This window comes from Schistocerca piceifrons, chromosome 8 (genome assembly GCF_021461385.2).
Source record: "Schistocerca piceifrons isolate TAMUIC-IGC-003096 chromosome 8, iqSchPice1.1, whole genome shotgun sequence".
Classification (NCBI taxonomy): Eukaryota; Metazoa; Arthropoda; class Insecta; order Orthoptera; family Acrididae; genus Schistocerca; species Schistocerca piceifrons.
In genome coordinates, this window is record NC_060145.1 from 248,794,123 (window position 1) to 248,866,211 (window position 72,089).

General features: G+C 41.6%; 1 non-coding gene across 1 annotated transcript; it reads left to right on the forward strand.

Annotated features, from left to right (window-relative positions):
* The first annotated feature begins 27,778 nt into the window (after nt 1-27,778).
* Trnat-cgu lies at nt 27,779-27,852 on the forward strand. Its single transcript has one exon. It is a non-coding gene; the product is annotated as a tRNA-Thr (tRNA).
* Nucleotides 27,853-72,089: the final 44,237 nt, after the last annotated feature.

The window sequence follows — 72,089 nt, forward strand, 5'->3', positions numbered from 1 at the left end:
CGCAAACGCTTCCTGTCCAGGGGGCGGCGTGTGGCGGCTCTGTCACTACATTTTAGACGAACAGGTTGCACTTGAAGCGGCTGTCCTTATATCTCCTATTCTTCAGTTGACTATGAGTATACGCACTATTGGTTATCGTAGGAGCGTCTCATTAATGCGGTGGCCTGATGGTTGAAAGTCGAGTGCGGACACTGGCCTTAGAGCGGTGGTAGCGGGGGCGCGAGGTGCTCAGCGGAGCATCTGGCCGTTTCAGGAAGCCTGTGTCCTCCCCCGTAGGTGGATGGATCGAGAGGGGGTCGAAGGAGGAAGGAAGAGGGCTTAGATATTCGGCAGATTGTGGACGCCTATCGAAGAAAACGCACTTTCAACTACCGCCCCCTTGGCAGTCTTTTAGGACGACGATATTCCCCAGAACAAGTGCTGCATTACGACTCATTCTGGTATTTTCAGAACAATTTCGAAGTGTACTAAAAACTGTGACGCACTTCGTCCCATCAGTTGTGGTATCGTGTATTATCATGGTTACCTGGGCAGTAGACATCTGTAGCGAGCTCTGACATCAAACAACGATAGATACTGTATGCTTACAGTTAATGGAATTTTTCAACTCTTCTCTGTCCAACAGCAGCTTCTCTACAGTTGAACATTGTTGCTGTCAAAAAGAATAAGAGTAGTACTTTACACCCCTATCTTTTTCTTTCCAGCTTGTAGGTGTAGGGTAGAGTTAGAGTATGTCTGTCGCTAGTTTCGAGTGGTATTACGAAATTTTTTTCCAACAGAATCACACTAATTGTTTGGCATTGTCAGTTTTTGAGCTGTATTGGGCTTTTATGCCGTCCTTGTGTTGCACTATGCACAAAATAGTGTAATTAGGCTCAACTTTTATGGTTAGTTTCATAATTAGGATCGATATTTGCGTCAGTTTCCCGAGCAAAATAACTGAAGTACGCTAACCTAACCTTCCTCTCCCACATTGGGACAGTTTCCATATGTTAAGGAGGGGGGGAATGGGATGCTCTTGGGCTTTCCATAATGTAGAATTAGGTCAGTTTTTATATGTTAAGGAGGGGGGGAATGGGATGCTCTTGGGCTTTCCGTAATGTAGAATTAGGTTTCGAGTCCCGGAATGACACCGCCATTTTTAATTTCGCATCAATTCCAAGCGCCTCTGGTTGTTTAATGGTGTTTGGGGGGGGGGGGGGGGGGCACTGGGGCTTTCTGCCCAGAAGGACCAGGATCTGAGTCTCTGAAAGGGTACTGCCAATTTTAATATCCCGCCAATTCCTTGGTGGGCGTTGCGGTAGGATGGTAGCACAGCTCCGGGACAAAGAAATTCGAAACTCTCACCAAAATTCGAAATTCCCATCAAAATTCGGAATTCCCTCCAATAGGGTATGTTGTGGGAGAGGAGAGGGAGTGGGTGAGGGGCTGGGCCTACGTGGAAGCTGACGCCAATAAGACAGGTTGGGCGAGTGGAAGGGTGGAAAGGTGGAGTGGGGGAGGAGGCCGGTGCCCACGTGCATGATGAGAAAAAGATGTCATATGAGGATGGGATGGGTGTGGTCAGGGGCAGGGCTGAATAATTGATCAATTTCATTAATCTTCATATCAATTTCATATGAAAATTGCACCTCTAACCCCATCTCCCTACTAATGTTTCGTTCCCATCTTCGCTTAGTGCTCCCCTCTCTACAGCTGCACGTAATACCATAGAAGTTATTCTGTATTGTCTTAACACATGCCCTACCAGTCTGCCCCTTCTTCTTGTCAGTCTTCCCCATACATTCTTTTTTTCCTCAGGTGTACAGTGAAACCCCTCATTCCTTGCTTTATCGTTCCACCTAATTTCCAACCTTCTTCTATAGCACCATACCTGAAACACATCGAATCTCTTCTGATCCGGTTTTTCAACAACCTATGAATCGCTACCACACAATTTCTTATTGAGATTAGATCCTATATTTGATGGTTGTACGCTTTTCTATGCGAGAAGTGCCTCATTTAGTAGTAATTGTTTAATATAAAGTCGTTGTTTCGTCCTTCATGCATAATTTTGCTTCGAAGGTAGCAAAAGTCATTCACTTCGTCTACTTCGTGATCCACAGTTGTATAGTTTATCACGAATCTCGTTTCTGCCGTTCGCCATTACCTTCTTTATTTCCTTGTTTTTTTGTCCTCCAGCCACAGTGTGTACTCATTAAACTGTTCGTACCGTTTGGAAAAACCTTAGTTTCCTGGAGTAATTTTTGTAATTTCAGAAGAAGGCTGCAGTACATTTATAGTGAACACTATTGTTTAAAAATGGAATTAAAAATGCATTAAAAAAAGCTGGCTAGAGGCGAAAGTATGAAATAAGTTCCTACTTAAAACAGTCTACCCAACGTAATATAGTCTCTAAGATTATTCTACGAGAGATACGCAACTGTGTACAGGAACGACACAGAACTGGACTTTACCGAGAAGAGCTCCTGTAATTTTAATAGGACCATCAGGGAAAATTTTGCTGGCTGCTATCCAACCTCTGAGTTTGAAGACAGTTGTGGGGACCCGAGGTTATCAAGGGACCTATCAGTGAAATTAAAACATTGTTTTTATTCAGTCGAAATATGATTGATCCTAACATCAAAAAATGTAGAGTGATCGCTTCAATAAAAACTCTTCATATTTCTTCCCTCATTGTGGTACAAACAAAGACTCATATAATACCAAGACTTAACTTGGATAACACCACAAAGAGAAGATGATTCGGTATCACAAAGTGGAGAGTCTAGCGTGTCTTAGATATCTCTCTTACTGACATTGATTAAAATTATGTAGACTACCGCCCAAGCAAACATGTATCAATATACACGAACAGCAAGTTCGACACGTAGAATATAGGAACAGAATTCAGTGGCTGATAATATAATAACACAGTTTTCAGCCAAATACAGGAGAGGAAGAAAAATATGGAAACAAAAAAATACAACACACTGCCACGTCTAAGACGGTGTACAAACACAGTTGTCATTTAAAGCAGCTCCCGTTCGTCTCAGAATGGATAAATACAGCTCCCGTATAGTTATCATGCTATCTTATTCCATTCTTCCTATAAAATAGCGGCACCTTCAGGTAATGATGGTGGAGGCGGATAACTATCTTGCTCTCCAAAATAGACTAAAAAGGCTCAATTATGGTGAGCGCTTGTTACTGTGGGGGGAGGGAGGTGCAATAGTTCGTGCTTACAGCTACCGGATATTGTAGCATGGCATAGACCTCCTCAGCCAAAATGGTCACATAATCGTTGACAGTAACGAGATTTCGCGGAGTACACATGGACCCTTGGAATACCAGGATATGGCTGCTCAAAGCATCACCAGAACCCTGCCATGTTTCACTTTTGGGTCGTAAACACGACCAGAGGTTGACAGAAATGTGAAACAAGACTTGCCGGACCAAATTACTTTCCTTGCTTCATAGTCCAGATTAAATGGCATCGGCAACATGTTTTCCTATCATGGGCATTTCAACTGGTGAGTGTTTTCGGAATTCCTGCTCACACTGCCATTCCCTGCTTACGCAGTTCCCTTCATGCTTTTTAGGGGCTAATGGTGTTCGCGGGTGCTGAATTTAGTTCCGTAGTGACGTTTGCAGCTGTCATTTTCTTACTTTTGTATCAACTACTTTGTCCACCTTGGTTACGAAAGGACTCAGCGTACAACCACCAACAATTGGTCTACGTTCAGATTCATTTATCTCCGACACAATCCACTCACAAATATACAGAACAGTAGTCTGACCACGGTGACGCTTGAAAAGTATTGAGCACATTGCATAGGTGCTGTTAATGGACAGCCACAGCAGCGCAACCATTAGGCTTACCTAGCATCTGCATTTATGTCTAAGAATCCATTCCTCCATGTGTTTCCGTCATTTTGTCCAACCTCTGTATTTCCCGGATACCATGCCACGCATTATAATTGATACGTTCCAGAGGATGGAGCGTCTGACAGTTCCATGAACGAGAACAGCACACACTTAGTTCCAAGCGTGTCAGTTGGTTGGATGACAAAATGAGAGATTTCTGTTCATCTGAACTACGAAAAGTGTTCAATCTTGAAACATTACAGATATTGTAAACAGAATTTTAAGGTTTCTATTTGCAGCGCTGGTAACAGAAACCTCTGATCCATAGTACAGTCGCACATTGCCACAAGAGAAAGAAGCAAAATAGCGCAGATTTTCGAAAGTGGAATATCGAGCGGTAATTCGCTTTCGCCAACAGCACAGCCACGTCAATCCGTACGGCTAAGACAGTCGTATGGCTTGGTCTCTCACGGCTGCAACGTTCGCTGTTGGTGAAAACTAATTACGGCTCGATACAACACATTATCAAAGGCTGTGCCATTATGCTTTTTTCTCTTCTGGCGACGTATGACGGTACTATCCAGCAGAAGTTTTCCATGTTACCACCAGTGCAAAGAAATACATGAAAAATGACAATAAATTACTCATGTTACTTTGTTTCGTGGTGATGATTAAATATTTATAACTCCTCCATTTCTTTACATTGTTTTACTCTCAAACGCGCGAATAGTGTCTAGTGAGTCGCGAGATTACAAGCGGGGGAACTGTGATCTGTGATTACATCATCATTTTATTTTCAGTCATTGTTCCAAACAAATTCCACAGCTGTTACCAGTTTCAATCTTTGTCATTTTCAGATAATCAGATAATCAGGATTTGATCCGTCTGGAGGATGTGATACCCATGTGGTGATCTTCTGCCGAAGACTGGTATGATACAGCTTTCATCGCTCGTGTATCCTGTGCAAATCTGCAATTTTTTTCATCTCTGCGTAACTGCTATAAACGATATTCATTTCAGCCTGCTACTGTTTTTCCCTCACCCCTCCTGCGACTCCCCCCGTCGGAGGTTCGAGTCCTCCCTCGGGCATGGGTCTGTGTGTTGTCCTTATCGTAAGTTTAAGTTAGATTAAATAGTGTGTAAACCTAGGGACCGATGACCTCAGCAGTTTGATCCCACAGAAAATTACCACAATTTTTCAATTTTCCTGACCTCTCCCCTCCCCTCCCCCCTGCCGCCTTTCCATCCACTACATACATACAGGAACGTATGAAGGGCGTTCAATAATAAATGTAACACATTTTTTAAAAAGTAGCTTGGTTTTATTCAGGATTCCAATACATCATATTATTCTCCACACTTTTGGCTACAAAACTCTATATTCTACAGTAATCTCCGTTCAGTGCGACGGCATTGCGCCACATTCCTGGTATGGCGTGTACGAATGCATGGTACCACTCTAGGGTCGATGTTGAAGATAATGTTTCGCTGCATCAATAACCTCATCATCACCATCCACGTACTGTTTGCGCGGCGTACATCCTTCATTGGGCCGGACAGATGGAAATTACGAGGTCCACGCTGTAGGCTAGATGAGGAACAACAGTCCAATTAAGTTTTGTTAGCTCCTCTCGGGTGCGCAGAGTTGTGGGAGCTCCTGCGTTGTCATGGAGAAGGGGGGTTTCGTTTGCAATTTTGTGGCGACGAACACACTGAAGTCGTTTCTACAATTTCCTGAGAGGAGAAAAAAACACTTCCGCGTTGATCGTCGCACCATGAAGGAAGACATCAAACAGAGTCCCAGAAGACGGTCGTCATGACTTTATGGGCTGAAAGTGCGGCCGGCCGCTGTGACCAAGTCATTCTAGGCGCTTCATCCCGGAACTGCGCCGCTGCTACGGTCGCAGGTCCGAATCCTGCCTCGGGCATGGATGTGTGTGATGTCCTTAGGTTAGTTAGGTTTAAGTAGTTCTAAGTTCTAGGGGACTGATAACATCTGAGGTCACCACTCCCCTAGACTTAGTGCCTAGAGCGATTTGAACCATTTTTCTGAGAGTGCGGCTTTGATCTCCACTCCGTGGATTGCCGTTTTGTTTCCGGTTCGAAACGATTAACCCATATTTCATCGCCTGTGACTGTTTTCGCCAAAATATTGTCACGGTCAGCCTCGTAACGCACAAGCATTTCCACACACATGGTCCTATGTGGCTTTTCATCGTCTTCTGTTATGTGGCGAGGTACTCAACTGGTGTACGATTGTGGTAGCACTACCAACAAGGGCGTCCACTTGTGCGGCGAGGTGTTCGATTGCGACCCATTGATCACCACGAATGAGTGTGCCAGCGAGTTCCAACGTTGCAGGGATCACAGCTGTGTGTAGCAAGCCGACACTCTGGAGATCGGACAGGTGTGTGCGATGGTGACTGACGCCCCGCCCAATGACTCAACGTGCTTTTATTCGCTGTCAAGTCACCATAGACATTCTGCAAGAGCCTATGAAGATCTGCGGTTCTCGGCCAAAAGAAATTAAGTGACAGCTCTCTGCCTTGAACGCACCTCCGTTACAGACGCCATGAACTTCATGAAACTATAGGAACCGAAGCAGGACTATTCAGCGATGTCCCAAAACAAATACCACAATTTTCACCCGAAATCGGCCGAGAAAAAAAATTATCCCAAATGCTTACTGAACGCCCTTCGTAAAAATGTTTCCTGGGTGCTGTAATCCCCCTACAGTCCATATACGTACAAATGCATACGGTTTTCTGTGGAACGACAGACAAAAAGTGAGATATCTTGAGGGACAAAATCGTGATTAGAAAATGCGGCGTAGATCGCTTTTCAGAGTAACCAGATCTCGATCATAAGGAGCTTCTGCGTTGATTAATGGGCCTGCAAATTTATGTACTCAAATCAAAATAAGCGGTATTGGTATGGCCGTGTAACACCTCATTCAACGGGCGAATAGTTGCTTTTCCCGAGGATATGTAGCGGGCGCACAGTTGCGCTGGCTTACAATATGTTGCCCATTACTATCTTCAATTACTAGTTAGTACGAATACCATAACTGTCAGTGACACAGAGAAGATAATGAAGATAAGCAACACGGCAATGACGCGGCAGCACGTATGCCCTGATGGGTTCCGTAACAATGTAAACGTCCGCTTTCATTCCCTCAGGCGGTAATCCTCAATAACCGTGTAATTTACCTTGTAATTCGAATAACCTTTCCTCTTCAATTCATTGGAGCACATCATTATCATTGACCTGTTTACAACATTTTCTGCTAGCAATAAACTACGAGACACGCGAATATATAAGTAAGAGGTTTTGATTCCACAGCCGTTTACCAGTACACGAACGTCCGTAACTATTTATTACACCGTTTATGAAGCCTAGTAATACCATTTGTAAGTAATCATACTTGCCGGGTAATACAAGTTGTTTTCTAATGTTACAACATATTTAACTTCAGCTTATTCTTATGTTGGAAGACTGCATAGATTTAAAACTACATTTCCTCAAACATTTATTGTTGATCATTTCTTCTGCTTGAAACTCTTGAAAGTAGTTATAGCTAACACACAAATAGGAGGGCTTTCTGAACATTGATGTCTCCGAATTATTTTGTGAAAACTCTCAATGTATTTTAAATAAAACAAACCTATTGATAAACAAAATATCCACGGGTGTGCTGCCGGTCTATAGTGTCCAACGGGCCCGTTGGACACTATAGACCGGCAGCACACCAGTGGATATTTTGATTATCAAATACGCCGGGAGAAACTCAAGAATCACAAACCTATTGATGATCATTTCTTCTGCTTCAAACTCTTGAAAGCAGTTTTAGCTAACACACAAATAGGAGGGCTTTCTGAAAATTAATGCCTCCGAATTATTTTGTGAAAACTCTTAATTTATTTTAAATAAAACAAACCTTAATAACATTCTAAATCTTTATTCTTCATGTGTGCATGTTTATTCTCAATACAGCCACCCTGGCGACGAACACATTTCTCCCAAAGCTAGCAAGAGTACACATCTGCGAACCTCAAAATCTTGTAATACAGAATTGCGCCAATGTAACGTCAGCAAGCAACGTTCTCATCGTAAGTCTTGAACGCTACCCGTGTCAGCAACACACAAGACGAAAAGGTTAAACTTAACAATTTGTCAGCAGTAGTACAACGATGTTACCACCTCCAGGCGGTGACCGCGGGAAGAATATCCCTGACTTCCACTTCTTTTAGAATCTTAGATCATATTTTGAACTCAAACCTAATGAGATATCTGAAACAGAATTACCTCCTTCACGCCGACCAGCAAGGATTCCGAAAATATTGCTAATATGAACCCAAACTCGCACCTTTCTCGCATAACATCCTGACAGGCATTGACGAAGGCCATGAGGTAATCATTTTCTTTCTCTAAATTCGAAAAATACTCGACTCAGTACCACACCTATGCTTATTATCAAAGGTAGGATGCTATTGGGTATCAAACGCAATTTTTTACGGGAGTGGGGTTTCTTGGAGGGAAGAACGCAGCATGCTGTTTTGGATGGAAAGCCATAGAAAAATGTAGAAGTAACTTCGGGTTTACCCATGCTGTATATTAATGACCTCAGTGATAATATTAATGGTAACCTCAGACTTTTCAGAGATGATGTAGTCAATTGATAATATTAAAGGTAACCTCAGACTTTTCGCAGATGATGTAGTTATCTACAATGAAGTACTGTCGAAAGAAGGAGCACAAATAAAGTCGGATTTTGATAACGTTTCTGAGTCGCACAAAGATTGACAGCTTGCATTAAATGTTCGGAAATATAAAACTCTTCACTTTTCAAGAGAAAGGAACATAGTACTCTATGACTACACTATCAACTAGGAATCGGTCCGATCATACGAATATCCAGGTATAACAGTTTGCAGGAATGAAATGGAACGATCGCATAGGCTCGGTCGTAAATAAATCAGACGGCTTCTTCAGGCCGCTGGAAGAATATTACGGAAATGCGATCAGTCTAAATTGTAGAACGCTTAAAAATCACTCGTGAGGACCATCCTCAAGTACGCCTATGTGGAGCCTGTCCCGAGCACCTAACAGAGGATACTTAACGCGAGCAGTCAAGGGCAACACGAGGGATCACAGGTTTGCTTCACCCGTAGGAGAGCTTCAAAAATAACCTGAATATGGTAAAGTTAGACTCAAACTAAATCGAGAAAGCCTTCTTACAGAGCTTCACAAACCAGCCTAAAACGAAGAATCTAGGTATAATTTACTACCCCATTCTTATTGTCCCCGCAGTGGTCTTAAAGGACGAGCTTAGATTTATTACGCCGCTCACGGAGGAATATAAGTCACTCTACGTGAATGGAATGGTAAGAAATCCTAGTAGCTGATAGAATGAGAACCCTCTGCTATACGCTTGACATTGGTTTCCAGAGAATGGATACAATGTCGATGTACGTAGATGTAAGTGACTATGTGTTCATAATGGATAAGGCTCATGCAGATTTAGCAGAAGTAATTTTCAGATATTATTTTAAATGTAGTGTGAACTCTGACATAAGGAGAAAGTGGTTTATACACATCTTCGAGGTAATCACTCGTTAAGGCTAGATTTATTGGCTTGATCAACTACTACATTTTCTCGTTCAACATCTTCCGTATTTTTGCTTCACTACGGCACAGTGAACATGCTAAAGGCCTCTTTCAAGTCACATTATGTTGTAAAGATATCGGCATCTATCTAGCAATCAAGCTACTCCATTAATATGCTTGATTGTTTATCAAAATCAGCTTGGATTTTAACCCTGTGATGAGTCAGTAACTGACATACCAGCTTCTAGTGATTAAAAAACTTTTGTGCAGATAATTTGAAACCCGCAAAACCTTTTTAATTACTTTAGGCGTATGAGGTTCACAATGCAGTGGGATAGCTACAAACGATTTGTCACAGCACAAGAGATTCAAAGTTCACAAATAAAGTAGTAAGATGACAGAAGTTACTTCACTGCGTTATGGTGTAACGTCTGATGACTTCTCTCTTTCATACCATTGGGTGCTAAACTTTTCCAGTGATAATCTGAAACCAGTAGCTTTTTGTGATGCTTTAATTTCTATTTACCATGATCGGTTTCGAATCCCCTGGCTATTCAATATGAGATTTTGTTTCTGTGTGGAACCACTGGCTCCAAATGCTTGATAAAAGAAAACATTATCCGTAGCAGATTGTAATGTTAGCGATCGTTATTTGAATCGTACTATTTAAGTAATTTCGGCCATAAGTCATTTTCAGGTTCATACGTGGTATTAAGTTTTACGAGCTGTGTATATCTATTTATTTTATATGTGTGTAAAGTAATTACAATATCTAACTCATAGTATCACACATGTGCTTGAATATGACGGAAGGACGAAATAATAAAAATCGTCAACATTACACCCTAATAAGGACAAGGTTTTCTTTTATTAAGCTTAATCAGAGGGCACACATATTCAATGGATGTTGGGCGCTTTTTCGGGATCGTATAACTTTTGTAAGATACAAAAACGAGATAAATAAGAGCTCATTGTAGAGAAAATTGTTTACAGCATAAAATGAAGTTAATGTCATTAATACAGTTATTACCATCCATATGTTTAGCCATGGTGCGCTCATTACTCTGGATAGCGTAAATTATGTGTTCCAGTTACGTGAAATTTGTAGCACTACATAAACTTCGCCACAGAGTAGTTAAAATTAAAAGAATTTGCGATAGCGCAAAGATTTTCCTTGGTTAGCAATCGCTTTATCGAAGATTACAGTTGATGATAGCAAATATATATAAACACATATCAGTTTACTTTACATTCGTTATTATAATTGTAACAAGTATGCATCGTTTCAGAAGTGACAAGTTTATCTGTAAATCCTGTCGAACTGAGAGTTCAGGGTGACATTTCATCTATAATATAGTATTTAATTCACATATGGCGTGTTGGCTTTTGTTTAATACACATCGTTTACTAATTATGTACAAAACACCAGAGCTTAGTATATAGCTGGCTTCATTTAGTGATAATGTTAAATTACATGGATACTTGTGAGAGAGTTACGAGGAGGTGGATTCATGCGTGTGTGTGTGTGGGGGGGGGGGGGGGGGGGGCGCACAGTAAGGGACAGAGGCCTCATTTGATTGGCATGCCACTATTAAAGAGGCCAGGAGAGTTGCGATAGGGGATGGGGGAGCTGGAGAGTGTGTATCATTTAAGTATTTATCTTCATAGTAATTGGTTAATTTTTCAGGATTAAAAATTCTATAACAATCTGAAAGCATGGGGCATTTCCTAAATCAATTCGTTCTTTTAATATTGTGTCATTGTTATAGCTGAAAATTTCTGATTGTTCCAAGAGGTCCATCGTTACTCCCTCGTCCAGAGTGTTTAGATTGTGGAGGTTGGTTTTCATATCTCTAATCAAATGGCTGTTTTGCTCATGGTGGGCAGCAAAACTAGATACATTTAAATTCTTTAAACGGAATGTGAGTTATATTTGGGAAAAGGCGGTTTGAGTGTTTTAGTGTTATAAACTATTCTGTTCTGTACTTCACGGTCTGTGAGGAAACAGCTTTGCGAGTTGATATGAGATGTTACTGAGAAAAGATATAGAAATGTATTTAGTTTCTTCAGCTTGTGATGACTGGCTATTGATGCTGTTTGATTTTTATCATTTTTCCATCTAATTTGTCAACTGTGGAAGTGCCACAAACATGGCTGAAAGCTGTTGTTTTTAAAGTGATTAGTTCCTCGGTTTTTAAGGAAGGTTCAGGGTGAATTTCCTTTATACTGTTAAGTGGCGATCTAATGAATGTGGCATGTTGTGTTTTTTTATAATGACATATCTGTGCTGGATTTTCTATAAAATGGGATTTTATGCTTGTTGTTGACGGATTTAGATTACGAAAGTTAATTCTATGTTGTATTTTATGTTAAACTCTAAACTGTATTTTTGGATGTATATGACTATTGTATATAGCATCAAGGTATAATCAACACCCACTTAAACCGTCATTACAAATAACATATCATGCCACCCAAATCGACACAAATTAGCCATTATTTATATCAGCATTCAACTGTATAAACAAAATTCGTGCTGAAACTGCTGTAAAATCTAATGAGCTAAATAATTCAAAAACAATATCCCTCAGTGATTCTTATGACCCATCTACAATTGACAAATTAGATGCAAAAATAAAGTTAATTAGACAGCGTCAAAAAATTAGTCCCCAGTAGCAGAAGAAAATAAATGTCCCTATGCCTTTCTTTGGTAACATCTCATATAAACTCGCAAAGCTGTTTAAACCAAATTAAGTCAAAATAAGTTTCCACACAAACAATAAAACAAAAAAATAATAATTCGTAACACTAAAATAGCCAACCAAGCTTTGCACAATCCTCGTTTACATAAGTTAATTGTGGCAGCTGCTCCTAGTACTAAATAGGCGAAACAAGAGGAAACTTTGAAATTCGATACAAATAGCACACTGATGCACTCAACTTAAAAAACGTAATAAATTAAGTTGTGCTGTCCACCTACCACAAAATAGTCAGTCAGCACGCATATAAACTAACCTTCATGTTCCATACATTTCAGACAAGGGAATAAAGATTGATCTTCTGGAATTTTTATCAACTATAAATTACTTCACACCATGTTACATGAAAAAGTACAGATTTAGGAAATAACCCATTGTTTCATAATTTTTAAAAATCCGTAAGTTTAAAAAAACTAAGCAGTTACTCTGAGCCTAAATACCTAGGACTAAAAGACACACACACAAACACACACACACACACACACACACACACACAAACACACCCCCACACACACACACACACATACACACACACACACACACACACACACACAAACGCGAGCGCGCGCGCGCGCGCGCGCGCGCCAAAGCCTTCGCCCGTGTGTCTCCCATATGCTAATCTCACTAATACCCATATAACTTAACTTTATCGATAAGTGACGCCACCAATATAGCTAGCCTGTAACCAGTAATAAATGTATATTTAACAGAAATAAATATGTCGAACGTAATTCATATACCAGAGTTATAAACGAAATATCGTACTGAACCCTTAGTTTGATAGACCTCGTAAATAGCACATGTCAGTTTTGAAGTAATGTATACATGTTACTATTGCGGTAATGAATCTAGCGCAAATCGATGTGTATAATTACTATCAACATTATGCATTTTTCGATTATGCGAGTGTTGATTAAAGGAAATCTCTGCTCCATCAAATATTTGAGGCTCTTTGGTCTTCTTGCTTTCTGTGAAATACGTCGGGGCTTCAGCATGTGGCAAAATTAGTGTAACGGTATACACAGGGAGACAAATGTTGAAGTATGCGAAATTAGACCGAAAAACCAAGTACCCTCCGCCACACAACAGACTCGAAAGCGAGTTAATATTGCAATGTCGTCCAGTTCTTAGGACAAGTATCTACGATCCGCCGCACACCAGGAAAGAGTTCGAGTTAATACCGAACGATAATTGAAGGTTTTGGAAGACGATTGCACCCGCGTTATTCAAAGTGACACTGATATCGACAAGATGTAGGTCGGCACTATAGAAGCAGGAGCGTGATGACCTGTAGGAGCACTTTGGGGACCGCATTATGGCAACGGCATACCTCGACTGACCGCCATATTATCCGGATCTGAACACATGTGACTCCTTTTTGTGCGGCATTGTTAAAGACAAGGTGTACAGCACTGTTAAGCTGAAAACTGCCATTCAGCAGGTCATCGACAGTATCGATCTTCCGACACTTCAGCGGGTCACGCATAATTTCGCTATACGTCTACGCCACGTCATCGTCAATATGTCAGGAGTATCGAACATGTCATGACCTAAATCCGAATATCTGTAGTGTCGTTTACATGTCGAGTAAAGTGTGTGCACTCTGCAGTTTGCAACCAATTTACGTTTTTTTTTCCAAGCAGTTCAGTAATAGCCACCCTGTATTTAGCGTACCTGGAACGCATAATTTATGTTTCTCGCTATGTATGGCAAGCAGAGATTATTGGAATACCTGACGGCAGAGTACAGTGCTAATGGAGGCACGAGTACTTCAGACAAAACCGTTCAGTGCACACTATTAAACGTGGGGCTCTGCCAACCCATGTAGACCCCACGACGTAATCACTTACGGCTACATTGGGCGCCGCATCATCATCGTTGGACAGTAGATCAATAGAGACGTGTCGCCTGGTCGGATTAATCACGTTTCTCTATGTCGATGGTGGAACGGTTGCTCAAAACATGTACCTCACCACATGAGCATGGCGATGGGGGCAGCATTGCACTTCATGAGACGCTCATCCGCAAGTAATCGAAGGCACCGGAACAGTCTTCCAGATAAACAATCATAAATATAATGAGAAACTTAGTTTGTCTTCAGTGTAACGCCAGTCCCCCATTTTGACAGAATACATCGGAGAACAGTACGTGGTCGATTGACATTAACGTAACTAGAATGAGATTTTCGCTCTGCAGCGGAGTGTGCGCTGATATGAAACTTCCTGGCAGATTAAAACTGTGTGCCCGAACGAGACTCGAACTCGGGACCTTTGCCTTTCGCGGGCAAGTGCTCTACCAACTGAGCTACCGAAGCACGACTCACGCCTGGTACTCACAGCTTTACTTCTGCCAGTACCTCGTCTCCTACCTTCCAAACTTTACAGAAGCTCTTCTGCGAAACTTGCAGAACTAGCACTCCTGAAAGAAAGGATATTGCGGGGACATGGCTTAGCTACAGCCTGGGGGATGTTTCCAGAATGAGATTTTCACTCTGCAGTTGGTAGAGCACTTGCCCGCGAAAGGCAAAGGTTCCGAGTTCTAGTCTCGGTCGGGCACACAGTTTTAATCTGCCAGGAAGTTTCATTAACGTAACTGTCATCCATGTTCGACGTGAGCGTGCAATAACCATAGACAGCAGGTGGTAGCAGTAGCAGTGGAGGATATACGGAGTGATCAAAAAGTTAGTATAAATTTAAAAACTTAATAAACCACGGAATAATGTAGATAGAGAGGTAGAAATTGACATACATGCTTGGAATGACATGGGGTTTATTAGAACCGAAAAAAAAACAAAGTTCACAAAATGTCCGACAGATGGCGCTGGACAGCAAAACGTCAGTGACTGCGCGTGACAATCGTGTATAAAAGGAGCTGTAATGAGAGAGAGAACCAGATGCGCCAGCAGTCGCAGCATGTTGACGTTACCTGAGAAAGCGCTTTTAGTGAAGCTGTATTGTCAGAATGGGGAATGTGGTAGTTCAGCGTTACGATCCGATCGTCATAGGAAGGGGATTCGAACGGGTAAAGGTCCGTTGACAAATGCAGCTGTGCCGAGAATGATTTCGAAGTTCGAAGCCGCGGGTTGTTTAGAAGATAGAACCCGTAGTGGCCGACCGAGCACAAGGCGTAATACTGCTGAGACAGTTCAGTAAGAAATGGAGACTGTAGCGGGAAGTCAGCGCTCGTGCATTCGCGCGTCGCACCGGCATTCCATACGCTACTGTTTGGTTGACACTGATGCGTACCCTCCGATGATATCCGTACAAAATCCATCGGCATCATGAACTGTTACCTGGCAATTTTGTGAAGTGGAGGGCATTTGTGGTGTGGGCGTTAAAAAATATGGCTCTGAGCACTATGGTACTTAACTGCTGTGGTCATCAGTCCCCTAGAACTTAGAACTACTTAAACCTAACTAACCTAAGGACATCACACACATCCATGCCCGAGGCAGGATTCGAACCTGCGACCGTAGCGGTCGCGCGGTTCCAGACTGCAGCGCTTAGAACCGCCCGGCCACTTCGGCCGGCGGCGTTTCAAAAGATGGCGGAAGATGACGATTGATTGAGTAACGTGTTGTGGACCGACGAAGCTCATTTCACGCTCCGAGTGTGTGTCAACGCCCACAACTGCAGAATTTGGGCTATCGAAAATCCTAGAACTGTCGTGGAAACTCCATTGCACGACGAGGAAATCACGGTATGGGTTGGATTTACCACATCTACCGTTATTGGGCCTTTTTTCTTCGAGAAAATGCGTGATTCTGGTTTTGTAACTGCTACCGTGACGGGTGAGAGGTACGCCGATATGTTACAGAATAGCATCATCCCCAGCTAGGCTGATAAACACCTGCTGGAACGTACGATATCTGTGCAGGATGGCGCTCCACCCCATATTGTTAGACGCGTGAAAGATCTCTTGCGCGCGTCGTTTGCTGATGATCGTGTGCTCAGCCGCCACTTTCGTCATGCTTGGCCTCCCAGGTCTCCAGACCTCAGTCCGTGCGATTATTGGCTTTGGCGTTACCTGTGGATACGCACTTGGTGCAGGGAGAGGCAACTGACCCGTAACATAGGCAAATGTAATGTATTGCGAATACATAGAAAGCAGGATCCCTTATTGTATTATTATATGATAGTGGAACAAACACTTGTAGCAGTTACTTCTGTAAAATATCTGCGAGTATGCGTGCGGAATGATCATATATAATTAATTGTTGGTAAGGCGGGTACCAGGTTGAGATTCGTTGGGAGAGTCCTTAGAAAATGTATTGCATCAACAAAGGAGGTGGCTTACAAAACACTCGTTCGACCTATACTTGAGTATTGCTCATCAGTGTGTGATCCGTACCAGGTCGGGTTGACAGAGGAGATAGAGAAGATCCAAAGAAGAGCCGCGCGCTTCGTCACAGGGCTATTTGGTAAGTGTGATAGTGTTACGGAGATGTTTAGCAAACTCAAGTGACAGACTCCGCAAGAGAGGCGCTCTGTATCGCGGTGTAGCTTGCTGTCCAGGTTTCGAGAGGGTGCGTTCCTGGATGTGGTATCGAATATATTGCTTCTCACTACTTATGCCTCCCGAGGAGATCACGAACGTAACATTTGACTCCAGCGCGCACGGAGACTTTCCGGTGGTCGTTCTTTCCGCGACCATACGCGACTGGAACAGAAAAGGGAGGTAATGACAGTGGCACGTAAAGTGCCCTCCGTCACACACCGTTGCGTGGCTTGCGGAGTATAAATGTAGATGTGGATGTAGATGTAGGCTAGAATTTACAAGGCAATACCGCAGCCGCACATCTGTTGAGTGGCGGCAGGTGACCTTTTCAGCAGAATCGCGTTTCATGCTATATCGGGAAAATGGCCCTCGGCGCGTAAAGCGTAAATTATCGGAAAACGAACACACCGCTTGTGTTATGGTCTGGGGGGACCACGTCATTCTGGAAGGCACAATGGATCAACACAAGTGTGTATCTATCCTTGGAGACCATGTCCACCCCTACATGCGGTCCGTTTTCACCTCGGCACGATGGCATCTAACAGCCAGACAACGCATTTTGTCACACAGCTCGCAGTGCACGTGCATGTTTGGAAGAGCACTATGATAAAATAACTAGCCTGGTCACCAAACTCCCAGGATTTAAACCCAGTCGAGTATCTCCATCGGGCTGTTCGCGCCATGGATCCTCAACGGAGAAACCAATAGCAGCTGGCCAGGGCATTAAGAGTCGACATGGCCACATCCCTGTCAGTACCTTACACACCTCTCTGACTCTCTTCCTGTAAGTCTCACAGAATTCCGCACTGCAAAAGATGGTTATTCAGTATTTTAGCATACAGTCAGGTTAAAGTGACTAGAAAATGTTTTATTTCGCCGAAAGCTCCTGCATTTGAAATCCCGTACTAGGGCTTCTGTCTCAGTCAACATCCTCATCTTTATCTGTACTCCGCAAGACACCTAAGGGAGTGTGTTGCAGGGAATTTCTTTTACCGATATTTCGCCCCTTTCTATTTCCATCCGGGAATGGCGTGTTGTGAAGAAGAACTGTTGGTAAGATTTTGTGTTGGCTCTAATCTATTTGATTTTCCCCGTCGTGGGGGGAAGAAATATGTTTTCTCCATCTTGGTTCAAATGGCTCTGAGCACTATGGGACTTAACATCTTAGGTTATAAGTCCCCTAGAACTTAGAACTAATTAAACCTAACTAACCTAAGGACATCACACACAGCCATGCCCGAGGCAGGATTCGAACCTGCGATCGTAGCGGTCACGCGGTTCGGGACTGAAGCGCTAGAACCGCACGGCCATACCGGCCGGCATTCTCCATCTATTTCTGGCTATTACGCTCTCTGAATGTCAACACAAACCTCTCCGTTATTCACAAAGCCTCTTTTACAGCGTCGGCAGTGGAGTTTGCAGAGCATCTCCATAAATTTCTCGGCATTTTATGCTGAGCCTTTGCATTAATGTGTGTTTCCTTTTTGTATAAGTCACGGCTCATATTCATTCTATTACATTACACTGATAGCAAAGAAAAGGAGTCACAAATTAAAATTTTTTATTTTATTACATTACAACATTTAAGTACTGGCAGAGGGTTCATCGAACAACCTTCACAATTCTCTACTATTCCAATCTTGTATAGCGCGCGGAAAGAACGAACACCTATATCTTTCATATTTTACCGTACAAGCTCCGATTTCCCTTATTTTATCATGGTGCTCGTTTCTCCCTGTGTAGGATGGTGTCAACGAAATATTTTCGCATTTGGAGGAGAAAGTTGGTGATTGGATTTTCGTGAGAAGATTCCGTCGCACGAAAAACGCCTTTCTTTTACGGATGTCCAGCCCAAATTCTGTATCACTTTTGTTGCACTCTCTCCCGTATTTTGCGATAATGCAAAACGTGCTGCCCTTCTTTGAACTTTTTCGATGTAATCCGTCAGTCCTATCTGGTAAGGATCCCACACCGCGCAGCAGTATTCTAAAAGAGGACGGACAAGCGTAGTGTAGGCAGTCTCCCTAGAAGATCTGTTACATTTTGTAAGTGTCCTGCTAATAAAACTCAGTTTTTGGTTAGCCTTCGCCACAACGTTTTCTCTGTGTTCCTTCCAATTTAAGTTGTTCGTAATTGTAATACCTAGGTATTTAGTTGAATTTAGGGCTTTTAGATTAGACTGATTTATCGTGTAACCGAAGTTTAACGAATTCCTTTTAGCACTCAAGTGGATGACCTAACACTTTTCGTTATTTAGTGTCAATTGCCAATTTTCGCACAGTTTTGCAATTTATTTTGATCGTCTGATAACTGTATTAGTCGATAAACGACACCGTCATCTGCAAACAACCTAAGACCATTGGTCAGATATCTCCCATATCGTTTACATAGATAAGGAACAACATAGGGCCTATAACACTACCTTGGGGAACGCCGGAATTCCCTTCTGTTTTACTCGATGACTCTCAGTCAGTTACTACAAACTATGACCTCTCTGACAGGAAATCACAAATCCAGTCACATAATTGAGACGATATTCCGTAAGCACGAAATTTCACTACAAGCCGCTTGTGTCGCACAGTGTCAAAAGTCTTCCGGAAATCCAGAAATACGGAATCGATCTGAAATCCCTTGTCAGTAGCACTCAACACTTCATGTGAATAAAGAGCTAGTTGTGTTTCACAGGAATGATGTTTTCAAAACGCATGTTGACTGTGTGTCAATAGACAGTTTTCTTGGAGGTGGTTCATAATGTTTGAGCACAATATATGTTCCAAAATCCTGCTGCATATCAACTTTAACGATATGCGCCTGTAATGTCGTGGATTACATCTACTACCTTTATTGAATATTGGTGTGACCTGTGCATCTTTCCAGTCTTTGGGTACGGATATTTCGTCGAGCGAACAGTTGTATATGATTGTTATGTATGGAGCTAATGCATCAGAATACTCCGAAAGGAACCTAACTGGTATACAGTCTGGACCAGAAGACTTACTTTTATTGATTTAAGTTGCTTCACTACTCCGAGGATATTTTCTACTACGTTACTCATGTTGGTAGCTGTTCACGGTTCTAATTCTGGAATATTTACTTCGTCTTCTTTGTGAAGGCATTTTGGAAGGCTGTGTTTAGTAACTCTGATTTGGCAGCACTGTCTTAGATAGTATCTGCATTGCTATGGCGCAGACAAGGCATTGATTGTTTCTTGCCGCTAACATACTTCACTTAAGACCAGAATCTCTTTGAATTTTCTGCCAGCTTTCGAGACAAAGTTTCGTTGTGGAAACATAAGCATCTCACATTCAAATCCCCGTTTAATTTCGAGCTTCTCTAAAAGATCGCCAATCTTGGGGATTTTGCGTCTCTTTAAATCTGGCATGTTTGTTTCGTTGTTTCTGCTACAGTGTTCTAACCCGTTTTGTGTACCAAGGAGGATCAGCTCCGACCTTTGTTAATTTATTTCGTATAAATCTCTCAACTGATGCCGATACTATTTCTTTGAATTTAAGCCACATCTGGCGTACACTTACATTATTAACTTGGAATGAGTGGAGATAGTCTCTCAAGAAGGCGTCAAGTGAATTTTTATCTGCTTTTTGAATAGGTATATTTTTCGCTTATTTTTGGAGGATTCTGGGATTACCATATTCAATCTCGCTATGACAGTCCTGTGTTCACTTATCCCTGTATCGCGTTTGATGCTCGTTATTAACTCAGGATTATTTGTTGCTAAGAGATCAAGTGTGTTATCACAGCCGTTTACTACCCGCGTGGGTGCATGAACTAACTGCTCGAAATAATTTTCAGAGAATGCGTTTAGCACAATTTCGGATGATATTCTTTTGTAAGTCGTCTTCCGACTTGTTTGATGCGGCCCACCACGAATTGCTCTCCTGTGCCCACTTATTCATCTCAGTTTAGCGCTTCCAAACTAAGTTCTTAATTATTTAGTGGATGTATTCCAATATACTCTGCAGCTTTGGCTCTCTACAGCTCACTCTAATACTATGGAAGTTATTCCCTGGTGTCTTAGCAGGTGTCCTATCATCCTGTCCCATTCACCTTGTCAGTGTTTTTCATACATTCCTCTCCGATTCTGCGCGGAACGTCCTCATTCCTTACCTTATCAGGCCACCTAATTTTCAACATTCGCCTGTAGCACCAAAACTCAAACACTTCGATACTCTTCTTTTCCGGCTTCCCCACAGTCCACGTTTCATCACCATATAACGTTGTGCTCTAAAGCTCCATTATCAGAAATGTTTTCCTCAAATTAAGGGCAATGTTTGATACTAGCAGCTTCCCTTGGCCAGGAATGCCCTCTTTGTGTGATTCGCTCTCAGTCCACGTTACTCATTACGTCTTCATTCCATCCAGAAGATCATGTGATTCTTCTTCATTTTCACTCAGAATAGCTGTCATTGATTTCCTTTCACCTTGAATTTTAATCCCACTCCTGATCCTTTCTCTTATTTTCCTCATTGCTTCTTCGATGTACACATTAAACAGTAGGGCCGAAAGATTACATCCTTGTCTTACATCCGTTTCAATCCGAGTACTTCGTTCTGGGTCATTGTCTTTTATTATTCCCTATTGGCTCTTGTACATACTGTATATTACCCGTCTTTCTCTCTATGGCTTACCCCTGTTTTCTTCAGAATTTCGAAGGTCTTGCACCATTTTACGTTGTCGAACGCTTTTTCCAGGTCGACAAATAGTATGAACGTGCCCTGATTTTCTTTAGTCTTGCTTCCATTATCAATCGCAACGTCAGATTGGCCTCTCTTTTGCCTTTATCTTTCCTAAAGCCAAAGTGATCATCATCTAACACATCCTCAATTTTCTATTCCATTCTTCTGTTATTATTCATGTCAGCAACTTGGATGCATGAACTGTTAAGCTGATTGGGCGACAATTCTCGCTCTCGTCAGCTCTTGCAGTGTTGAGAATTGTGTTGCTGATATTTTCCAGAAAGTTAGATGGTATATCGCCAGTCTTATACATTCTACACACCAATGTGAATAGTAATTTTGTTGCCATTTCCACCAATGATTTTAGAAATTCTGTTGGAATGTTATGTATCCTTTCTTGATGTTAAGTCTTCCAAAGCTCTCTTAATTTCTGATTGTGGTACTGGATCTCCTATCTCTTTTAAATTGACTCCGGTTTCTTCTTCTATCACATTAGACAAATATTGCTCCACACTGAGATCCTGAATGTACACTCTCCACCTATCCGCTCTCTCGTTAGCATTTAACCGTAGAATTTCCGTTCACTCTTAATGTTACCACGTTGCTTTTAATTCCACAGAACGTTGTTTTGACTTTCCTCTATGCTGAGTCAGTCATTTGACAATCATTTCTTTTTCGATTTCTTCACATTGTTCATGCAGCTATTTCTTCATAGCTCCTCCGAAGTCTCTATTTATTTCATTATTCAGCGGCTTGTATTTCTGTATTCCTGAAATTTCCAGAACATTTTTGTATTTCCTTCTTTCTTCGATCAACTGAAGTACTTCTTTTGTTATCCATGTTTTTTCGCAGTTACCTTCTTTGAACCTATGACTTTCTTTCCAATTTCTGTGTTTGCCCTTGTTAGAGATGTCTTCACTGTACTGCCTACCGAGTTACTCCTTATTGCTGTATCTATTGATTTAGAGAATTTCAAGTGCATCTCGTTATACCTTAATAGTTCTGTATACCACTTTTTTGTATTGATTCTTCCTGACTAAACCCTTAAACTTCAGCTTATTCTTCATCACTACTACATTGTAATCCGAGTCTGTATCTGCTCCTGGGTACACTTTACGACACAGTGTCTGGTTTCGTTATCTCAGTCTAACCATGATGTATCCTATCTGAAATTTCTCGTATCACCCGGCTTCTTCAAGTATACCATCTATCACTTATGATTCTGGAATACAGTATTCGCTTTTACTTTTTTGAAATTTATTACACAACTCAGTTTGTCTTCTCCTCTCTCGTTCCTTGTCCCAGGGCCATATTCTCCTGTAAACTTTTCTTCTACTCCTTCCTCGACAAACGTGTTACAGTCCCCCATGACTATTAGACTTCCATCACCTTTACGTTATGTATCATGCGTTTAATTTCCTTATGTACTTCCTCTATTACTTCATCGTACATTGGGTCTTTGGCATGTATACCTGAACTGTCGTTGTCGGTGTCGGTGTGTTGTCAGTTCTGATAAGAAGAAATGTATCACTGAACTATTCACAGCAAAACACTCTCTGCCCTACCTTCTTATTCAAAACGCTTCGACCGGCCGGAGTGGCCGAGCGGTTCTAGGCGCTACGGTCTGGAACCGCGCGACCGCTACGGTCGTAGGTTCGAATCCTGCCTCGGGTATGGATGTGTGTGATGTCCTTAGGTTAGTTAGGTTTAAGTAGTTCTAGGGGACTGATGACCTCAGAAGTTAAGTCCCATAGTGCTCAGAGCCATAACGCTTCCTACTCCCCTTATACAATTTTCTGCTACTGTTGCTATTCGTACACACTCATCTGACCAGAAATCATTGTCTTCTTTCCATTTCACTTCAATGACGCCTACTACAATTAGATTGAGACTTTGCATTTCCCTTTTCATATTTTCTACCTTCCATACCACGATCAGGCTTCTGATATTCCAGCTCCGACTCATAGAACGTTATCCTTTTTTTGATTATTCAATTTCTTTCTCATGGTCACCACTCCTTTGCAGTCCTCTCCCGGAGATCCAAATGGGGGACTACTGCGGAATGTACTGTGGATACACGTTATATGTCTTTAATGCAGTAGTTTCCATTGCCTTCTGCATCCTCATGCCGTTGATCATTGCTGATTCTTCCGCCTTTAGGTGTAGTTTCCCGCACCCGGGACTAGAGAATGCTCCGCCCTCTTTGACAAGACCTTTGGCAGAATGAGGATAACTTCTTATGCTGGATGTCTTCGGCCGCCAGTGCTGATTATTAATCACAGTTTAAGCATTAGCGAGCTTCGAACCCGGGATAGGGGACGTTTTGATTACTAATTATAGACGCTGCCACTAGACCACGGGTTGAAGCTCCACTTACTATCTTACTATATGGAAATAAATACTGGGGGAAGAGTAGGGCGAGGATGCAACGTCCTACTGGTTTTGTGTGATAACGTTTAGGGGGAAGGGAGAAGATGAGATGGACAGCGAAAGGAAAGAGAAGGATACAGACAAAGGGAGGGGGAAGGATGAGATGGACAGAGAGGGCGACAAGGAGATGGACAGAGAGGGCGACAAGGAGATGGACAGAGAGAAGGCGAAGGAGGCCATGGCAGAGGAGGTGATAGTGACGATCTTAAAAGGGAGAGGAGAAGATTGCATAGTGGGTAAGAGCAGATAGGCAGAAAAAAGAAAGATGAGGGGTTGGAGAAAAAGTGGGTGAAAGAAGAGATCAATAGAGATAGCGATGCAGAGAAGATGAGAAGAGAGAGCAGGAGGAGAAAATGGACAGAAAACGGAAAGAGGAGTAGACAGATGGGCGCGTAACAGACAGTCAGAGAGCCTGGAGGAGCCGGGCAGAGAGCGAGGTGTGCAGGAGGTGAACAGAGTGAGGGGGAAGGACAAGACGGACTAATAGAACACTGGAACTACCAGGCAATGTCGAACACTTGTATAGTCCAAGTGAATCAAGCATAAGTTAATATCATTATATCCCATGTACCTACTTTCTTCGGATTATAGAATTTAGCATTGTCAAATATTGTGATCTTAAATATCGGAAGAAGAAATTAGTTTTAGAAAATTTATTTTCATATCAAATACGTGATTCATCTTAAATTATCTAGTTGTACATTTTGTTCAATCTATCTCATTTCTAATTAACTGGGATAGTGTTATAATGAATTATACGGCGTTCATCACAGCCATTCATCAGTTCATATTCCTCCCTTATATTCTTCCTATACTATGTCTTTCCGACACACACACACACACACACACACACAGAGATAGGGCCATTTTCATGTAACACTGCAAAAGTTATCTAAACACAAACAGTACAAAAATGAAGCACAGGGCGTATATACATAATTAAACAAAAGTTTCGTTAAGATAGTAGCACAATTACAAAAGTTGACGAGAAATGTACATAATTTACATTCTATCAGAATATAAGACTATCTGACATGAGTACATATCGCCGTCAGCCTTTTGACTGCGAGAGTTCCAAAAGATCCGATGAGTACGACACTTATTACAGCGTAAAAAGTTGTTAAATATGTGTTGTATTGTCAATGTTACCCTCGTTCTGATAATCTATCACAAATAAAAGCACAGGTGCACTGACAACATGTGGAGCTAAGTCTGTTGGCGCGAAAATACATTTACTAAAGATACAGCATGTGCACGTAGCAAAGATAGTGCACACCAAGTATACAACTTATAACCTTTATATCGTAAAGTCTTTTCATCTGTCGACATCATACAGCTTTCTAAATACTTCTTTGATTGTAAGGGGCAGTAGGACAGGATGGGAATATTTAATTATAAGATAACAGGCGATAATACATGTGTTATGTGTTAATAAGCTCTCACATTGACTTAGGTGCTCGTAAATGTGATGAATACTGAGCTCTGATACATAATACTTTGTGTGCGAATACATTTTACGAATATGAATGGCGTAAAACGCTCGCCAGCAATCCAATTCACTGTGCAGCACCATAAATCGGGAGAAAACATTTCAATGCTTCCGCACAAATGCAGGATGCATCCTTCAACCAGGTTCTATTATAACAAACAATACTAAGTAAATATGGTTACTATTCCATCGAAATTGCTTAAATGTTTAAGAAATGTTATATGACTGTGAATCCCAACCATGAGAAGTTAATCAGATTAAGGTTCCTCTTTCTTCTTCCTGCACGTTATCTTCCTTTCTAAATTTCTCCTTGGTTTCCTTCACAGCTTCCTAAATGTACTGGTTGAATGACATTGGGGAGAGGGTATACTCTTGTCCCATATCCTTCTCAATCCCTGTTTCCGTTTTATGTCTTTCTGCTCTTATAACTGCAGTTGGATTTCTACAAGAGATTTAAAACTCTTTCCGTACCATGTATCTTATCACTGTTACCTTACAATTTTCACAGAGTGAAGCCCGTCAACACTGAAAAATGCTTCCCTAATTGTACAGGTACTAAAAACGTAGTATAAGTCCTATGATCACTACTGTCTCACGTGTTTTTAAATGTCTTCGGAGCCCAACCTGATGTTCCATGTGGTTGCCTCTATTCTTTTCTAAATAATTCTAGACAATATTTAACAACGATGGCTCATTAAATTGATTGTTTGGTTCTCATCTGTCAGCACCTACTTCATTTTAAGTAGGAATTATAACATTCTTCCCGGCGTGTGAGGGTTTTCTCCTGTCTCACATACCTAGCTCACCAGATGGAGCAGTTTTGCCATTGTTTGCTGTCCGTAGGTAATGTTAGCTCTAGCACCTTGTTTCCATTTAGGTCTTTCAGTGTTCAGTCAAATTGTCTTGTGTCTCTTTTCTTTCTGTAGTACTGTCTTCATTTCCCTTGTAGATGACGTGTATACGCTCCTTCCACGAATCAGTTTTCCATGCTTTGTTTAACATTGTCTTGCCATCTGAGGTCTTGGTATTTATACAGCCACATCTAGCTGCAAACATATCTTCTTTATTCAGCTATAATTTCCATGCATGTACAGCCATTCACTTGCCCTGTAGCGATTGTGACGTTTGTCTAATTATTTTTTTTCTATATCTGCATTCCCCCTTTTTCAACATTTGTTAAGTTCTTATATTTTGTTCTTTCGTCGGTTAAATTCCCCTGCGTTACGGAGGGAATTCTTTCTACTAGGCCTTGTTCTTTTCTTTCTTTTTTTTTTACTCGTTTCTCAAAGCTAGCCACCCCTCAGACATTGCATTCCTTTCTCTTGTTTCCGTCTGACTTTGCCTACAATATTTTACGGGCTATGAGGCGCACTTTTTTCTTCAAAAATTGCCTTTACAATTCAGATGCGTCTTATACTCGAAATTAATATAAAATGTCCAGTGTTTGATTTCAAATTTCCGCCAGTATTAAAAACTACCATGTATCCGAAGTCGTGGGAAGCCTGTCTCTACCTGGCAACATTGGATTCAACTGGCAGTGGCAGCGCACCGATGAGACGAACATGAGTTGCGTGGATTCACAAACTTGCTGATAATGTCTCCTTCCAGGCCCGCCGTCACAAACTCAGAACACTGCGTAGCCTCTATGCGCCATTGCAGTCTACGGTGCCAGTGAATTTGAACTGAAAGTGATTTACGTTTTCGGTAATGGAAAAAATAAAAGATATTCGTATGATGCGAGCTATAAACTGGAAGTAGCAGCATACACAGGAGAACGGAAACGGAGCAACTGCTCTACATTTCTGCTCTCCACCAAAGGAAAAACCATTCGGGGTTGGCGGGCTCCTAAGGGAAGAGCTGAAGTATATGAAGAAGGCTAAACTTGCAAATAGAGGACTGAATGTAAAATGAAATTGCAATGAAATCCAGACCTTTAGCTGCATACAAGCGTTGGTAAATATCAGCTGGGACAGTTGAAAATGTGTGTTACAACCACGACTCGAACCCGGGATCTCGTATTTACAAGTCAGGTCGTCTATCCGATTGAGCCTCCGAGAACACAGGGCATAGTGCGACTGCAGACACTTATCTCTGGCACATTTGCAACTGTTCCAGTTGATATTAATCAACGCGTGTAAGCAGCTAAAGGTCTGGATTTCATTGTAATTTCATTCTTCGAGAGCTGCAAGGTCACCAATGGTATCTGATCTTTCGGACATGTCCAAAAGAACAGATACGATCTTCACATAGATAAGACTGACCGGCCAATGATCTTCTTCACTGCGAAGGCACTCACGTTGCCCTAAGTGTTGCGAGAATCGATAGACTGACGGCCGCGAGTAATGAGTATAGTGGGCAGGGTCACTAAAAATGTAGTCTCTGGACAGTAGTTGGGAGTGTGGGTCACACGGGGAGCGTGCCAGAGATATGTCCCAGCAGTCACACTCTCCTCTGTGTCCTCGGTGGCTCAGTCGGATAGAGCGTCTGCCACGTGAGCGGGAGACTCCGGGTTCGAGTCCCGGTCGGGGCACGCATTTCAACGGTCCCAGTTGGTATTTATCAACGCCTGTAAGCAGCTCAAGGTCTGGATTTCATGTAGTCTCATGCTTCTGTTCGTTGTCGTACCTCGTCATGGCACCGTAAGAAATTCTAGAATCATCGCTGTTTCTGTTTTCGATCAATTCACGTGTCAGTCTTTCAGGTTGTGTTAAGTCCATTGGATACTGCCCTCTGTAACTTTCCTTAGTCCTCCATGATATCGTTGTAATGGAACGCAATGACTTTCTTCCATCGGCTCTGCGCGAGTGTCAGTACGCTTCACACTGTAACTTTCGCGACCTCACATGTCCCTGTAACGTATTGGCTCGGTATCTTGCCTGGCTAACCTCGCCGCTTCATCATGTGGTCCGAAAAGTCTGCCTGAGGTACCCCATATCTCCGTGGTGCTGTCTGCTCTTCGAAAGTTTCTGAGCGTTCCTGTGGCATCGCAGGTGTCGGCTGTCGAGTAACTTCTTCTCCGCCTGTGATTGGCATTGTATTTACGTGAAGTCTTTTTTCATTCCTTGCGATACTTCTTGGCTTTCTGGTGGCGTTATTCACTCGGAAGTTGCTACGTATTCAGAGTTTGTATGATCTCGATCTCTTCGTTCTTTTATAGTTCAAAATGCCTCAAATGGCCCTAAGCACTATGGGACTTAACATCTGAGGTCATCAGTCCCCTAGACTTAGAACTACTTAAATCTAACTAACCTATGGACATCACACACATCCATGCCCGAGACAGGATTCGAACCTGCAACCGTAGCGCCGGCCGAAGTGGCCGTGCGGTTAAAGGCGCTGCAGTCTGGAACCGCAAGACCGCTACGGTCGCAGGTTCGAATCCTGCCTCGGGCATGGATGTTTGTGATGTCCTTACGGTAGTTAGGTTTAACTAGTTCTGAGGTCTTGGGGACTAATGACCTCAGCAGTTGAGTCCCCTAGTGCTCAGAGCCATTTGAACCATTTTTTGCAACCGTAGCAGCCGCTTGGAACCGGACTGAAGCGCCTAGAACCACTCGGCCACAGCGGCTATCTTCTTGTATAGTTCGCAACAGTTCTCCTCTGAGTTTTGCTGATTGTTTTTCGTTTTCGCTTCAATTCTCACGACGCGACCTCTTGAGAACCGCTTTCGAGATGCGTTTCTGCAACAAACTATCCTCAACTATTTGTTGTGCTGTGCATTGTGCATAGTGCTGTGTTGTCATTACGTAATGTCTGACATCGTCATGTAATGTTTTATCTTCACCTTGAGTGTCGTCATGAAAGGTTTTTATTTCGGTCTGGGTGTCATCCCGCAATGTCTGCTTGTCCACTTGGACCTTGTCAATATATGTTCTTCATTGCGTGTGTCCAATCTTAAATTTTCGATCACATCTCCAGATTCTTTTGCTTCTTCCTCTATGTGACATATTTGTTGTTTGACTTCTATGTTTTGCTCTTTAATTTCACGCAGTTGTTTCGTTGTTTCTGCATTCTGTTCACGTATCTATTTATTGTTGCTGTTGTTTCACTGTTCCCGCACTCTGCTCACGTATCTATTGTTGCAGTTGTTTCGTATGCTCTCTGTTTTGTATCATTATGATGCACGTTAATTGCTCGAGAATTTCCGACAAGTTAACGGGTCCTACTACCTCTTCTTCCAACGCGCTTCTTTCTGTGTTCACATTCTCGTGTCTGTGCGCAACTGAGTGCAATGAACTATGCGGTGACAAAATGGTTCAAATGCTTCTGAGCGCTATGGGACTTAACATCTGAGGTCATCAGTCCCCTGGAAACTAGAACTACTTAAACATAACTAACCTAAGGACGTCACACACATCCATGCCCGAGGCAGGATTCGAACCTGCTACCGTAGCGGTCGCGCGGTTCCAGACTGAAGTGCCTAGAACCAATCGGCCACAGTGGCCGGCTATGCGGTGACACATTTCGATTTGTATTGCCTGTACTCGGTTATGAGGGAGGTCTTATGTGCTATGGGTTCTACGTATTCAAGACGTTCCCCATCTTCCTGCACCTCTGCGTTATGTTAGTCGTCGCTTACAGCGCCCTGTTGCTCGGTATCTACATTCTGCTGCACCCCATGTTCTATTTGCACGGCGCTGTGTGGTCAGTTGCAGTCTTGAGGTTCCTGTACGTTTATCTTGCTCGATGTCACTCTCTAATCGTTCAAGGACTTGATCTGATTCCCGTCTTTGCAATTTTAACTGACACGCCTTGCTTCGGGTAATCATGCGATCATACGACCTTAACTGTTTCATATAACTATTACCTTCACCCTTTCCCTCCCGTTTCTAGTTCCCTTGACACAATAACGAGAATGTACGACCGTCACTTACCATTTGGGACAAAACCAACTTATCAACGCTGTGTCAACCACTTGTGGTCTTGCAAGAAAATCTTGAAGCTAACAATGGCGTTACATCTATATTATGGGGATACTGTGTACGTTTCTCACTGTATTGCACATCTCTGCCTCCCTACTGGTTTGTTAGTAGCCACTGATATTTACTGTTGGTTGATATAACAACAAAATTTATTACGAAAATTTTAAGAGGATTTTTTTTTAGTAATTACATGTGGCTGACCACCTTACCATGGTACTTAACCATCCTGGCAGCGTCGCCATTATCTAACATGAATGTCAGACTGGTTCTGACCTATCTTCCTTCCACAGCTGCCCAAGGACACACTGTCAGTGTTTTAGGAATTTGGTGTTGAACGTACAGCACGCAAGGCAGGATGATAAAAACTCACGCATGCAGAGTTCTGAAGAGTGCAGCATTAAGGACAGTGATGTAATCACACAATTATCTCAATGTAGGTTCCACTATACTCCCTGTAAAGCAAACGTTATCGCTAACAGAAATTAGTGTATGGCTTCAGGCGTAACTATATGTTAGGAAAAAAATGAAAATCTTAGATTTTCGTTATAAAGGTTTATTTTTACTCTAAGTATGACTTTTTCATGTAGTATGTACAGATTGAAAAATATTGATTTGGAGTGTTCAGAAGTGTGAAGCCATATTCCTAACTACTCTAAGTTTCTTTAATAGTATGATGGTGGATTACCATGTCTGGGGGTTGAAAACATACAAACAAAATAATTACAATTGCGGCCAGAGGTACCAATTACTCTAAAATGCACAATGAAAATACCCAGATTTGAATGGGAGTCGGTAAAGAACAATCAAAAAAGAAGTACACAGTTATAACAATTTAATAACTTCAGGGTGTAAAACACTCTACATTGCTGATCAATCTTTTCATTAGATCGGATATCTCTCGCGTGTGCTTCAATCTGAAAATCGTGAATATGTTTAACAACAGGTCATGACTGAATGTACGAAAAAATTGAGAGTTATGAGTGTCAATTGAATATCACTTGTTGGCGTAGCACGAGTGCGTGTGTTTACCTTTCGTCGGCAGCGGTAGTGGCGGCTGTCGGTGCTAGCTGTGAACCTGTGACTCTGTTCTAAATCTCTCTGACTGTTAAACACCAGTCTGAAGCATTTCCGACGTCTTCGGTAAAGCCGGGACCCCTAATTGTTCCCTACCCAAGTTAATTGGCATGGTACACGCTACTTGGCTGGAATAGCGCGTACGTCGTTGCTCTCAAATCGCTCTCCAGCGTAACAGTCAGTGCTCGGTTCGCAACAAGTTTTCACATAATGACTCTCGCAATGGTCTCAGCGTGGCGCAAGTCGCCTTGCTCAAACACTCGACGATTTTCTGCAAGAGAAAGAGCGAATTTTCAGTCTGTAATTCGCCTATAGCAATGCTGATGGCCAAGCGTTTTCTTTCTGAACAATCAGAGCGTTTTTACTTGTTACAACTACACTCAGTAAAAGATTTTTGTTGTCTATCAAAGGCGCCGTTTCTTTCGTAGGGCAAACTTCTGCTACGTAATACTGAGTTAAACAACTTTATCTTTCATGATGGTTTTAACACAGATGGCTACAGTGGGTCACCAATGTTTTGAGTTGGGTTTCTCCCAATATATATCCACCGTCTCCAGCTGAGCTCTTGTAGAAACGCTTTCCTAAGGGTTGTTGCTAAAGGCAGGGACAAGGGTAGCTGGCTGACGGCCTACGCAGTGGCTCTGGCGTCTCGTTGTGTCCGTTAGGTGTCCACTGTCAAAGTTACAGCTGAACGCAAGATGACTCTTCCGTCGTGAAATTCTTCTTCCCTCGAATTGCATCGGCTATCTCGTGTCTGAGAAATTACTTGCATGCAGTTACTAGTGTGAGTGTTAGTGGTTTACATTGAAGAAATGATAGCTTGTTTATTCGATCTGCATATCAGTAAAATTCGTACAATTTCATGTAATTATACCGCGTGAAATATCGATGTTATTGGAATTGTTTCAGGAATTCAATGTAATGTGTGTTACTTGTTTGACACCTTACGTCGATGATGTTTTAATTGAGAAGAGAACCTGGTATAACCATAATTCCACTCTGCAATGATTGTTAGACACCTTTTCAGATCATGGCGTTACTGTCAATTTTGCTAAATCTGTATTTGGAGTACAATTAAATTTTTGGGATATATCATTTTGGTCACAAGCATTCTACCAGATCCAGAGAAATTACAAACACTTTGTGATCTGCAAACTCTGAAACCTAACATCAAGTTAGGTGCTTTCTTGGTATCATAAATTCTTTTCGTCGCTTTATTGACTGCAGTACTCTTAACACTCTGCAGTTATGCCAATTAACAGGTATGAACACACTTTGCTATTGGGGCAAAAAAATTTAAACAGAATTTAGTAGTTCACACGTGCATTAATTAATGTGCCATTGATTTTCCATCCTGACCTTTCTTGCGATTTCTGCACTGCCACAGTTTCTTCTAAGACTGTACTTGGTCTACATTTATTCCAGGAAATTGAAGAGAATAATGTTATAATACAAGACAGTATTTCTTTCGCTGGCCGTGTTTTATCACCTCGAGAACGTAATTATTCAGTCACAGAACTTGAAGTGCTAGCTGTCGTTTTGACTTTTACAAAATTTCAGTTTTTCTTACTTGGAAAACACACTAAATTCGATGCGGACCATCATGCGCTACAGTGTTTAATGAGCGCAAAACCCTTCCTCACACGCTTAGCATGTTGGGAACTGACATGCAAGAACTCCAGTTTACTGTAATACATATTCTTGGCACATTGAACATAGTTGCTGACGCTCTTTCACGACCGATTGATGGAACACAGCATGATACAGAAGAGGAATTTTGACCAAATTATTTTAACGATTTATATATAAAACAGGTAGCTTTTAAAAATTTCATCTCATCTACGCTCGGTTACACTACAAGAGACATCAAACAACGATGGTACGACATGAACAATTCGACTGTGACAAACTACTACTTAGTAAGGAATGACATTATTTTCAAACGACTGAATCCAAAAAGTTCTACCTGACTTGTACGTATTCTAGAAGACCTAATAAAGAAACTTCTCTTGTATATTAATTTCAGTTATGCCCATTACGGGAAAAAAACATGATTTCGCATACTAAGCTAGACTTCTTATATCTTCAGCATGAAACAAGTATTCTTCATGTTCTTGCTAAATGCAAACCTTATAAGAAAGCTAAACCACCCAGTCTCACACGTTGCTCGCATTTTTCCCATCATTCCAATAAATTCACGTCATCCAGCCGCAGTTGATCTTTACGAAAGAGTCTCAACGATAACACAGTGATTTTCTTACATTTTCATTCCATTAAATTTCTAAATTTGTTTCTTTCACAAGTTCATAAAAAAACAAAATACAAAGCAATACCCGCAACTTTTGTCGAAAATTTCTCACGAGAAGTGCGTCATGAAGGCGAAGTAATTTCTCATAGTTGACCAAAATTTCTATCTAGTTTTTGGGTTAGCACTTTCAAAATTAGAATAATTCATCCTATCTTTATTTGTCAGTTCGACGCAAAATCCAGTCTTGTAGAATGTATAATGAAGGAATTAAATAAGTTACGTAGATTGTACTGTCTCAAGAAACATATTTTTCAGGCAATCATTAATTCTTTGCCATACAACTCCATACTGCTTTCTGTTCATTAGTGTTGAAAAAGAAGCTGTTATCAGATCAAGTTAGAGAAATTATCTATTTTCCACAATAATGATATTAGCAACAGCGTGAAATCTTTGACTCCACCATCAAAAACATAAAACAAGCAGCAGAGAAGAGGAAATGCACTCAAAGACAAAAAGCGGAAAAGAAAAAAATTCATATAAATCAAAAGGTTTTAGTTCGCTTGCAACTTCTCGCAAAGGTACAAATTGTCGAAGTATCACAAATTCTTTCTTTTGTATGATGGACCTTCTCGCTTTTGACAGATCGCCCAGCCCAATGCTGTTCACACATAAATGTTGCGAACCAAGAAAACTAGAAGCTTCCACCACATTTCCTGAGTTAAGGCAAAGCTCGATCTACGAAAGATTTTACAGGCCTGTCAGACGAGAAAATTTTGTTGAGGAAGACAGGTTTTTTTTTATATGTTTAGTCAAATTTTACTTCTTATACTACTCAATTTTGTTATTATGAAGGAACTGCGTGTTCTCAAACATGATTTGTGAGAAAGTTATTTTAATTGCAAGTTTTCTGAACAGTACTTTATGGGCACATTCTTCTTAGACCTACTCAGAGTTTCGGTAGAATTTCCCTTTTCTTACATCTGTGACTGTGAGAGGACTTTAGATTATGTACTTCTTTCCATCAGTTGATCATACTCATGTATGTACTGTTACTGTTGCAGAAAATTGCCATACCTCTGCTAACAATGCACAATTTCGTATCGTTTTAACTGAAGACAAAGTGTAACAGATATGCTATCTGCTAATAAAGTCATCTTTACAGCAAGAGGTAACAGAGATAGCAGAGATGGAAGGACTACCAACTTCCTCTATCAAACGAGCCTGTGTAGATGTATAGTGTTTACTCTGTTTAGAATTGTAGATGGATGATAGAGGGAGTTAATTTTCGGTTCTATGAAGGATGTTGTACCATAGTAGGACACAGTCGACGCTATGAGCTGTGAGGCACAAAGAATTTTTTACGATGTAGAAATGATGATGTTAAAGTACGTATGCTATGGATAGAGACAATAATTATGATTATGAGGATTCCATAATCAAAGATTTTTCTAAGAAAATGTGTATATGATTATGAAGTTATGTTACGATATGTTGCTGCTGATGATGATTATAATAAGAAATATGAAGTTAAATTATGAATTACCGCGACCTTATGATGATTTACTTGTAATAAATACTTCTCAATGCAATGGAACACAACTCCTTAGAGACGAAGGGAGTTTCATTTTGTTTTGCAATGATGTTCCTCTTCACAGACGTGCTGCTTGCTCTACCGTAGTCGATTTGTAATTTCTAGTAACTGAATTGAGAAATAATATACCTTGGTCTTGTACTTTAGTAATTATTATATTGTTTCTCCGTGAAAAGTTTTCTAGCAGACACTGACTTCAAGGAAAGTGGTACGGTTTGCCTGAAGTAATAACTTTTCTTGTAATTTTTTTATTGTTTGCTCTTACAATCTCTTTCACCTTAGTAATTACAGTACAGAAACAGGAACGTGAGACAACATAAATAACATCAGATAATGCGACAGAAGGTAAATTAATCGAATGAATAACGTTAGGTAATGTAACAGAAGGTAGCTTAATCTTTTTCTTACAGGTAGGAAGCACCAAAGTAATTTTAGCGCATAACTTACGATAACCTGTAACGAGAAAATTTTGTGTGTTTTACCGCTTAAGTAATTATATCGTGTAGACATTTTTTTTCTTGCTGTGTACTTACTATTGGATACTGAATTAAGTTGTAGTCATTAAGGTGCACCAATATTTCACTCTGTGTGTAACTTTAAGGCTCTCTTTCTTTTGTGGTGCAGAGTAAGGATGTTAACGTTAGTCTAATACTGCTAATAGACACGTGCATAGGTTAAGAATTTAATTTTCCTACAGCTGTATTACATATATGACTCATAACTGACTGATCTAAATTACTACTACATTCTTATTCCAGGGGCAATATGCCATTTGTGTACAAAGCCTTTCTTTCCCAGAACTGATCCCAAGTCGTTTAGTAATAAATTGAGCTCGAGCATTCTGCAGAGAGTAATATTTTGATCTATAGCAATGGCACATCGCACTTTCACTCACGCAAGTTGAACATCAATAGTATTTTATGACTCAATATACCTCTGCCCAATAAACGAACTTTTGTACATGACTGAAGCCACGGTGTTTTCCGAAGTTTTTCACCTACTTTTCTCTGCATATTTGTATATAAAATAATTTTCTCTTAACTTATTGTCATCCAGAAGTTTAATATTAGTTTATGAATATGTACACAACATTTTCTTACCTATTTCTGTTTTTATATTTTGTCACACTGTTGTGAATAATTTGTCAATATACTGTAAACTTTCTCTTCTTACGAATTTGTTTGGTTTACTGTAATGCTATTTGTTGTCTGCTTTCAGTAATTTGGGATTTAACACATGGACACCAGCACTGTGACATAGCTATGAGGCACACCGTAAGCAGTTAACTTATTTTCACCAAAGAGGATGTCATGTTTATGGAAGAGTGCTATAACAAGTCTAACAATGCACATAAAAATTTACTGAACTGGCAAATAGTATTTTCTTCACTGTTTGCTTATACTGTGCTGTATAAATGATAAGCATTGGAGCTTTGAGTTGTCAATGGAGATCTAGAATACCTCATCCCGTGAGTTTGTTCTTGGCAAGGTTATATAACACGTCTACCAATTGTTACGAGACCTCTGATGGACTTGATCTACGATTTTCTACTCCAGTTGGTAACACTCCATGCTGGATAAGGGACAGTTATTTGGGGTCTGAGCTGTTATAGGGATGCACACATGGATTGATTTTTTTTTAAATTCTCTGATCCTTCCCTTAGCCAACTCATCTACAGACGAAGTTCACACACGCTTCTTTGTCCATATCAGTGGATCACGTCTCGAACACAATCTCGCACTGAATCTTCGGCGAAGGCTACGATGATGATAATGTGGTACGCCCTTTCGTGATATGCTACGAATTTCCATGCTGTGAGAAGAACACTGCGTGAAAATATAAACGATGAACTGTGTGTGTCCTCTATATCCCTTAAACAATGTCATCGCATTCACCTTAGCTCTATCATTTGTGACAATGAAGTGCTAAAGAAACTGGTATAGGCACGTACCTCACCCCTCATGGTAATTTACATGTGCGTCAGTGAAAAAGACCAATAAAAAGGTGTTAGCATGTGGACGTAATGTGCTGTTCCAGTCTCTTCTGTACCTAAGGTCCATCACCGTTCCCTTTGGATCCCTATGTAATTCGGTGTCTCCGATACACACGATCGAACAGCGGAGGAGTGGTTCTCAAGCGTCAACTTTTGGTTACAATATCTCCGGATGTAGTTAACATTTTACGATGCAACAAACGGCAGTGATTACGTATTTGTTTATATGTTCAGATGTGCTAACAAAACTAACGGGGTTCCATTTAAAAAAACGTAGGTTTGTGTTAAAAAACATACTTCCGTGCATTTTTTTATGGTTTGTATTAACAAATTACACTAGCCTCTCTCCTCACGTTCGGTCTGTGGAATCGATTCGTCAGTATTTGATGTGGTTTACGAAATATATCCAGCGGTAACGTTAGGTGACTCACCCTGTATATATACTGTGTATGTGTGTGTGTGTGTGTGTGTGTGTGTGTATCTGTGTGTGTGTGTGTGTGTGTGTGTGTGTGTGTGTGTGTGTGAGAGAGAGAGAGAGAGAGAGAGAGAGTACGTATAAATCTTTGTCAAAGTTTACAAATATGTATGTATATATGAACAGTGACAAATATGGGTGCAAAAAATGGCTCAGATGGCTCTGAGCACTATGGAACTTAACATCTGTGGTCATCAGTCCCCTAGAACTTAGAACTACTTAAACCTAACTAACCTAAGGACATCACACATACTCATGCCCGAGGCAGGATTCGAACCTGCGACCTTAGCGGTCACGCGGTTCCAGACTGCAGCGCCTAGAACCGCACGGCCACACCGGCCGGCTCAAATATGTCTGCACACTTGTAAACATTGACAGTTATAAATTCTTTTGTAATCCATGTGATAAGAAAAAATAGCTAACCAGACATTCCAATATGATGTGATATGAACCTAAATATCGTTAATATGGTACAAATTTTGAAGCATGTTGCCATTGCTACATCTCTATTCATTGGGTATCTTTCAAGATTATTTCTAATTTTAGATAATGTTTCACATCAATTTGTAACTTTATTTATTCTGTAATCTCACTTCTGTATAAAATAGACCTATTTTCATAACTTCGTTACCGAATTTAACAGATTAAGTCTTATCATCACCAAACTTATTCTAAAAAACGGTGGCTGGAGATGGCACCGAACCGTGAAAGAGTTGTTGATATTTGTTCATTATCAGCTTCCTTTTTTATATTTCGGATACACAGACAGCAATCGTGCTTACTTTGTTCCTCAGATGCGCACAGTGCCATTTGCGACTGCGCGGCTGCAGTACCACCCCTGCGTCAGCCGCTCCTCGCGGATGATGGTCGTAAAGGCATTCAGCCCGTAACGTGTAATCGTGCATTGGGTCACGGCGTTGCAAGGAGGACGGAAAATTTAATTTACTGTAGAAATTGATTTTATAATATTGTTTTTGACATTTTTAATGCGAGAGGGAAAGAGTTCTTTGTTAATTTGTTGAAGACTTCATAATAAGGTAATAATTATTTATCTTTGCTTTAATTGCATGGGAGATGATTAACGCTAATTAAGGCAATTTTCTGCACTCTACGATGAACATAATGATTTTGTAACTTCTTTGAGCATGACACTGTCCAACTAACTGCTTTAAAGCATTTTCAGAGTTCGCCACTTCTTTGCAGTTCTTGAATATAATGGAGAGTACTTTTGTATACAGATTTTCCTAAATTTGCTAACTAACGTTTTAAAGGAATCACCATTAGCGCAATTTGCCACGTCAGCATCTATTTTTGTCATTCACTTGATCAAGATTCACAATAGAAATTTAAAATGCAGACTTATTGCGTGGACTCATTGCACTTGGAGTTCAGCTGCAATTAAATGAGACACATCCTTCTAGTAGCTCCCATTTCAACACGCCTGTATACTGATTTTTTGCATCCTTGTACTACCACTCGGTGCAGTGAAATATTAACTACCGGAAGTATTGCACGCCATGCGCTTAGGATAGCTATTGCGAATATGCAAACGTTGGAGTTAATGTGCTTTGGCTTAGGGAATGGGCCTTAAATGACCTTGCCTGTATGATTTCGTGTAACTCCTCTTAACGGTTCACAAGGGCACATTCCGCTCTTCTCAGGGCATCCGCACGCTGTCGTAAATTTATCCCCGCTACTACGCTAGCGCCTCTTCAGAATTTATGGCAGTAGGCAGAAGCTTGTAACCTACAGCAGTCTTCGAAGTCAGTTTACAGTAAGAACTAGTTCTATTACAACAGCCTCTCATGCTGACGCCAACCTTCACTTGTAGCAAGGGAACAAAAGGAAACTTGACAAAAAAACAAATAAATAATTTGGAGTTGTACATTTGCTATGTGTATACCACAAGGCCACAGCATCTTAACAGACTACTGCTGCAGTGATGTACACAACCGTCTATTACCGCTGTCTAATGTGATGGAAGTTGCTACCCGATATATTAACACAAGTCCCATCATGTTGTTCCTTTACCTTGTGAGTGTTTTCGGCACATTTCTTATCTCACCAATTCTGGATGCAATCTCAACGTTTCTTGTCGGTACACCAAATTTTCACCCTCCTATGACACCAAATCTCAAACGCTTCATCTACATTCTTTTCCGCATTTCCTACAGTCCACTATTTACTTTCCTACAGGTCTGTGCTCCGTAGTTGGAGTCTCAGAAACTTTTTCCCCAGATTGAGGCTAATGTTTGATGGTACTACGCTTTCTTTCCAGTCCGTCTCGTCATATGTACCTATCTTCGACCATTACGCCAGAGTCTGCTTCCAAGGTTGCAGAATTCCATCACTTCATCTAATTCGTAGTCACCAGTTTTGATGTTAAGTACATCACTAATCTCATTTCTACTACTTCTCCTTCCTTTTGTCCTTCTTCGGATTATTCTCAGTCCGTGCTCTGTACTCATTAGAGTGTTGATTCTGTTGCTGAAGTCCTGTAGCTCTTCTTCACTTTCACTGAGGATACCGATGCCATGAGTGAATCTTATCGCTGACATCCTTTCACACCTAATTTTAATCCCACTCCCGAACCCTTCTTTCACTCCTATTGCTTCTTCGGCATATAGATTGAATTGTAAGAGAGAAAGAATCTTGATGGGGAAGACATTAATGATAGCATTGTAGGTAAGCGCAAGTCTTGAGGTGCTTCAGCAGTGTTTCATTTAGTCTGTTTTCCTTCGTCTATTTATTCCAGTTTCCTTATGCCACCTCAGTGCTCTAGTTAGTGACCACCCTAACATTAAAGTTTGTAAGAAAGTTATGCTTCACGATTACCGGTCGCTGTTAGTCGATATGTGTGTGCATTGTAGGTATATCCTGGCATCTGTTTTACGAAAGCGTGCAACGGAATCATGACCCTTTAGAGCTTTCTGTGTTCCTACTTCCCCGGATCTACAACAGATATACTTTGGGCTCATTTGATTCTTCAAAGAAGCTCAGTTGTCTACGATAATGATAAAGCGGAAGCAATGAATTAAAATTTCCATCAGTGCCACGATTCAAAGTCAGGTACCCTGCTGAATAGGCAGATGCAATAGCTGCCACGCTACCGGAAATGCGCGTGCCATAGCTGCACGGATTACAATAGTACGTCTAGCTCCCAAATACAAATTCCAACTCACGCCTCAGTCGATGCTACCCTCCTTCTGAGTTCTCACCGTAATGATGAGTCTCTCCAGTATTCGAGGAGCACCTTAGCATGAATAAAATAGGGTTAATGTTGCTTATAACTCAGGCTTAGTCGACATATTAACCAATACAGTTGATGTTACTGAGACGTGTAGAGTCTCACCTTTATCTATGATGAAGGTGTAGGCCAACTTCATTGCTTCTGCCTACATCATTATCGTAGATAAATGTGAATCTCACTTTGACTCAGGAACATCAACAGTATATGTGTCATTGCACGTGGATAGTACTTAGCAGATTCTTTTAGTTGGTGTGTGATAGATCCCATTCAAAGTTATTTAATTTATTTTACATTATGAACACTTTTTCTATCCTCCTTTTCGGTGTCTACACAATATTCGCTAGACCTTCCACAGTACTTTAATATATGCCACGTATTTGTCTGAGGGCGCCAATGAGCAGATAACTTGTCAGTACAAGGATTATTTTAGTCAATGCTCGTAAAATTAATGAAAATTCATGGGGACTAATGAAAAAACAGTCTGGAAGGTCATTTTAAAATGCTAGAAGAACATTGTGGTTTCACAGCTGGTAGATCATTTACAAGCCACATTTTCAAATTACGGCGCATTTTGAAATAAACTGAGAAAAATAAAAAAAGTATAGGTTTAGTTTTCGTTAACTTCATTTGATAATGTTCCAAGGAATCTATTTTGGAATGTGTTACTTGCTGTAGAAATTTATAGCAAGAAGGGTATGTTACGAAACTACAACATGTCACAAACAGTATTTAATATTTATGGACACTAGTCTTGTGATATGGCCTTTTAAATATGGAGAAATCGGGTCAGAGAATACAGATGGAAAATCTCTATATAATTTGCTATTTTTAAATGAACAGACCGTCATAGCACGCAGGTGTAAGAGACAGTTAGGTATGTAATTAATAATGGAATTTAAAAACTGGGGTCTGAAGAATACCTTACAAATGTTCTAGATGACCTCTACATAGATGGGAAACAGTCAAAGAAACCAAAAATATTCAACCCGGTTTGTTTTATAAAATTAGGGCTATCAGATGTCAAACTTAATAAAAGAATTAGTGTCGGCGGAAGGTCATTATTACACTCAGTCTTATGGAGTAGAAATGTGATATATAAAGAAAAAGAATCATATTCAAGTCAAGAGTTTGGAGTACAGCCTTGTATGGCGTCTAGACAAGGAAGATTATCACATACATGTTAATCAATTAAAGGTATCAGAGGTAGACTTTTAGAAACGATCACGAAGAATTATAAGAAAACAAAAAGTAATGAAAAATGAAGACTTAAGGACAATGGAGGTGAAAGAAGAAATATTTTGTTGGTTGCATGGAAGACAATTGTAGCTATGGACCTGTGAGAAGGACTGAATAAAATAGCAGATCTTTTGCTGGGATAGGAAACTGTCAGATGAAGGAGACGAAGACAATCGTGACTGTTTGCCTCCCAATATTCAATTGACAGTCAGAAAACATGGTAAGAAGAAGTGATACACAAGACTGAAATACGTCGAATAACAAGAGATAGTGGTGAATAGTGATTGGTCTGCATATTATAATTTCTGAGCTACCGTTATGTTGGAGAAAATCTTTTCTATTGAGAAGATCTCAATTAATAAAAAAATTTGAGACTCGTTGTAGGTGGCCCGCAACAGCTTCCTCTCCTGTGCCATTTCTTCGTCTAAGAGTATCACTTGCCAAACGTTCTCGATTATTTCTGTCTCCACAGCTTTTTCTTCTCCGGGTCTCTATACTAACATGCAAACTATTATCTGTGGTCTTACCCTCTGTCCTCCCGTCATACCCCTTCTTGTTAACGTCTTCGCTGCGGTCGCAGGTTCGAATCCTGCCTCGGGCACGGAAGTGTGTGATGTCCTTAAGTTAGTTGGGTTTAAGTAGTTCTAAGTTCTAGGCAACTGATGACCTCAGAAGTTAAGTCCCATAGTGCTCAGAGCAATTTGAACCATTAACGTCTTCCAGCTGTTCCCGTCCTCATTGACTCTCTTATCAACCTGTTGGGGTGTAAGGCTAGTTCGCGTCCGTAGTAGAATACTACACGTGCACCCTGGGTAACGCTAAATGAACTAGCACTAAAGGCAACCAGATAATCCAGATAATCCTGTGCTGTATCCCCTGGTAAACACATCGTGAGTGATACCGACCAAATGAACGATGAAGAATTAACTAGAGCACTCGGACCGTGCCTCCGAGTCTGCCACCTAAACATTGAAGGCATAAGTAGGAGCAAATGTGAATTTCTCCAGAGAGTTCTCACTCAGAACAAAATCGACGTAGTCGCGATACAAGAGACTCATGCGGAAAACATAGATCAGCTGGCCTCTAGAGGAAAAATCCCTGGATTCGAGATACTGGGAGCCACCTATCACCGCAATTACGGCGTGGCAACCTACATACGAAATAAGATAGAAAATGCTTACCTGTGTAAGATATCTACAGACAACAACATACATGAAGTTGCTGTCAAAATTGCCGAGACCACAATAGTTAACATCTATAAGCCTCCCGGCTGTCCATGACCTCCAGAAGTACTCCAAAAATATCCCCACCCTGCTATCTACGTAGGAGACTTTAATAGTCACCATGAGAACTGGAAGTACGCACGAAACGACCAGAACGGTGAATCCCTGATGAGCTGGAGTGAGGAGACTAACACCCACCTGATTTTCGACGCCAAGGACCGCGGAACATTTCGATCAGCAGCATGGAGACGAGATTATAACCCTGATTTATGTTTTGTCACTAAAAACAAAAACAACCAACCGCTAGCCGCAACTCGTGAAGTCCTGTCTGATTTCCCACATAGCCAGCATCGCCCTGTTATCTTAAAAGTCGGAATTAACATCCCAATCATAAAATCCTTTCCTCGCCCACGATGGAATTTCCAGAAGACAGACTGGGCCACCTTTGCAGAAAACCTTGACAAGTGTCTAGGTTGGATACCCCCGACTAGGGACAACTATGACAGATTTGTGGAAGCAGTCATCGCCACGGCTAAGAGGAATGTACCCAGAGGCTACCGGAAAGAGTACATCCCTGGCTGGAATGAGAGATGCGAAGACCTGTACCAGGAATTTACCGAAACCAACAACCAAGAAATCGCGGACGAACTGTTGCACAGCTTAGACGCAGCTCGACGGGAAAAATGGATGGACACCGTGGAGAATCTAGACTTCACTAAATCCAGTAGGCAAGCATGGACCCTACTCCGTAACCTGGGAGGCAGTAAACGTAAAATAAAAGACACTCACCCGATAACCCCTAATAATGTGGCCGCACACATAGTTAAGAACCTCAAGAGCACCAAGGGACAGAACACAAACCACGACCGTCAAAGGTGAATTAAGATCCTTAAAACAAAGAGCATCGCCTACCTCCGAATTTTCCCAGCCTATCACAGCGGAAGAAGTTGTAGCAGCCTTGTCAAAAATCAAAAGTGGCAAGGCTCCCGGCTTCGATGGCATCCACCCGGAATTCCTACTTCACTGTGGAAAATATACTAGAACATGGCTCGCAAACTTCTTAACAGATATTTTAGAATTGGGTAATATCCCACACCAGCTTAAATGAGCAAAGATTATAGCGATACTAAAGCCAGGCAAACCTAATGACATGCCCCGAAACTAGCGCCCTATCGCTCTGCCGAACTGTGTCTATAAGCTGTTGGAACGTATCATCTACAACAGAATAAGCGGAAAAATCCTTGAAGTGGTACCGATTGAACAGGCAGGTTTTCGACCCAACCGCAGTTGCACCGACCAGATCCTCTCCCTAGCAACTCATATAGAGGCGAGCTTTCAGAAAAAACTCAAAACATCAGTAGCCTTTATTGACCTATCAGCCGCTTATGATACCGTTTGGCGACAAGGCCTGATATTTAAGTTGCTGCGGGTCATACCATGTAATAAGCTGGCCAACCTCATTGATAACATGCTCACAGATAGAAGTTTCAGAGTCATAATGGGCGACTTAAAAAGTGACTAGATGAAGCTCAACAGTGGTTTACCACAAGGCTCCGTTCTGGCGCCATTGATGTTTAACCTCTACATATCTGACTTACCTGAAACCACTTCTCAAAAATTCGGATATGCCGACGACTGGGCAATAGCTGCAAGAGGCAGATCAATGGAGGCAACGGAAAACACATTAACTGCGGATCTAACAAAGCTGGGAGATTACTTCCGAAGGTGGAGATTACGGCCAAACGCGACAAAAACGGAGGTCACATGCTTTCACCTCGACAGTGCCCAAGCAAAAAGAAAGCTCAACGTTCATTTCGAAAACAGGCAGCTAAACCATAATAATTACCCCAGATATCTAGGCGTCACCTTTGACAGAACCCTAACATTCAAGGAACACCTACGTAATACAGCCGCAAAACTTAAAACTCGAAATAATATCATACAGAAGCTATGTGGGACCACGTGGGGCTCTTCCGCGGCTGTACTGAGATCTTCGGCTCTGGGACTTGTCTACACAACAGCAGAATATGCCTCACCGGTATGGTTAAACAGTAAACACACAGGCTTGATCGATGCTCAACTAAACTACACAATGAGGATGATATCAGGAACAATAAAGCCAACGCCTTTACACTGGCTACCTATACTGAGCAACATTCCCCCCACCGGACCTGCGCAGAGAGAACGCTCTCTTACGCGAGTACGGAAAAGTGCTGAACAACGATAAACTGCCAATCCATAAGGATGTTCCTGCCCTGGAGATGAAGAGATTGCGCTCAAGACACCCCTCTTTAAAAAAGGCAAAAAATACGCATCCTCTCAACCCGGATTATGGCAACCTCTGGAAAATGCGGTGGAGAGAATCTGTGCCCCAAAGCCTGCAGAATATGCCATGCATCAATGTCCAACCACCAGGATTCAATTTGCCAAGGAAAACTTGGACGACCCTGAATCGAATTCGGACAAATAACGGCAGATGTGCAGACAGCCTCCACAGGTGGGGTAAAATCACCACCCCGAGATGTGACTGCGGTGCGGACCGGCAGACGATTCGTCACATCGTGGAAGATTGCCCTCTGAGACGTTTTGCAGGAGACCCCAATGAGTTTCTGACCGCGACTGAAAGTGCAATAGACTATGTCACAAATTTGGATGTTTGTTTGTGAACTTTTGTTTGTTATATACACTATTTTTAAACACTTTTATATCTATATGTTACACACTGTGACTACTCTTTATTTCTGTGTCTTATGATTTTTATGTCTTTTCTATATATCATAAGCTAAATAAATAAATAAATCAACCCGTTTAATTATGGAGGAGTTTTTTTTATATTCAGTCACTTACGGAAAGAAGGCATTTTCAGCAGTAGGGGGGTAATTTTCGTTTAAGCTTTACGCGCAATAAATGGAAACATGGAAAGCCAACATACTACATCTTTGAGTGTAGTATGTGGAAGCTTCAATCTCTTCAAGCGCTTTTCTTTTAGTTTCTTTGAGGGCAGACACGACGGATGTAGAGACATTCACTCTGAACATTACCCAAAATTTTAGGTATTCCGCCACAAATTTCGCATTCAGTTTGATCTCATCAAAACATTTACACGGTGCGCGTAATAAGAGGGCATCAGTCGTAGGCAGTCGACATTTCCGGTGCACTCGAAATCCTACTCACTTCACATGCCTTACTTAGGGCGATAATCAAGATTAAATAATGGGTTTGCTTTTCCCCCAAATTAAATAATAAGCTTGCATTTCCCCCAGTCGGCCGCTCGTGGTCTAGTGGCTAGCATTCCCACTTCTGGATCACGGGGTCCCGGGTTCGATTCCCGGCCGGGTTGGTGATTTTTCTCTGCCCAGGGACTGGGTGCTTGTGTCGTCTTCATCATCCCACTATCATTCACGAAAAGTGGCAAGATTGGACTGTGTTCAAGCTGAAAATGTGTACGGGTGCTGATGACCGCGGAGTTGAGCGCCCCACAGACCAAACATTATCACCATTTCCCCCAAATTCAAGCACGAATCTACCGAAGCGTTGCTGCAGATCTGAAAAAGCACAAGCACATATCCTTATCGATTGAGGGTAGGAAAGGAACAAAGCTATCATACAAGCAAGTATATATATATATATATATATATATATATATATATATATATATATATATATATATATATATATCGTCACTAAAAAAGACGGAGTTACCTTCTGTGTAGAAGCCTTTCTCTAATATACATGGAATGTTCTGTTGCCTCGGTGCATGAGTGTCATGGGTTTCCGTCCGCAGTTTATTTCTTTAGTTGAACCCTCTAAAACCTCCTATGATTTTAGTATACAGGACAAAATTAAAGTGCAGAAGGAAACTTTGCCATAAGCCATCACCTACTGAGGCAACAGAGCATCGCATTCATAAGAGACGAGGTCTTTCTACGCTGCAGACAGCTCCATCTTCTCCACTGCGGATGGTGGAAATCAGTCGCGACCACTGAATAGCAAACAACATTACGAGACGTTCTGTCTACGATCAGTTAGCGTACAAAGTCATGTTTGGTGACGAAGAGGTGGTTTAGTGGCAGGCGCCGATGCCTCTAACTTCGACAGTCTGTAGAGCCGTTGGATGATGGTGCCGGACACCGGTTCCTATCCTCAATTTGTTAGCCATGACACTCTCTACAACCTCTCGATGGTTGTCGCAACATTTCTGAGACACCTTGTATTCAGGGTGAGCATTAATAAAACTGACTGGAGGAAATAAAAGGTTATATGAATAAGTGTCCGGAAATACGAATAAGTTGTTGCCATGGTGGATGGCGTGGATGCCGTGTGTTCCTTGTATGTTTCAGTCGGTGCGACTAAGGTAGCAGAATGGTCGGGTGCTCACGTCGGGAACAAGCCGAGGTAGTGTTTGAGTACGGACGAGGAGATGGAAACGGTCGAAGGGCAGCACGGCTATACCAAAACGCCTCTCTGTCACTGGCAATCAGATGGAGGCCACATTGAACATCTGTTGTGACGTGGATGCGATACAGCTTTGTACTGTGTTCCGGGGTGATTTGTTGTCGTTGCAAGCACGCTGTCCATTTCCGGCCAGATGTTCGTTGGATCTCTTTTCTTCCATTTCAGTCAGGAATCCATCCCTGTCGGTTTTATTAATATTCACCCTGTATTGTTGTGACAGAGGTCGTGATGTAATCAATGGTAAAAGTAGTACTAGTGGTAAATATTAATAAATATGTTAGCAACATGCTGGATTTGGTGCTGACAGGCCATCGTACTGGAGCCAAATGGTTCAAATGGCTCTGAGCACTATGGGACTTCACATCTGAGGTCATCAGTCCCCTAGAACTTAGAACTACTTAAACCTAACTAACCTAAGGACATCACACACATCCATGCCCGAGGCAGAATTGGAACCTGCGACCGTAGCGGTAGCGCGGTTCCATACTGAAGCGCCTAGAACCGCTCGGCCACATCGCCCGGCTACTAGAGGCAAATCGTAGACAACGTCGACATTCAGGAAGTCGTAAATCCCGAGGCGTTGTTATGTTCAAGCGTTTCACCATGGTATATTTCAGCATCAGATTTGCATGAGACATATGGCTATGAACGTGTAGTGCTTATATTAGTCTGTACTGACCACATTTTTTTCCAGTAGTTTACTGTTTACTGATTTATTTAGATATCTACGCTCGTCGGTAGTACTGTGTAAATTATTTACACCACACTCCCCCCTGCACCCCCTTACCAAGCAATTTCGAATGCCCTTAAATTGTTCAACTATTGAAGATCGAGCGTAAGCTTTAATTGCAGAAGGTTGTTGAAGGTTACTGGCCATAGCATTTTAAGATACGTCTCCGGTATCTGATTGCAGTGGTTGAAGTACCGTCTAGACGTTTCTTCCACTGTACACGATAATTTTAGGTAATTGATACCGTGTGCATCAGAGGGAAACAAAGTATCACAAGCTAAGCCCGACTACAAGCGGAGTAATGTATTCTTGTGCAAACAGTGATCGTACGTCTGCAGAGGAGGCTCCGCCTTGCGCAAACAGGGACCCGCGTACCGCCGCGCATCATCGCCAGTGGAGCTCAGCGGAGTCGAGGTGATGAGCCCGACTTGCGACAGAGGCGCCGCTCTGCGGCCGTTCCGATGCGAGTCGGACTTTCTCTGGGAACGCGGAGAGGATTTACCCACTTCTTTTTTATTACCGCCCGGCCGCAGCGTTTCTGCACGGCGGAGCTGTTTGAAGGAGGATGAATTAACCTCTGGCAGATCGGATCGGGTGCGTCGAACAGGTTTGGCGTGCACAATCGCCGGCCGCCCGGAGGGTCACAGGTCGAGTCCGGGGCGGCCGCCTCCGTCCAATTACGGGTGGCGGGCAGCGCCGTCCATTACGACACGTCAGCTCCCGGCAGCCCGGCCGGCGCGCAGAGGCCGGTACTCGGGCGACCTCTCTGTGACCTGTCGTCAAAAGTCCAAGAGAGCTCAGTGGCCAGCACACAGCCGTGTGGAGCGGTGTCCTGCGTCCACGTTACGGCCTGTGGGGGAGCATGAGGAGTGGTCATAAAATTTTAATTGTCACTTCGAAACAGTAAAGTTTACATGGCTGAGGCCTGAAGTAATTCTCCGTTTGGAAATGGAAGCACGTGAATGTGCGTGAGGGGAGTGTGTATGTGTGTGTGTGTGGGGGGGGGGGGGGGGAGGGGAGGGGGGGGCGGTGATATGAAAAATGTGGAAAACCAAGTCTGGAATGCACTACCCAGATTCAATGGTATGTATCTAAATCTACATCTACGTGATTACTCTATTATTCACAATAAAGTGCCTGGCAGTGGGTTCAATGAACCACCTACAAACTGTCTCTCTACCTTTCCACTCTCGAAAAGCGAACAGGAAAAACGAGCACTTAAATTTTTCTATGTGAGCCCTGATTTCTTTTATTTTACCGTGATGATCATTTCTCCCTATGTAGGTGGGTGTCAACAGAATGTTTTCGCAATCGGGGGAAAAACTGGAGAATTGAATTTCATGAGAACATCGCGTCGCGAAGAATAACGCCTTTGTTTTAATGATTGCCACTCCAATTCACGTATCATGTCTGTGGCACTCTCTCCCCTGTATCGAGATAATACAAAACGAGCTGCCCTCCTTTGTACTTTTTGGATGTCATCCGCCAGTCCCACCTGATGCGGATCCCACACCGCACAGCAATACTCGAGAATAGCGCGGACAAGCGCTGTGTAAGCAGTCTCTATAGTAGACCTGTTGCACCTTCTAAGTGTTCTGCCAATAAATCATATTCTTTGGTTTACTCTACCCACCACATTATCTATGTGATCGTTCCAATTTAGTTTATTTGTAATTGTAATCACTAAGTATTTAGTTGAACTTACAGCCTTCAGATTTGCCTGACTAATCGCGTAATCGAAATTTAGCTGATTTCTTTTAGTACTCATCTGAATAACTGCACACTTTTCCTTATTCATGTCAATTGCTACTTTTCGCACCGTACATTTATCTAAATCATTTTGCAAGTCGTTTTGATCATATGATAACTTTACAAGGCGGTAAATGACAGCATCATCTCCAAACAATCTATGACGACTACTCCTATGTCGTTAAAATAGATCAGGAACAACACAGGGCCTATAACACTTCCTTGGAGAACGCCGGATAACACTTTTGTTTTACTCGATGACTTTCCGTCTATTACTACGAACTGTGACCTCTCTGACAGGATATCATGAATCCAGTCGCACAACTGAGGCGATACTCCGTAGGCACGCAGTTTGGTTAGAACACGCTTGTGAGGAAGGTAATCGAGAGCCTTCAGGAAATCTAAAAATATGGAAACAAATTGACATCCCCCGTCGATAGCACTCATTACCTCATGAGTATAAAGAGCTAGTTGTGTTTCACAAGAACGATATTTTCTGAAATCTTGCTGACTATGTGTCAATAAATCGTTTTCTTCGAGGTACTTCATAATGTTCGAATGCAGTATATGTTCTAAAACTCTACTGCAAATAGACCTTAGTGTGTGTGAAATGTGTGTGAAATCTTATGGGACTTAACTGCTAAGGTCATCAGTCCCTAAGCTTACACACTACTTAACCTAAATTATCCTAAGGACAAACACACACACCCATGCCCGAGGGAGGACTCGAACCTCCGCCGGGACCAGCCGCACAGTCCATGACTGCAGCGCCCTAGACTGCTCGGCTGATCCCGCGCGGCAATAGACCTTAGTCACATAGGCCAGTAATTCAGTGGATAGCTCCTACTTCCCTTTTTGGGTATTGCTGTACTTACTCCAATACGCGGTGTGGGTGAAGAAGAATTGCACGACTGATTGAGTGGGAAGAGCGGTCTTAACGGCATACAGTACGGACTGAGAGAATACTGAAGAAGAATTAAAATAATGAGATGCAGCAGGAATAAGAATGATGAGAGCCGTAAGATTAAAACTGATTATTGCGGTGTGGACGAAGCAAAGGAATTCAGCTACCTTGGAAGGAAAATAACGCATGACTGATCACGCTTGGACGGCACGAAAAGCGTAGTAGCACAGGCAAGAATGACATTACTGGTGGACAAGAGAAGTCTGCTAGTGTCAAATGTAGGCCTTAATTTAGGAAGAAGTTTCGGAAAACTGGCGTTTGGAGCACAGCCTATTATGGACTGGGAACAGAAGTGTATGGAAGCATTTGAGATGTGGTGCTACAGAAGAATGTGGCGTAATAAAATACGGAAAGAGAAGGTTCTCCGCAAAATGGGCGAAGAAAGGAACATACGAGGAACTGAGGTAAGAAGCAAGTACATAGTGATAGGGCGTAAGTTACGCCATCAGCGAATAACCTCCCCATACTACAGGGACCAGTACAGGGTAAAAACTACAGAGCAAGTCTCAAATTGGAATACATACAAAAAATAATTCAGGACAGTGGATGAAGTTGCTACTCTCAGATGAAGTTGTTGGCAGGCGAGAGGAGGTCCGCAACTCGTGGTCGTGCGGTAGCGTTCTAGCTTCCCGCGCCCGGGTTCCCGGGTTCGATTCCCGGCGGGGTCAGGGATTTTCTCTGCCTCGTGATGACTGGGTGTTGTGTGCTGTCCTTAGGTTAGTTAGGTTTAAGTAGTTCTGAGTTATAGGGGACTGATGACCATAGATGTTAAGTCCCATAGTGCTCAGAGCCAGCCAGACGAGAGGAATTCGTGCTGGGCTGTATCAAACAAGTCAGCTGACTGACGACTAAAAAAAACATTGATAAAAAACGCAGGGATAAATCTGCTTGCGTAGTATGGACTAGTGCGGATATCTGTATCAGGACAGTATTTGAAATGAAGACCAAACCATTATAAAAAAAAGAAGAAAACCAACAGAAAAAATTGATGCTAAGCTATTTTTTTAGAAAAGAAAGTAGTATTCTGAGACTTTGGCAGTGTGCAAAGTAGAAAATGATTCTCGAAAAGAAAGAAATTGCAACCAGCCACTGTCAGTAATGTTATTTATGTACAAAAGTAGCGTCATTATCTGTTTCGAACCGCCTGGTTTATCTTCGGGCTGTTGCTTACCAATATGTTCCATCTTCTATTGTTTACCTTAGTTGTATCGATATTTCCTTGTGCTTATGGTACACACTACAGAAACGGCCTATTTAACTGATTTAATTGTAACTGTACTTCATAACGTATGAAAACATCTTCATGGGTGCAAGTTTCTAATCTTCTATAAGGGTCTGACTCCCTGGCTCGCTGTCGGGTTAAGTAAAATTTAATTTCTTCGTACTCCGTTACAGAGGTGTGGCGTCACCTGTTTTCAAAACCAGAATGCTGCACGCATTTGTTTGTTCTTGTCATCATTCCACTTTGAAAGACTGATGCACATCTCTTATAGGAGATTTCACACTCTCCTCCTTCCTATTGAAATTATTAACTTATTTGATTGGTTGAGTGATTGAATGATTGGGGGATTAACTTATTTACTAATCTTTATTGCCACTATGCATAGGTCTATTGTTCGTAGTCAGCAAGGACCTCAATCTTATAAAAATGAATTCCGTATGAGCGGATACTACTATTATGAAAAAGGCTAAGAATCTGTGTCACCAATTGGAGGATGTCAGACAATGGTACCTGGGTTCCGATGTTGTAAAAGATGTCTAGTAATTTCCACTGTGAAGCGATGCCAATGGCGGAAGTCGGTAACCGGAGTGGCCATTTGCGATAACGTTTGAAAAGCTTTTGACATCACGTCTCTATGGCGGAGGACTGGCAAAAGTGGAATTTTATTTACTGTAATTAATTTGTACTGTCATTTAGAAAGTTCATTCTTTAATATTTACATCAAGAATATAACGCCTTCTGTACCATCAGCGTAGAACTGCAGCTCTAGACCACTAACATATTTGTTGCGCCAGTAATATGTAGCGCAAAGTGCTTATTCCCTAGACTATCTATTATCTCTGTTGCCTAGAACATTGCTAGGTAACAGATTATCCAGTTCCTAGGAGAGAAATTTCACGGTCTGTCTTGACAGCAACAACTTCCTTTTCACAAATAAGGTCGCTTCGAATGACAAATCTAACCTCTAATACTTAGTGTGCTTGCTAGAACTACAAACTACTTGTCGTAGCTGAAACAGTTTAGCTTTATTCTATTCATAGCTGAATATGATTACTTGTGCCACCGTATTTCCAATCCGTGCTGAAAGTCGGACCTCTGTCACTCACTTTCACTTTCGAGTTTGCTATCCACAAAGCGTTCTTATTTCTGGAGGATTTGGTGCGTTCCACCACACAGCACATATCCAACCATGTGATATTAAAAGAAGTTTGAAGATGTATTGATATTTGCATTAAACCGATGAAAATTGAATGTTCCACACTGTTTGTATTACTTTCCTCATTTGTTCTCATTGGGTAGATTAGCAGAAATGGTCGATTTAGCCCCAGACAGTTCGCATAAAAAGTATCTTTATTCTGAAAAAATCATCGTACGCTTGTGATCTCTTATTTCGTGTTTCATGTTACAGGGATCGTATCTTAAAACACACACCGTCGAGCACAACGGATTAATGCATGTTTCATCTCTTCGTTCGTTAAAGTTTCGGCAGTAAAGAAAGCTATGGTAGTTAAGGCGTTTCACATGAAGCACGTTTTTCTTTCATTTGCAGTCCTAACCATAGATAATTTACTCATTTCTCCTTATAAATGATAATGATCTCTTGTTATAGTCTGTAAAATAATATATTGCAGAATGCAGTTTTCTGAACTAATCTGTGAATGCAAAGCATTGAGTCAAGTATGAATTTACTGGCTTGTCTTTCTGTCTATCATACTACCTACAGAGAACCTCACCGTCTGGACATGTTACTAGTCCGCAGTATACGTATGAGGAATAAAGTTAGTACCACATACCTAGCGCACAGCCAGATTTTCACACTGGTTCCAGGTCTCTGTTCATTTATCTTTCTCCGATCACTGGATAGTATGAAGTGCTGTGCGTACTCTGTCGGATGATTCAATTTAACGAGGGATCCAATAAGGCACATTTATTAGGCAGGAATAAGCACAACGAAAGTGTTTTGTAGATTGATTTCAACCAGCTTGGGTAACAAACGACTGATCGCTGTGTAATGTATAAATTCTTCGAACAAATTGTCGAATTAAAGTCTCTGTCTGTGTGCGAAGAATAATTTCAGAAATTACTGTAGTGATTTTGATACGGATTTTGCAGTGAAAATATAGTGTGTAGTGGGAGCGATCACTCTGTTGTATAAATAAATCAGATGCTGTCATGGTTAAAAAACAACTGCTCTCATGCTTTTCGTTTTTATACACCTTATGGAATAGAATGACCATGAGAGCAGTTGTTTTTTTTTAATTTTTTTAATTTTTATTTCTGCGACAATGATTTTATATCAGCTGATCTGCCTCATGTATCGTTACATTCAAATGATTTACGCATGTTAAGCTACATCCAGATCCAATGATGGCACCTTTAGTGTGTTGAAACCGGTCGTCTAGTAAACAGTGCTTAAGCGATCTTGGCTTTTAAGTTATTTATGATACGGATTTCACTAAATACTGATTCACGATGACGGTTTGTGTATTGAGGGTGCCAGAAACAAACTGAAAATTTTGTGAGAGTGTTGCTGAGTAGATTGTACTGAGAAAGAATTGTCAAGAAAAAAAGTTCGATACGCTGTGACGTGTCTGTTTGATTAGCACTGAAGTTAACCAATCGTGAAGTTGCGTGTGCCCATTCAAGCAGCCCACCATAGACGGTGTCGCCAAAAGCGTTCTTTGTTTGGGTACCAGAAACCGAGCAACAGAGCGATGCAAGCATTGCGCATGGGACGGTAGTAAGGATCGAACCCGAGCCAAATGTTTAGCAGTCTGGTGCGCTACAATCTACACTATGAGAACAACTGACATTAACTGTGTCTGGCAGTCCGCTTGAATTTGCGAACGCAACGTCAGTCCTAATTCACTTGTAAAGGGCGTAATGTATCGAATTTTTTCTTAACAGTTATTTCTCAACACAACCTGCCTTCTAAAACTCTTACAAGCTTCTCCACTGTTACATCTACATCTACGTGATTACTCTGCTATTCACAATAAAGTGCTTGGCAGAGGGTTCAATGAACCACCTTCAAGCTGTTTCTCTACCGTTCCACTCTCGAACGGCACGCGGGAAAAAAGAGCACTTAAATTTTTTGTGCAAGCCCTGATTCTCTTAGTTTTATCGTGATGATAATTTCTCCATGTGTAGGTGGGTGCCAACAGAATGTTTTCGCAATCGGAGGAGAAAACTGGTGATAAAATTTCGTGAGAAGATCCCGTCGCAACGAAAAACGCATTTGTTTTAATGACTGCCACTCAAATTCACGTAGCATGTCTGTGACACAATCTCCCCTATTTCGCGATAATACAAAACGAGCAGCCCTTCTTTGTACTTATTCGATGTCATCCGTCAGTCCCACCTGATGCGGATCCCACATCGCACAGCAATACTCCAGAATAGGGGGGACAAGGGTGATGTAAGCAGTCTCTTTAGTAGACCTGTTGCACCTTCTAAGTGTTCTGCCAATGAATCGCAGTCTTTGGTTTGCTCTACCCACAATATTATCTATGTGATCGTTCCAATTTAGGTTATTTGTAATTGTAATCCCTGACCACGCTGTATAATTTAGCACCGCTACGCCACACAAGTGATCCTGGCGAAGATCGTGCGACCAGTGCGAATCCTGGGCTGGCCACTAGACTTCTTCTAAGAAGATAAAGAGATGATATTTTCGATAAATGTCACAAAAAGGCTAAAGTTGTGTAAGGAGTCTTGCGAAACATCAGATTACTGCAAAGAATATGTGTTCTATGATAAAGCCAAATAATTTTTAAAATTTTATTATAACCACTTCATCATCATGCTTTATTAACATTTAACTTGGTCACTGAAATCGAGTAATAATTTCAGATTCACACAAGGCTTGTTTCGAGGGTGCATAATTATAAAGTCGCTATTGTTTTGATTCCATTTGAAAAAACTTCTGTGTTGTTCTCGTAGAACAGCTTCAAAGACGCTGCCTACTTTGTGCTGAGCTGACGTGCCTCGAACATAATAACACAAGAGGCCCTTAAATATCCATGTAGGAAGAGAGAAAGATGGCTTGTATGGAGACAGACTTAATAGTGAATTATATGTTTAGCTGAAGAAGGAATTTCTCTTCAAGTAAGCAATTTCAGACTGCGTTTAGATGTTTGATGAGCATTGTCTCCCTATAGGTGCCAGTACTTCTCTTCTATCGGAATAGTTTCCGAGCCAAAGTTAGAAAATATCAAACCTATTATTCCCTTCATAGTACTCATGTATTACATGCTCACTTATGGAAACTGTCATGGCCGGCCGGTTCTAGGCGCTACAGTCTGGACCCTCGCGACCGCTACGGTCGCAGGTTCGAATCCTGCCTCGGGCATGGATGTGTGTGAAATCCTTAGGTTAGTTAGGTTTAAGTAGTTCTACGTTCTAGTTGACTGATGACCTGAGCAGTTAAGTCCCATAGTGCTCAGAGCCATTTGAACCATTTGAAAGTGTCATGTACGATAAGAGGATATTTTAGCGCCAATCGTAGAGCACATTTATTTCCTGCATGCCACTGTATTTACACGTCATTAGGCCCATATTTATCCAATGCCAAGATATTTTCGTGATGAGGCGCCTACTCAATAAGAAGAGCAACAGGCCAGTGATTAGAAGATTACTAAGGAACAACTATTCTAAATAACATATGACAACTGCACATCGGACAACATCTGGTTCGCGGGGGACTTAAATCACCTACAAAATGTTAAAGAAATGGAACGTCTCTATATGACAATGAATGATATTTCACGATAATTTGTATTTAGATATTGTCTTCACGTAAGTTGAACCGCAGAGGAACACTAATGTGCAACGACAAAGCCTCAAGCAATGAAGACGTGTAAACACGGAGTCCCTGTCTAGATTGTACGATAAATCTCTCCATTGATGATAACCGCATGTTGTTTCACGACCTTCGACTACGTCATACTAAACCACAGTTAGTACATTAATGCGCCTGACTTCTTCACTGTGTGTCTTCTGAACTTAACTTCTACAAATATTTAATTTTTTATATATTTTTCCTTGAAACTTTAAACAAGTCTGTGACACAAACGCACATGAAATGAACAGAATGAACTGGAACTCAGACAGTCATGCTCAACAAACAAGGGGATGAAGAAATGTAAATAGATGACATAATACACCGTGTAAAACTACTAAAAAACATTTGATCATTTTCATGCAGACATGCTGGTCTTAGCACTGGGAGAAATGGTGGTGTAACATTTCGAGAAGGTTGGACACCCTTTTCATTCTACGCGGCCAGGCTATAAAACCCAGTGGTTATCCTAAACAGTTCGAGTAAATGTGGTTACCTCAAATAAGTTTACATCTCGTGTTGAGTTCATCCCCCGGTTCTAATTACTTCGAAATCGACGAAATGTTGGAGACCAAACCACCATAATTCTCGGCATTGGCCAATAAACATATTTATGGCACACATTACGTTGTTATATTTCTTTATTTTACTTTTAATAGGTACGTATTGTACTCGCTTTAGGCAAATATCACTGGTAATTTTTTTTTATTTTCTCATTTTCATTGTAGACAAGAGACATTTTGTGCTACTTAGAAGGTGCTTTCCGCACTGAATAGTACTGTATAAAATAGTAATGATAGACACATGTCGTTGCAAATTTTTATTACCTATTCTGAGAAATTCTTTTTTCAGTTAAAAAAAGTGGTTCAAATGGCTCTGAGCACTATGGGACTTAACATCTGAGGTCATCAGTCCCCTAGAACTTAGAACTACTTAAACCTAACTAAGCAAAGGACATCACACACATCCATGCCCGAGGCTTGATTCGAGCCTGCGACCGTAGCGGTCGCACGGTTCCAGACTGAAGCGCCTAGAAACGCATGGCAACTGCGGCCGGCTTTTTTCGGTTAATTAGGTTTAATTCAAAATAGCAGAATTAAGGTGAGAAACACAACTCTGAACTTTCATGATTACGCTATTCCTTATAGAACAGATTGCTTAATTTCATAAGCTAATAACTGACGAAAAGATAGTGAGAACTGGGGTTTAAGTGGTATTAATCGGTGAACTATAATTTCTATCGTGTTAAGACCATGACGATCGATATAGATTTTGTGACAAGAACGGAGAACAAGCTGGTACACAATGAGAAAGCTAGTGTACTGAATGATCTGTTTAGTGTCTGAAAAGCTGTCTTCAGCTTTCATTGCAGTGTGGCTTGAAAACAGATACAAATTATATATTAACGTTGTATTTACCTTACCGTGAAAAGTATCACTACTTTTCCGAAATTGGAGCTACGAAATTATTGATTCTATCCATAATTTAACTACACCTGCGAGTCATTTCTGAAAGTGCAGCACAGACGTTTCTATTCAATCGAACATTAAATTTGTTGTGCGATCCTACAATACCACTGTAACTCCGCTACAGAGCCTGTAAGGTGAAATAAATATATGTCCTCTTTTATTCTAGGAATATTTACATGAAATGTCTGATAGACGATGTATGGGATTTCCTTTGTACAAGTCTACGTAATGACTTCAATGTGGCTGAAATCAGCAGTAAAACTATCATCTTGACGATGAAATTATCGATGGTGACCGAAATTCCTTGGCATTGCCTACTGAAGAAGCGGCTTGTACACAAAAGAACATGTAATCACTTAATAGCGCTGTTTCTACTTCCTACAAGAAGGTGCAGTTCTCACGATTTCGAGGTTTTGTGCAGTGATTTGCCTTTTAAAACGATGAGGTACAATGGTTGAGGGGTTGAGCTATTTTTTGGCGTGGAGCAAGTTTCGTATCCCCACAAGACATCCAGATCTAGAATGTACGTGATGTCCCTAATTCACTTGACGCAAATGCCACGATTATTCCTCAAATGAAACTAATGCAGATTCCGGTCTAGGTCCTTGTCCAGTTAGAGCGTTTGCTTTTCTCTCCAGCTTACGATGCCACTGACAGTGTTGTCATTAATCATACTGCTTCATTAAACTGTGTTTCTTTTTTCTGTCTGCATTAATTCCTTGAAACATTATTCGGTAGACAGGAATGAAAACCAGTTAGCAAATTTACTATAACAAATATATTTCTCCTAGAAATCGTAGACATTCACCATGACAGTTTTATTAGAATCTGAGGGGCAACTATCACGATAAGAAACTGGGTCCTCTGTAGTGTCCTGCAAAAGGTGAAATCGTAAAAGCACGTTTAACGTTCTGATTCAAAAATGGTTCAAATGGCTCTGAGCACTATGGGACTCAACTGCTGAGGTCATTAGTCCCCTAGAACTTAGAACTAGTTAAACCTAACTAACCTAAGGACATCACAAACATCCATGCCCGAGGCAGGATTCGAACCTGCCACTGTAGCGGTCTTGCGGTTCCAGACTGCAGCGCCTTTAACCGCACGGCCACTTCGGCCGGCCGTTCTGATTCGTATTCATAGAAGACGCAAACGATAAAGACTGACAGATTGCGAACCAGTTGCCGTCGGAATGCGAATTAGCAGGTCTCTTTAAAAGCTGGAGCGTCTGCCAGTCGTAGAAGGAAGCTTGCAGGCAGTCAAGGCCAAGCAATCATTTACCACGTCCGACCTGTTCGCCCCTAGAAAGCGTAACAAGTTCAGCAAGACCATCACTTTAGCATCGAGAGCTACATGGTAAATCTTACTTTCCTGTGTTCAAGGACGAACGGTGCTTCTTGCAGAATATTTTCTGCTGCATGCCGATATTATCGAATCTCTTGAGACAGCTTCTCGTTTAATTACATTTTGTTCGTTGATGGCCTTTTCTCGAGCAACTGCAAGGAAAAGTCTGAATCTATTAGACAAGATGTTCTTGTCGTGTAATGAACGGGACGTTAGATTAGATGGTTTCTCTTAGGTTTTTGTATGTGAGTTTAGTGGACTGCATATGGACTTTATTAAATATTTGAGAATATTTTGGGGCAGTGTTATGACGGATTAAAAGGTTGGATGAACCAACGGGTTTGTGGATGTTAGATGAGACTCGGCAAAAGGAAAAGCGCATCCTTTTCGTGCAACGCTTTTTCCGAAGTTTAAAGTGCCACTCTGAACCTTGAACAATCATTATTCGAGATAGCAGTATCCGTACATAGCTCTCGGAAGAACTAAATGCGTAAGAAATGACAGGATACCTCACATAACAGGATACCGACAGTTTTCCTGATCTTGATTAGCGAATGAAATAAAACAGGGAGGAATATACACTGGTGCCCAAAACTAAGGCAACAAACCGCTATTTCTCTGTCCTGTGTCTAATTCGCGATATAATCATACAAACTGTCAACAGATCAACAGATGACCGTAAGATCGTGTTCTGCACGAAAGATGGAATTTTGGTCAATGGAAAACCACACAAACGATTTATTTATTTATTTTTGGAGTCCAAATAATTACAGAACCTAATAAGTATAGATTCACATAACAAATTTGCAAAATTAAATAGGTACAGTAGTATTTATGACACAGATTCAATAATATATACAGACAACCAGCAGATAAACAAGCAGCAAGATGATTATATTTTTTGGCGGGCCCAGTTTTCGGCGGTTATCATAGCAGTTTCGCTGGCTGCAACAAGATCACAGATAGTGCATACAGCCGATAGGTTCCTGCAGACTAGCAGATATTGTTCGTCCTGTACGTCACCACATTGACAAATTTCCTCCTCATTACTGTAGCCCCACTTCCTAAGGTTGATTTTACACCTTGACATCCCAACTCGCAGTCGGTTTAAAGTCTTCCAGGTCACGTATGACAGGTGTGAACCTTCGGCTATTTCCTCCTTGACCTTTATGCGATTGTCTTCAGCTAGGGAGTCTCGCCAAAGCTCCTCTCTGCGAGTTCTGGGAAATGAACGAACTGCCATAGTTTCCTGTAGGGAAGCTTTTTCTTGACCTTGACCTTGAACATCTAAATCTACATGATTACTCTGCAATTCACATTTAAGTGCTTGGCACAGGGTTCATCGAACCACAATCATACTATCTCTCTACCATTCCACTCCCGAACAGCGCGCGGGAAAAACGAATACCTAAACCTTTCTGTTCGAGCTCTGATTTCTCTTATTTTATTTTGATGATCATTCCTAGCTATGTAGGTTGGGCTCAACAAAATATTTTCGCATTCGGAAGAGAAAGTTGGTGACTGAAATTTCGTAAATAGATCTCGCCGCGACGAAAAACGTCTTTGCTTTAACGACTTCCACCCCAACTAGCGTATCATATCTGCCACACTCTCTCACCTATTACGTGATAATACAAAACAAGCTGCCATTTTTTGTACCCTTTCGATGTCCTCCGTCAATCCCACCTGGTAAGGATCCCACATCGCGCAGCAGTATTCTAACAGAGGACGAACGAGTGTAGTGTAAGCTGTCTCTTTAGTGGACTTGTTGCATCTTCTGAGTGTCCTGCCTATGAAACGCAACCTTTGGCTCGCCTTCCCCACAATATTATCTATATGGTCTTTCCAACTGAAGTTGTTCGTAATTTTAACACCCAGGTACTTAGTTGAATTGACAGCCTTGAGAATTGTACTATTTATCGAGTAATCGAATTCCAACGGATTTCTTTTGGAACTCGTGTGAATCACCTCACACTTTTCGTTATATAGCATCAACTGCCACCTGCCACACCATACAGCAATCTTTTCTAAATCGCTTTGCAACTGATACTGGTCTTCGGAGACCTTATTAGACGGTAAATTACAGCATCATCTGCCAACAACCTAAGAGAACTGCTCAGATTGTCACCCAGGTCATTTATATAGATCAGGATCAGCAGAGATCCCAGGACGCTTCCCTGGGGGTCACCTGATATCACTTCAGTTTTACTCGATGATTTGCCGTCTATTATTACGAACTGCGACCTTCCTGACAGGAAATCACGAATCCAGTCACACTACTGAGACGATACCCCATAGGCCCGCAGCTTGATTAGAAGTGAGGATCGGTGTCAAAAGCTTTCCGGAAGTCTAGAAATACGGAATCAACTTGAGATCCCCTGTCGATAGCGGCCATGTCTAGAAATACGGAATCAACTTGAGATCCCCAGTCGATAGCGGCCATGTCTAGGGTCTATTTCTTGTATTTCTTCTTCACTTCTGTTGCAGCTGGCCTTCGAATGCGTGGCGGTGCTATACACATAATTTGGCACAGCTTATTTCCGGAACCGCGCGACTGCTACGGTCGCAGTTCTGAATCCTGCCTCGGGCATGGATGTGTGTGATGTCCTTAGGTTAGTTAGGTTTTAGTAGTTCTAAGTTCTAGGGGACTGATGACCACAGATGTTAAGTCCCATAGTGCTCAGAGCCATTTGAACCATTTGGTACAGCTTATTGACATGATTGGGTCGTAAGCAGCCTGTCAATAAGCTGTACCAAATTATGGGTATAGAACCGCCACGCATTCGAAGGCAAGCTGGAACAGAAGTGTATAAGAAAAAACGATGACGTCAGGGGACCTATCAAACGGAGCAGCTTCTGTTGGGAAGTCCTACATCCACAATCGCTGTGTTCACAGTCACAGACGGTGTAGTTTGGCTCAGACAAGACGCCTACCAGACTCACTGCGGTGAAGGGCCATAGGAAGAATGGAAGCAGGATAGTCGCAAATACATGTGGCCAGATGGCTTAACATGAATCTTTCTGTTTCTCGGATGTGGTGACAGTTTATAGAAACGCAAACTGCACCCCGAAGATCAGGGCAAGGTAGACCAAATGTGGCATCAGACGCAGACGCGAACATCGTGAAAAGAGGCCGATATCGAGGAGCATTAGGGATTATGTTGACTACTCGAACGCCTGCTCATGAATTTGTATGGGTGATTTGAAAAGGTTTTGAGCCGTGTGAGGCTCGCGTTCATGCCGTTTGTTCTTTGGAATTTTGTCACATCTAGTGGCGTCTTGTTTCTTCCTTACTTACTGGTGTAACGAAGTAGCTGGCTTGCCTCCCTGAGTGGCACCAGCAGCGCTTATCGATACAAGTACTGTCGTACTATCTTTGGTGCGACAGCTAATATTTCCGGGTGGTGGTGGTGAGTGTGGTGGTCAGTCGGTTGGGATGGAGCAGGGAGGAAGTCTCTGTGGAACGTGCCCAGGCTGGGATCGCTGGTGGGGTGCACGAGCTGTCGGATTGTGATGTGCTAGCAGCGAGAGCGACAAAGTTTGTTGCCCAACGAACCTGGACGCTGAAGTTGAATGATCAGTTAACCTATTATGAAACCTCAATTACTGTGACATCTCTTCGTTCATTTACGGGTTGTTGCTCCCTGAAACATTCGTGCTAGCAGCAACGTATGATGTGTTGGAGTCGGCGAAATCTTGCAGCCGTCTTCCTGTATTGTGATTAATTATTAAATTGACTGTTACTTGCCAGTGAAGTGCACCAGCGGTATTTTCTACCCTATGGCCATTAACGCCCCAGTTACCTGCCCTGGTCGTGAGTGTAGATTTCCAGCAGTGTGCCTTTCCTCGTCATGTTGATGCTCTCCAGCACGGTGTGTAGTTCGACAGTCATTTAAGATGTTTGGTTTATCTTTCGCTTAGAGTGATTATTGTTCCCTTGGCTGTTTCTAGACGCCAATTTCTGGAAACGTAGTGCTGTTCGTATCCTCGTCCTCGGCCGATATTTTCCATCGTTGTGCCGTTGGTCGGGCGGAAGGGAATTGGTTCAATTGTTGGTCGGTCGTTGGGCTGTCCCTAGTTTGGGTTGCCATCCGATTACTTCTACTCTTGGCTGCCTGCCTCACCTCGCCTTACATTTGAGCTACCTTCACTGGTCAACGCTTGGAACACTTCTGAGCACCACTTGTTCTGATTTTCATTTTAGTTTGAAGTATTATGCGAGGCTTTTGGCCATGTATTAATTCAGTTAATGTTTTTAAAAATTTTACGTAAAGGGCTTCAGCCTTGTTAAATTAAAATTTTGAAGATTAGTTTTATTTTAAAAAAAAGAAATTATTTTTTCTTAAAATTTTTTGTATCTGAAATTGTTTGTAACCCACCCCCTAAGCCGTTAGTTGTTCGATCTGTTATGTGTGGCCGTCAGCCAAGGATTTACGTGAACCCCTTTTCATAAGGCCTTCAGCCCTGTGTATTCTATAAAGGAGAATTTTTATAAGAAGGAAGGGGTTTATTTTAAATTGTTTGTCTGACTTGGTGTTCAGGCCTTCAGCCATTGTTTCAAATTTGTTTGTGGCCTTCAGCCGTGCAATAAGTTAATATTTCATTAATTAGGCTTTCGGGCATTATTAATTTATTTTAATTATAGTTGTCCTTCAGACATGTAGTGTAGGCCTTCAGCCGCTAGTTGTTTTCAATTGCATTTTTTAAATTTTTTTCCTTCTATTTTTAATTGCTTTTGATTTCTAAGCCAGGCCTTTAGCTGTTCTCGTTTTTGATGTGGTTTGGGGTCTTCAGCCCAGAAAGCATATCAAGTTTCCTTTAATTAGGCCTTCAGCCATATTGTCTAACTGTGATCTTTTAAAGCAATATGTAAAAAGGTGGTTCTTAGAAAAATAAAGTTGTGTGTTTGATTGTGCAACTCACAGTAACTGTTTAGGGTCCCATCCACAATCTTAACCTTATCCTGTGCGCACTCTGAGTGCCTACCAAACAGGTTTCAGGTTGAACTGCGGTCAGATATCGTGACAAGGTAGTGGGGCCTCATGTGCGGTTGTTGCGATGTGCTGTGGGCCCAGACTTCGTACTGATGGACGGCTGTGCTCGACCTCATACAGAACGAGTGGTTGATGTTTTCTTAGAAACGGAAGATAACGCACGCATGGCGTGGCCAGTTCGCTGTCCCTATATGAATCCCATAGAGCATGACTGGAGTGCACTAGGGAGACAAGCTGCATCACGTCAATATCCACCAACCACGCTTGAAGACTTGCGTGCAGCTCCGCGGGAAGAATGGACACTATTGCCTCAAAATGAGATTGTGACGTTATTCGCAGCACAATCCATCGTTGTCGGGCCGGTATTGCTGTCAGAGGTGGTCACACTCCACAGTGAGCACATCAACCAGTTGTCGTAATGCGTGTGGAAATCTGGTGAGTTGGAAAAATACTAAGAACATTTTCGTCTACTGTTATTACGTTGCAGCTGTTTACACTATGTATTCTTGACGTTGTTTCTACTTTTCTGTCACCTGTTTACACTATTTTCTGGCAGAGTAAACACAATCTTGCAAAATTTCCGTTTGCTGCTTCAATTCTGGACACTAGTGTATTATTATTGAAGGTAGCTCCCACCATGTATTGGCCATTGAAGTATTAAGTGAATCCTTTTCCCAAGTATTCTATAAGTTCGTGTAGATGTAAAATTCTGACTCTTACAATCAATCAACAGTGGACACTCATGAGCAACAAGATTAGAAACCCATACCTACATGATAATTACATTTTCTTTTGCCCCGATGACCATGGTGACGAATTTTTACCTTGACCTCAGAAATACTGGGGAACCACCACGGTCCATAACTACCATCCCGCACCCAATTCTCTCAGAGATCGGTCCACGAAGAGAAAAACTGTCTATACACAGTAGAATTAAGCTCAGGTAATCCACACCAACAGTCTCAAACATTTCATTACGATTCTAAAGACAACAGTGGATGTAGTAACAGCTTGCTAGAATCAGTTGTGTCAACATCCCATTTCATCCGATGTGCCATGTCCGCCATTACGATGCTTGTGGTTCCAATATACCCTAAATTAACATCAGCTTTGGCGGAGTACAGCGTCTGTCCAGGCTATAAGCTACTCGTCTCGAACACCCGAAGGATGCCTTAACGGTGACGCCTGTCAGAGCAGTTGCAACCTCTGGTATGTCTCCGTATCGGTGTACTGTTTTGGCACTATATCAAGTGAAAGTGAAGTGACTGCTCAGCCTCAGAGATGTAGTTTCCACAGTCGGTTTTTTACGATCTTGCAGAGTGTCTTCAACATCCTATATACAACTGTTACTTCAATAGTAAAGATACACACAATTTACGTAAATAGCGCCGATCAATCTGTTAACACAGAATGAAGGCAATGATTTTTATCAACGAGCAGAAATTAATTATATGAAAGCAAAAACTACTTTGATATTCGGTGAAAATGACCTCTAGGATTATTTAGTACCGTAGCAGGATACCAAATAATGTAAACAAGTGAATTGTATACCTTCGTCCGTCACATATCGTTTTTTAACAAACAAATGTTACATTTTAAAAGCTTTTTGTTGTAGATATTATTATTTCTGTGTGCCATTTCCGACAAAGCCTGCGCAGCGTCAAATCGAACAGCACTTGCCACACGTATCTACAATAATTTGAATGCAATTTTCTTTGTTGTAGGGCAAGCATTTGTTTCACTTTACAAATTACTCGAGATAGTTGCATATGTATCCTTGTTTAATGCAGAGAGGTTTGAAACATTTTATTGCAGCTATAATTTATTTTTGTTTGTGAAACATTGAGTTCCGGTGAAATACTGTGCCTCAGTTTCGCCTGATATGGGCGTCGAAAATCCGTGTGAGTTTAGCAGAGTGATAAGCACAGAAGATATTTCAACGAGCGATTCAGTTTGACTATGGTTCTCAACGCCGATTTGCATTTTTCTTAGTATAGTCTGTGATCACATAACGTAGTTTGCTGCTCTGTTGCGTAAACTACCTATAGTCAGGACGAATCAGAAACACTTTTATCATGTAATACGCGAAAGTAGAATGAACTGCGAGTCGACAATAGCTTCTGAAATTTCATCATATATTGAACTAAGTAATGTATCCACAGGAATAAAAAACCACTGATGTGAAACAGACAAGTGGAAGAAAGGAAAGATAAAACTTGAATTACAGCGTAACTCCACGAAATTTTTATCATCAGTGGGCTCTAACCAACGATTTGAGGCATATAATGATTGAATTCGTAATTACGGAGGACGAGAGAAATAGTACAATTAGCCGTAGAGGATTGGAAAAAGAGTACAACTAAATACAGAGGAATAGAGAAAACTCCTACCAAATGGGACACTGACAAATAAATAAAATCTACGGTCTATGTAAAACCAGAGACAGCGATGTAGCTAAAGTGCTTGGTACTAAAGAAGCAGTAATTAATGACTCCTGTAGAAATAGCAGAATTGGAAAATAATGTGGACATCTGAAACTTCAAGTACGTCATACGCAGGATAGAGAAACTATTCGCCTCTAAAAAGATGCTATATGCTGCAAGTAAGAAATAAATTTGCTCGTCATCCACCCCATGAAGTGAATTTAAGCACAGGAGATAAGCAAATATATAACAATAATGCATCTAACGGTGATGTAACTAAGAAGGGTATGTACTAGCATAGCAGCGAAGAGATGAGGTAGTGAAGAAATATAATTTGCAATACAAAAAAAAGGCAAATTTCTGAAGTACAGTGCTGCAAAACTATCGGAAACTCTGGGTCAATAATAATAAGAAAGCAGTTTTACGCCACGTAAACGAAAATAATCCATTAAATTTATCCGAGACATATAAAGGCAAACACAGATAGTTTGAAAGCTTGAAAACTACGGTGCTGTAAAGCAGTATTCTAATATCCTGAAGCTAAACTACTGAACGAATTTCAAGGACATGAGTAGGAAATATTAGAGCGTTTCGCAAGGGTTATGCGCAACTATGATGAACTCACAAACCTGTTTGCTATTTAAACGACATGAAAGGATCCCGTTATCCGAGTTCAACCTTCACACGTCAGCAAGAAACGTTACTGCTAATTGGCAACGTACCGGTCGGTCAAAACAGGGAAGATGGTTTGCTATTTATGGAACAGGAGCGCATCATTGAGACGGAGGAACTGAAACATAATGCTCACTTAACTGACTGCGGAAGTAGTAACTAATATGGCCAGTACGGCGTGCATTTATGCAAATAATTGAATTGCAGTAGATTATATGCTGCCCAATACGTGAACGCAATGTACAATTAATCGATACAATGTCTGGATATGCAATATTTTTCCAACACTAATCTCCAGGAGCAAATTTGTGGTGTCCTCAAAGTTTCGAAGGTAGAGTCCGAAAACAGTCTGTTAGAGACTGACAGGATTTAGATAAAACTAAAATTAAAGGGTAACAAAAAGTTCTCAGAAAATTCAAAATATGGAAATTTTGACATATTTTGAGAAAAAATGCAACTTCCCACGGTTCTAAAATATTTTGTGGAATGTAGAACGTCCATTTGCGATAGGACACTCAATACTAAACACAAATGTCACGTATACACGTAGGTTGTTGTATGGGGGAATTCGGGGCTGACCGGCATACCTATTGTTAAACAATTTTTGTAAAAAAAGAAGCACAGGGAAACACACCTTGAACATATAAAAAATGGTCACCTTGTAGTATGACCTAACGTACCTTAAATTCACACAAACCTGTATGTTGTGTTTTTTATAAATTTTTTCAAAGACGTTCTTGCGTATTTCCACTTATGCCCCCTCCCCCCCCCCCCCCCACGTTCCCCACCCACACACACGGAGCACAATGGGATATGGCAGTTTTTGTGAAATTATTGCATAAACGTTGAAATTATTGGAAATATTTATTTAATGACTTGTTTAAACTAAGGAATAGCCGGCCGGTGTGCGCCAGTGGTTCTAGGCTCTTCAGTCTGGAACCGCGCCACCGCTACGGTCGCAGGTTCGAATCCTGCCTCTGGCATGGATGTGTGTGCTGTCCTTATGTTAGCTATGTTTAACTAGTTCTAAGTTCTAGGGGACTGATGACCTCAGATGTTAAGTCCCATAGTGCTCAGAGCCATTTGAACGATTTGAAACAATGGAATATGGAATCTTCGAAATAACCATTAACAATAAGAAAATATTTTAATATGATTTTGAAAAATGTACAGTTGTTATTAGTGCTTAATATCAAGTAAATGTTCTGTTATTGTTACGTTATTGAGTGCCATCGTTCGTGCATTAGGTGTATTTTCTAGCATGCGAGTGGATCCGTAGTTCTAAATTCTAGAATCGAGTCTGGCCTATCTAGACAAGTTTTTGTTAAACCTGTGTGGCAAGCCGTTTCTTTCTTCTAGCTTATAGGATGATGATCCGACGATGACATGTTTCACTGTTGGGTCAAAAAGCCTGCTCTTCATTGGCGTCAGGTACGCTACCAGCTATGTCTTTCTGTTCACCAGTGAACACATTTTTTTAAAATTTCCAATCTGTTTCGTCACCTCAGTAGTTGGGAAGGTTCTATATTTCAAGAACCTATCATTGCAATGTTGATTTTAGTACGTCCAACTCCTTTTATGCTTTTAAAACCTACATATTTCAGGTCAACAATTTTTATGGAGCATAGTAATTGATGCATTGAGACTCATTGCATAACTAACGTATACCGAATGGCATGCTCTTTAAGATTGTAACTCATTTAAGGGCGTACAATTAATAATTGATTTTACTTTTATATTCACAGGAAGTTACAAGAACACAACCTGAAAGACAACCGTTCGCCATCTCGTAAATGACGTGAGAACGGCTGTCGCACCTTCTCTTTCTCTGAGAGATATTATTACATGGCACTACAATATGACCCAGTATTCTCCAGTCTAGAAAACAGCACAATCCCATTATGCCCCACGATCCCTTTCCTCCCGAGCTCTACTTCTTGTACCGTCTTAATACAAATTACGAAGAATTATATTGCTTGAAATATTCGAAATTAATCGCCGTTATATTTTGACTACTGTAAAGTTGACCTATTTGTCTTGATAATAAATCAATTCCTGCAGGAGATTTTCTTGGATGCCTCCAGGATTGAATTTTTAGCATATGCAGTACAACGCATACGGGTATGATTTTTCTTAGTCTGTTTTTAAATCCTGTGGCATGTCAAGGATCTCCTCAAGGATCTCAAAAGTATTTGCTAAGTTGTCGTTTCCATTACAGCACGCTAAATTCCGACGTTGCTATTACAACTCACATTCCATGAGTTCCGATCATCCAGTTTCCCAAATGGCTTTTTACTACCTGGCAGTAATTTTGCATTCCCTTCCCGTTCACGTTTATTGGTACATAAATTGTTGACTGGGATCTGTAACTGCACATATCCGTTGCAGGGGGCCAGTTTGTGTTGTCTTGAGCTGGCAGTTTCTTAGCAGGTAAGTTACCTTGTTTGACGATTCGCGTCTTTCCGACGTCCTTTCGGACAGTTTTCGACGTCAACCCTACAGTTCAACAACTATCCCTTTAAACTCAGTAACTGAGAGACTTTGCAATGGGTTTGTGTTAAGGGTAACCCAAGCATCTCCAGTTTGGCATTTCAGTTCTTTGGGTTTCGTTCCTTAGTCGGAAAATTGGAGCCCTTATTGGATGACATGTGTGTGACCGTCTGTTAAGGCCCTTTCTTTCAGGGATATGTAAAGGTACCAAGTCGAATTTTTATGTCAAACATTTACGTCTAAGGTGTCTTGGCAGTGTAAAACATTTACACTACTGGCCATTAAAATTGCTACACCAAGAAGAAATGCAGACGATATACGGGTATGCATTGGACAAATATATTATACTAGAACTGATACGTGATTACATTATCACTCAATTTGGGTGCATGGATACTGAGAAATCAGTACCCAGAACAACCACCTCTGGCCGTAATAACGGCCTTGATACGCCTTGGGACTGATACAAACAGAAATTGGATGGCGTGTACCGGTACAGCTGCCCATGCAGCTTCAACACGATACCACAGTTCATCAAGAGTAGTGAATGGCGTATTGTCACGAGTCAGTTGCTCGGCCACCATCGACCAGACATTTTCAGTTGGTGAGAGATCTGGAGAATGTGCTGGCCAGGCCAGCAGTCGAACATTTTCTATATCCAGAAAGGCCCGTACAGGACCTGCAACATGCGGTCGTGCATTACCCTGCTGAAATGAAGGATTTCGCAGGGAGCGAATGAAAGGTAGAGCCACGGGTCGTAACACATCTGAAATGTAACGTCACTGTTCAAAGTGCCGTCAATGCGATCAAGAGGTAACCGAGACGTGTAACCAATGGCACCCCATACAATCACGATAAGTGATACGCCAGTACGGCGATGACGAATATACGCTTACAATGGCCGGCCGGTGTAGCTGTGCGGTTCTAAGCGCTTCAGTCTGGAACCGCATGACCGCTACGGTAGCAGGTTCGAATCCTGCCTCGGGCATGGATGTGTTTGATGTCCTTAGGCTAGTTAGGTTTAAGTAGTTCTAAGTTCTAGGGGACTGATGACCACCGATATTAAGTCCCATAGTGCTCAGAGCCATTTGAACGATTTTTGAACACTCTTCCAATGTGCATTCACCGCGATGTCGCCAAATACGGATGCGACCATCATGATGCTGTAAACAGAACCTGGATTCATACGAAAAATGACGTTTTGCCATCCGTGCACCCAGGTTCGTCGTTGAGCACACTATCGCAGATGCTCCTGTCTGCTATGCAGCGTCAAGGGTAACCGCAGCCATGGTCTCCGAGCTGATAGTCCATGCTGCTGCAAACGTCGTCGAACTGTTCGTGCAGATGGTTGTTCTCTTGCAAACGTCCCCATCTGTTGACTCAGGGATCGAGACGTCACTGCACAA